Genomic DNA, 72,089 nt, shown 5'->3' on the forward strand with positions numbered 1-72,089 from the left:
CCAAGCCGGGGCCGATTACAAGGCGAACTCCAAACTCTTGAGCCACGATCACCCATAATTGTCGTAATGCAGGGAAAGTGCAAAAATCACCACTACAAACAAACCCAGAGCTAAATAGAGACTGATCCTCTCACGGCTCTCTGGTTTCAGTGTTTCTGTCTTCTTCTTTTCAACAGCAGCTGCAAAGATATTGGACAAGTATGAGTGACAGGATCATTAAATGCAAACTTCTGTGGGCAAGAAAGTGTAAGTAATGAAGGTGAAGTGTTTAGTAGCTTAAAATTTTTGGTTTGGAGAAGCTGATGCAGAGCAAGCACTGGAGTTACACAACTCCAAGTGAATTTTAGCTTTACTCTATTTCCTCGTTTTGTGAAAACAATTTTCCAAAACCACCAACTGGTCGCTTTGTTCATTACATCTTGTTACCAGGCTGGACCCTCATTTAGCTTCAGAGCTGCCTTGTTCTGATGGACGAGTCTGGGTTGTCCGGAGAACTGTGCTTGTCTGACTGCATTGACCCAAGAGTCAAGTTTGGTGGAGGGGAGCTTATGGTGTGAGGTTGTTTTTTCAAGATTGCGCTCGGCCCCTTAGTTGCAGTGAACGGGACTTTTAATGCTTCAGACAGACATTTTGGAAAATTTAACGGTCTCAAGTTTGCGGGAATAGTTTGGGGATGGCCCCTTCCTGTTCCAATATGACTGCACACCAGTAAACAGAACAAGGTCCATAAACACATGGATGAGGAAGTTACTGATCTTACGGCCACTGATCTTAAGTGGGCGGGGCGAGCGAAATTACACTTTTACTAAAAAGCCATTTAACCACACAAGGCACGAGTTATCCCTCTCTATCATCAAAGCTTTCATTACTAATGTGTTAAACAAGTTATTAAAAGTTTCTCACATCACACACACTCAACTTTATAAAGATAAATGAAAGTGCTTGTGTACTTGCGAATGCTACCTCTGTTTCCACAGTAAGCACAGACTGAAACTGATCTCAGAGCAGTGAAAGTGGAGCCAGCAGTAGCTTGGCTAGTGCAGTAATCTCCAATTGGCTCTGTCCTTGATAAAGTTTGCACCTTACTTGAATTGACATAATTGTAACTGTAATGTGACTACTAAACGTGCTACACTAATATATTTATGAAAAATAATATCCCAGTATCACGCTACTTTGTGTTTTAGCCAACACTGGATGACTTGATAATACAAGATGGTGACAATTGTAAATTGTCACCAAACTGAACTAAAAAAATGTTGTTTTCTTTGTTGTTGTTTTTTGTCATTTATTTATTTATTTTTTACAGTGATATAGATAGAAAAATGTCCCTGACTGAAAAGACACACACTGATTTAGTATCCCTTAATTATCCAAGACTAAATATTTGTTTACTATTTAGTTATTGTCCAGGATACCAACAGTGATGTCATCTTACCTGTAACAATGAGGTCACAGGTTTTGAAACTAACTTCTTCGTTAAGGACAACGATGCAGTGATACGTCCCCGTGTCGTTGAGCCTGAGATCAGTTAAGAGACATTCAAGCCGTCCTTTCCTGGCGAGCTGTGGATCACACTGCAGTCGTCCTCTGTAGTTCTCATCTGGATACACCTCAGTGCCAGTTTTGCTGTTATAGAAGAAAACCCGTGTCTTCTTTTCCACATTTATTATCTCTATTTGTAGGAAGTCAGGAGGCCTGTTGGTGTCGAAACGGAGCAGCCAGGTCAACGTGATGTTACTGTTACCTTCTGCATGATAGACCTCCTGTTCTGCACTCATAGTGAATTTAGTCTGACCTGCAAGAGGAAACAGACACAGAGTAAGTGAGGAACTATAAAAAAAATGCAGAAAGAACTCAAAAAATGAGTAAAGAAACAAATAATGAACAACTTAAGGCAAATTGGTTATTTAAACTTAGAAAGTTTTTTGTTTTTTTTGTCTAATCTTCAGTCTGTGTGAAAGACATGACATCCCTGATAGGGAAATCTCTGACACGCTCATATGAATGTGAGCCCCACCCACCTACTCATTGAACACAATGCTATTAGGTTAAGATTAGCATAGAAATTAAGCCTAAATGGAGAAAAGTCACAACTTCTTGCTTCAGACAAACAAGTCTTTAGTTTTCTGTGTTCAAAAATATGCAATGGTCTTTTGTCAGTGTTCATCTTTACAAGGTGAGTGGGAGGCCCAGTCCAACACAAATTCAGTTCCAAAAGAAGAAAAATTGGAAATGCAAAAAGCTTAACATAATCTTTCTTTATTTCTCTCTCTCTCTCTCTCTCTCTCTCTCTCTCTCTCTCTATATATATATATATATATATATATATATATATATATATATATATATATATATATATATATATATATGTGTGTGTGTGTGTGTGTGTGTGTGTGTGTGTGTGTGAAGCTACAGTGGAACCACCAGAAGATGCCTCATGGAGAAGGGAAAAGCAGGATGGTAGTTAGCAGCTTACAGAAAAACCCAGTATCAAAAAATACAAATAAAGAGCTGAAAGTCAGAATTGCTCTACTTTCGTTACTCAAGCTGTAATAATTTATTTTAAACATGAAGAATGGTGCAAGAATAAATCCTCTGTAATAAATAAATGAAAGAATATAAGAATTCTTCTAATTATTCTTAGAAGTATAAAAATATTTCTGTTGACATAAAATACAAAATGCACAGTTGTGATATCACATCTCATATTTTCTGTAGAAGCAAACCTTTCAAATTCTGTGTAATTACTGTATTAAATGCCGTTCTTTTAATATATATATTAGAAACAGAAACATTAGCAGCTACTCACCGACTACAGCACAGAAGAGAGTCGCTGTTATTGCTGAGAGGAAGAGAGCTGTGCAGCCTGGCATTCTTCATTGAGCCCTAAAGTGTGAAACCGCAGAACGAGAACATTTAACTACATCATTATTTACAACATTTATTAACTGAGACAATTAATTCATATCACAGCTCCAGTAGATAATCAAGCATTATATTATGTACTGCAGCTCAGATTATCAGCTGTTATCTGATAAATCTGATAAATTAATCATGACAGGTGTATCCTTTGGAGAAACACGATAAATTAAATCCAGTTTCTTTATTCTTTTTTTTAATAGTAACTGCAAATGCAAATAAATGCACAGCGGAGTGAAGTCTAATGTGGATTTAAGACGTTGTGTATTTATGCAGCAGCCCGACTCAAAACTAAATACAGTGAACAAGCATGCCTGACATGTTTATGATCTTAAGAGCGGGGCGCTGTTTTTATAATATTTCATTTAAAGCACACAAATGTCAGGAAAATCAGGAGTCTTCATAACACAGTATGATGCGGAAGGTTTTTGTACAAATGTAGCCTACTCACTGCCGTGTCTTTCTTTCCAGTTTCGGACGCAGAAGCAGCGCATTCTCAACTAAAAAAAAAAGCCCAAAAAACGTTGTTTTCTCCGGATATCTTTGGTAGAATCCACATTCCTGCTCATCCAGAGCTCAGACTTTACGTTAAGTTGCACATGGCTCCAAACACGGAAGGAACCCCCCCCCCCCCTCAAAAAAAAAAAAAAAACCGGACGCGGGTTACTGATGAGAATAGAATGCCACTTCCTCGTTTCTCTATTGTTAGCTCAGCTGAACAGCAGTGCCCACGCTTTTACGAGTAAAGCAAACGTACGTTTAAGGAAACAACGAGGAGACATTTCATCGTTGTTTCCTTAAAAATGTTTATATTTGTGACAATATGTGAAAAATGTCCAACACACAAAATCAAACACGATCTTCACAGCTTTATAAACTTTATCTATTTAAACTGTATTAACTGAACAATCTGGAACAGAATTTTTCAAATATTTATTTAAATACGTTTAAGGTGCTACATTTACAGCATCCCTACATCAGCTCACCGTTATGCACTGCTACAGATTAACGGACCAACACATTATTTAAATCACCTTGTTCTCATCCATTTCGCACACTTTCGGTTAAATACCCGGAACAGATGAGCGAACATATTGGAGCTGCAGACAGAGCAGCCCGATAATTTAGAGCAGCGGAGAGAAAAGCGAAATAACAGAAATAAAAGTCAGTTGTTCTAAATTGCTGCAGTAAGATCAGAATTACGTGGAGAATCAATTGCTTTCTTTATGCGTTTTTCAAATACGTGGGCTGTATTATTATTATTGTTGTTAATAATAATAATAATAATAATAATAATAATAATAATAATAATAATAATAATAATAATAATAATAATAATAATTGTGTGTGGGTCGCAGGGGGAGGGGTAGCTACTGTTACCTGATTCAGAGCCTGGATTACCAGTGGGCGAATGCATAAATAATCACGAACCACGGAATATCCCACCACCAGGGCACCCAGTCACCTCTACTTTAGGCCTTCAGATTCGTAGTAAAAACATAACTCATTAATAGACTTGAAACGGGAAATCAAATGCGTCATCTGTGGTTAACCCTATACTGCACAAACACACCAGTAGCACGAGCAGCCTCAATCAACCAAAAATAAATATGAATAAATAAATAAATACAATAAAATAGCGGCTACTGTTAAGCATATAATGTGAATGGCCACAACCAGTGTTAAAATAAAATATTCATTCTGCCTCACAGATTTCACCCGGCCTAAAAGTCACATTTACACAGCATACAGCAGAGTCAAGTACACTTTGTAGCAAAGGCAGGACTGTGGATTTACTGCATAGTGGTAATATTAAACAGCTCAGGGGTAGTTCATAACAGGCCAAAGCGTTGGTGTCATGTGTGTGCTAGTTAAATACTCCAAATGTGACTTACTGGCACTCAAAAGTTTAGGTGCTACGTTTCCCCATTTTGGGCACTGATGTTCAAAGTGTAGAAAAATATTACGCCTCAGGAGTGAGAACGTGCTGGTCTGAGAGGTCATTCATCAGGGACATGTGTGTGAGTCATCATGGTTCAAAATGTTTTTAATCCAAGTTGGGGAATGGCACAGGGATGAGGCCCACACAGGGACACTTGTAAGAATTTTCAGGGATATGAAGCTCATTAATCTGGTGCTGTTCTGGTTGTGTTCTTTATTATAACGTGGTAGTTAAAAATAAATTAAAAAATGTGTAGGCCTAATAGCTTTTGATAGGTATTGGCTTACAGCTCATTTTAAAAAATGCAACGTTGCACCAAGTTCATAAATCACACTTTTATTTCAAAAACGAAAGCCAGGGATAGTATTTAATTCACTTTGAGACCTTTGTATATGTTTGAATTTGGCAGTGGGTGTTGTGAAGCCCACCTTTTGCAACAGCACACTTAGCCTTTCATTTCACTGTGTCAATTCCACTGGAAACGTTGGTGCTTCTCTTTGTCAGAATAACTGTTCAGGCCAACAAGCAGAACAAGTCAAACAAGTTTCTCCTTGTGTGAGAGAGGAGACAGTTTCACTAATAAAATGGGTCATGCTGAGAAAGGATGTTGTTGAAGGAGTCCGTGTGGGATTAAAGGTTTCAGAGGAAGAAAAGAAAAACTCACACAACCTAAGTAACTTTAAGTGTTTTTTTTAAATGTGTGTGTTCACATGATGCTGGTTTATGTTGCTGATTTTCATTTTTGTGTTGGTTTGTAGTTTTGTAGTCAGCCATCAGTGAGGTGTGACAGGAGCTGTGTTTGTCACTGTGAGGAAGGGCGAGTCTGCTCTAACTGCTGCAACAGAAGAGTTTTAATAGAAATGCTGTTCTACTCTGAGTCTGAGTCACAGTTTAACTTGAACTGTTGATCAATGAAGTGTCTCTGGTTACAGTCGAGGGCCACCATCAGCCTGCAGGCTGCACTTAGAGAGCTTTAACTGTTAGAAATGTACAAAGAAAAAATAAATGTTGGTTTTAAATTTAGTTTTAAAATGGGTACGACCAATTCATTAAAAGTGCATAACTCAGCATTTTTTTAAATTCTTTTTTTATTAACATTTATTTATTGGTTTTAACCGGTTTTACATGGTGCACCGTGAAAATAGAAAAAATAAAAACAAAGTAATAGTAATAATAATAATAATATTAAGATAGTCCACATGTTTTTTGATTTTTCCAACAGATAGCAATACAGCGCTTGGCTTCCAAAAATCCAATCGTTAACAGAGCTCTATTGTTTGCAGCAGGTACAAAATTATCCAGGTATATATTTAAAATACATATTTTAGGATGAAGTGGAATCACATCACCAATAATTTGACTCAACAGATTTATTACGTACTGTACCTGAGGAACAAAAAGGGACAAACACTTGCCTTCATTTAAGAAGTACATTCATACAGAGGTAATCTATGGAAACACACTAGTTCACCCTTTGGGAGGAATCAGTTCCTGTGAAACATTTCTGTAAGTCAACGTTGTGGAGAATGAATGAAACGAGTTCTTCAGGTGACTCAGCAGATCCACACCAACAAATGAAACTTCTGTGGTAGAAGAATCTGGAATTTTTTGATTTCCAATCCAGTTAAACTATTAAGGATTAAGCAACAGTGCCCATCTTTGCTCTTCTGAAATCTGTGTTAAACAACAACAAACATAAATTAGTAACAAAAATACAGCTGAGTAGAGGCTTTACAAACCACCAGCAGCCATAATGCTAAATTTTAATCTTCAAATGTTTCTGAGCCGTCTTCAACCTGCTTTTAACACAGAAAAGTCCCACAATCAATGCAGCCTGACTCAATCCTAGATGTTCAGCACACAGAGACACAGAGGTGCCGTTTAAAGTTTAGTGTTAACCTGAGTCACTGATCATTTGCAGTATTACAGAGTCTGGCAGTCTTTGCATGATGTCCACATAACTGTAAGTTTCTAGCTGACTCTCAGGTGTGACAGGTGTGCCAGCAGGAAAGAGTAATAATAACCTGCATCCTGAGGTTTGTCATGCAGGATTAAAGGAGCCAGGCTTTGTTCACACAGCTGGGATTGTATTTTACACTGACCCTGGGTCAGTATAAGTATCATACAGTTTAAACGAAGCACTGAAACTTGCACATATTTATTACAGATGCACTGAAGCTAATCGAGTTATTTGCTGTCAGTCTGTGGCTGCGATTAATCACTTTACTGAAAACTTTATTAACTAGTAACTTCATCAGTCATGACAGAAGCTAATATTTTTGTGCTAACATCGTTTAAACAGTAACAGCTTTGCTAATATAAGCTAACGTTTAAACTGTAGCTTTAAGCTAGCACCATAAAGACAGTAAAACACGTAATAATATCTACAAATGCATCTTAAAGCTGTTATATTAGCACTCGGTGTATTACTAAGATAACCAAGTTAACATTACTGACACTCGCTGACTTTTAATAGTCATTCTATAAATGCTGTCCGTTTAAACGGTCTCACCTGTACACACTGCATATTCACAGGATTCCAGCCAGAGTGGATTCTGGAGTCTTCCACGCTCCTGTTAGTGATCCTCCATCTGGATGGATGAGAACAACCTTCTGAACAATCTAGCAGGAGATGGCCCATATCTATGGGACTGATTTGTGCTAATAACGCCCATTGGACTGATAACAGCCGAAGCGGGTGAATAAAGTCACCCAGTCTAGCTGTGCCATACATCACTCCCTCCATAAATGCAATAAACAATACAAAAGTAATAGCCTATAATTAATTTATCTGCTGTATCTGCTGTTTCTCAGGTAGTTGCTTATATTATATAATATATTGTGTTCAGTATACGTCACTACAATGTGATTTTTGGAAATATATAAATATACAGACAACAGGCTCTTCCGCGGAAATCTCTTGTCGTGAATAAACAACATTTAGGGAGCTCTATAGTATTCACTGAGAGGACCCACTACCTCGACGCGAGGGGGGTACCCTGCGTGTCGATAGGTGAAGCAGAGGGAGCCTGACCATGTGTCACACATTTGACGAGTTGGGAGTGAGGACGTGTTGGTCTATCTCTCACAAACATTCTCATACAGTAAGTGAAAAATAATCAGTAGTATATTGAATCATTCCGGCTTTTGATCAGCATCATGATGCATCTGACTGAGGTCGGGGATGGACAAATTTATCGAAGCTCATACTATGAACTCACACCGTCTTCTTCAGCGAGGCTGCAACAAAACAGACTGAGCATTTGCAGAAGTAACATAAAGAAAAGTGTAATGTCTCTAACAAAAAAGTAAAGCCCATTAAATACAGCTCCTCACACACTCACTGATGGCTCACTGTATAACAAGTGGTCCAGCTTCTACAGAGTGCCAGATAAACTACTTACCCACCAAAACTTTCAGGTTTACACCCGGAAACGTCACTGACAGCACTGGTCAAATCCAAAGTTTCTCACTTTCTATTGAAACTAATGAAAGTCTGCACAGTCATTTCTGTTCATGCTGCTTCTTTTCTCTTTATCAAAGACGGAAACCAGGACGGAGACAACTTCCCCTTTTGGTAAACATATTTGGGTTGCGGGTTCTAAGATTACAGAAACACTTGAGCTGCCATGTTAGTGAGTGTTGACTCCCAGGTTTGTCAACACTCACTAGCAGTTGTAAGGTTTCCTACAACTGCTTTGACTGCACAGACTAGTTTGCAAAAACACCTTTGTTTTGTTTTATGTTGTAAGCATTAATTAATGTTGAATTAATGGTGATAATCAAAGATGAGAATTGTTAAAGGTTATACATAGATAATACATCTATATGCATCAGATAATAATTTTACTGCTGGAAAGTTTGAGCTTCACAATAAACACTCTAAAGCTTCATGTGCAACAGTTAAAGCTGGCAAAGTGCAGAAGGTGGTGACCTTCGACTTTAAGGGAAGACATTTCATTTATCAAGAGCTCATGTCAGCTGAGCAGTCTAGGAATTGCTCTGCTCTACTTGTTCATCATCTGTTGATCAGCTTGCCTCTACTTATACTGAGAGCAAACCTTCAGTCTTCACCTGAGCATTGCATGAACTGCTGTACTGAAAACTTTGAGCTGAAAGTCTGCTTCTTTGTTTCTTTCTTCAATTCAAATCGAACCGAATTGTGAATCAGAATCGAATCGATTCTAGAAATCAGTGACAACACCCAGCCCTACAGTGAAAGGTTATGCTCAAGCTAAGGCTTTTCTGCAGGAACACTTTGGAAATTATTGCAGCTGCCTACAAGGAAAAGGCATTGTCATGGGCCCCAGTTAAATCAGAGATTGCCACTTCAGGATTACGGTTTATTTCTTAGAGGACGCTGTAACACTATGAATGAAGTGCAGTACTTATATGATTTGGATACACCAGCTAATATGTTACAATAATTAATAAGTCTTTGCTTAGGCTGCTGCCCCCGCGACCCGGCCTCGGATAAAGCGGATGAAGATGGATGGATGGATGGATGGATGGATGGATAATTAATAAGTTGCTATAAGGGACCAGTGGAGGACTACAACCAGTGAAATAGAGAGATTCAATCAAACATTCAGAATCAGTGACAATGTTCAATTTGTAGAGAGACAAGAAAAGATTCTAGCAGATCATATATTTGGAAGTATCCATCCATCTTCAGTCTCAAATAATAGTGTAAAACTAGCTACTTTGAGGTCTAGAACAAAGCAGTTTTTTTGTCATGGTCTGGGTGTGTAGCTGCAAAATTCCACTGGATGTCTGAGCTTCCCTGGTATCTGCCCATGAGCAGGGCCTACAGCCTCCCTCACCTGGAGCTGATGAAGGCAATTTGGCTGGAGATTTAAGGTCCTCGCTGACACTGCTTCCTCGCCAGTTCATCAACAACCCTATTTGCTCCCAGATATTCCACCGCGCTGACAACTCATCCTGGAAATCTGGTTCAACTGCCTGCTTTTTGGAATTATTTCCTTGCCTCACCTGCCTGCCCTCCTGCCCTCACATTACCACAGAACCTTCAATGCTCAGGACAGCCGACACATGCTACCAAACCCACCTGAACCACACCACCTCTCCTTCAACGGTTCTATCTCCCACCTGCACAGTAAGACAAAGAAATTCATAGCCTCCACTCTCTCCAGAAAACCTCACTGACTACCATTTTAACACCGCTCTCCTCTCTTCTAGTGCGTGCTCCTGTTGCTTTCTTGGACCTGTCACTCTGCTTTTCCTACTCTCTACATGCCCCGTTTATCAAGCCTTAAGTCGAGTGCCATAGTAAATGTTATTCTTATCCTGATTAATAAAATGCTGTTAAAACCTTTCCTTAGCCTCTGCTTTGGGTTCTCTGCACGTGGGTTTTGTTTTGGTACTCTCACTATGACAGTGACAGTTTTGGTATTGATGTAACTGCTGTGTATTGGGCACATCAGCAAGGATTGTAGAAAATGTCTCTCATGCAAAGTGTGTCATTTGACACACTTGAAGCATTCATTTGTATGAATGCTTCATATTCATACAAAGGGGTGAAGAAACATAAATTAAGGGAAAAAATACTGTTCAGGAAATACTGTTCCTGAACGTAGTCATGATGAACAACTTGCTTTGGCCAGAGAAAACCAACATTTTATGAAGGTGGTCACAGATTCAATTGTAAAAAGTCACTATCAGGTTGCATTGCCACTGAACAGGAGTCAGCAAAATATGTGAAAGAATCAAAAGATTGTTGAGCAACGTACTCAAAACCTAAAGAGCAGGGTTAAGAAAGATCCTTTATTTCAACAACAGTACACAGACCTTATGAATGAGATAATTTCCAAAGCATTTGCAGAAGTGCCTTTAGAAGAACTCACACATAGTGATGGGAGATCAGGATTTACTCCACACTTTGATGTGTATCACCCTCAGAAGGGTAAGATTTGTGTTGTGTTTGACTGTGAAGCATGATACATAGAATCCTTTGAAAGAGATGATGGTACTTCGAATGGGATTGACAGCCATTACTATGGTAAATTGTATGGATTACATTTGGAAACAGGAGTTGCATATGGAGTTTCTGGAGACCTGGCTCTCACGACTCTTACCTTCTACAACCTGAACAGGAATGGTACTACTGCCAAGGCAGGGGAGCATGGCAGTTGGGCCATACTGTCGACACCAGAAAACCTGCTCTCCCTCAGTCTTACGGGACACAAGGGAGTGAGATTCCACTCCATCCTCCAACCAACAAATTTCATGTGTTCAGATGTTGTATTAACAGTGTCAAAACTATTATTCCTAAATTTTAAAAACCACATTTAAGATCTCACCATTCCCTTTGAAAATCATTAAAACCCATCTTCTAAAGCAGACGACATGTTTTAGGTGAGGAGACTTGCTACCAAGGAGGATCATGTAAGGAGAACAGGAGCTGTCTGATAACTCCTATGTCAAAAATGTGTTCATGATGAAGGGTGGAACATTGGAGATGATGACTTTCTTTGTAGGATTTCCCAGCGAGAGAACAGTAGTTGGAGTGCTCTTAGTCACTACTCACTGAGCTGATGCACCTTATGCTGTTTACAAAGATGTACTAGCATGGTTCACAACCATGCTGGTAGAGGTTAGTTAACCCCCACTTTTAACAGAAACCCTAATACCAAACAGAAAACAGTTTGAAACTATTCATTCATTCATCCACCACAAACGCTCAGACAGAGAGTTTGTGCAAATATTATTGGTCATCGTTGCTGTCATGAAACAGCTGGATGAAGAAAGTCAGTCATCTGCCAACTAAGTAAGAAGAGACAATAGCAGTATGTATTTGATCTTTCTTATATTTTCTCCATTATAAAAATGGGCCATCCACAGAGTTAAAGTCAGCTCTAACATTTCAGACACAGACTCTGTCTGAAAGTTGTTTGGTAAACACTTCTAGCTGCCCTGTCAGAGGACATGACCTATCTTCTCACTTGAATACCGAGAAAGCCCTGGCATGCCAGTGACTGGGACTTCCTGGAATCACTAAGAGGAGGGACGTGCCACAGAGAAGGTGACTGGGTTTCTACGAGTTTTGAATCAAAATGAAAACCCCTCCGTTTCTAGCCTGATGTCTGCCAGTTAAAAGAAGAAATAACAGCAGTAAGTATTTTAACTGTTTTTATGGCTTACTGCATGCATGTGTTGCTTTGCATTTTTAAGTAAACGGTAAATGGTCTGAGTGTTTTTCAAAATAAAATATATGGCTGAATTATCATTAGCTGTGATATTTTTATTTAATAATTGTACCAGATAATGTTAATGTTCAATCCAGACTGTTGGCTTTGTTTGATTTCAGAGAGATAGTCCTACTCCTTTTCTCTTGTCTTTTTACTGTTATTTTATACAAAGCTGAACAAGTGATTATGTCATTTCTGATTTCACTGTAATGTGAGAACTCAGAGGCACATTTTATGAGTTACACTTTATATTTTGCTGTCACCAATGGAGAAAACTTGTGTTTCCCTTTGTCAGTCTCTGCATCCCTGAAATGAAACTTCTGCAGCAGAAAAGTGGCATGAAAAAAATTTTTTTTTACTCCATTAACAAATCACAAGGTTATTATAACAACTGTACCGTCTGAAGACTTTGTTTACAATACAAAACACCAACACATTAGCATGAAGGAACTGACTGGGGAGCAGCACTCTGTTGAGTTGGTCACCATAAACTCTGTAAACACTCAGTGCCCAGAACTAAAAATCTAACTAAATACAAGTTAATGTCCGGTTATTCTTCAAAGACTCTGTTTTATTCATTGCTCTGTTTAATGATTTGTAAGAAACAAAGGGGTGTCATAGTTTATGGGATGATCTGACCAAGTCCTGATGTGGAGGACCCAAATGAAGACACTTGGAGACAGTTTTATGTTCTTGGAGATAATTTTAAGCATGAAATATACAAAGAACCACAAACAAAACTGTAAAAGGCACAAGAAGCTTTATAACACTGGGGACATGAGATGGAAAGAAAAAAGACAAAGCAACACTGGCACAATATTTACACAGGAGGGAGATTTAGGGGAGTGGAGACAGCTGGGAAACAGAGCATGAATCAATTAAACATGATGAGACAGGGGAAGGCAAACCAACCATATTCCATGAGACAAAGGGCTATCAAAATAAAACAGTAAGCTATTAACACAGAGAGTAAGTAATAGGCTAAACAGACATGGGCCCAAGACAGAGTGGGAAGAGAAAACGATGAAACAGATGAACATATTGACAGGAAGAGAGACAACACATAGAGCAAGTAGTACAAACATATTAACTTCAATCAGACAGCCACAGAGACAAAATTCAGACAGACTGGACACGAAGGGAGCCAACATAAATAGAAAGGAACAAAGAACCATAAATAAAAAACTCAGGAAACAGACCATAAATCTTCTTATCATTTTACTTTTAAAGAAATATATAAACTCCAATGTCACGGGTTACATGTATCCCACCTAGTTAACTGTACATAAATGTATACTTCTTCCTCTTCCTCTCGCTATGTACAGAAGCCAGATACATATGCTGACTCTGACTATATGTCTATAGCTGGGAATGTGTCTTTTTATGTGTGTGTAGGCATGTGGATTTGGATGTGTTTGTGTGTGTGTTTCTGTTTGAAAAGAAAAGCCTTCAAACACATACAAAAACATCACTGTTTCCCTCTGGTGGACAAACTCTGTAACTACAACATGTTTCTAAAAGACTTCAAGCCTCCATTGATATTTTTGCAGTTCCTCATTATGTCTGTGCGTAGATGCTGTGATGAGCGAATGAAGTCAGACTGTAGATTTTCCTTCTTCTAGCTGTATTGACTGACCTTTGACCTCATGTGTTTATGACTCTTCACCTCTGTCTCCTCTCACATGGAGAAGATGATCTGCAGGATCCTGCTGCTCATCATCCTCACCTCATGTGTCTCTGGTTCGTTTACAGCTTCACTTTATGAACTCCAAATAAAGCTCAACAACAGATTTGTTCCAGTTCTCAGTGTGTCTGCTCCTCTCTTTCCCTCTCTGTCTCCTCAACAGGATCATTTGTAGTCAATGTGACACAGACCTGCTATCAGGCAGAGGAGAACCACAACATCACACTGGAGTGGACGTTCACCACCAAACCTGACAGATCCACCAACATGCTCAACATCTTTTGTGAACTCTTTATCAGTGATGAAGTCTCAGTCCTGTATCATGTTCATGAAGGTGTTGAGGTGTCAGAGTCTCAGAATGAAAAGTTTTCAGGACGAGTCCAGAGTGACAAAGACGCCCTCAGAGAAGGACGAATCAGACTGCAGCTGTGCAGACTCAGGACTGATGACTCGGGTCTGTACCTGTGTGAGGTCAACACTGATTATGGCTTCAGTGTTGGAAGATGTCGACTCAACGTCACTGGTCAGTTATAGAATCCAGATTTTTTTAAGGTATTATTATCACTGTGAGTCTGACAAAATTTCATGGAGTTCAGATCCAGAGAAGGCCATTATTTTTCTGATGATCATTTTCTTTTTGTGTTAGAGAATGTTACAAAACATTTTCTCTGCAAACAATTCGCTTACAAAGTTGATTTACTGTTGTTCTTCCTTTTTGTTCCTGGCTCAAAATTAGTTCCCACGTTAGAGTGTTGTGGTCTCTTTTCTTAAGGTTTTGTTTAGTCTTCCTTCTCCGGCCTTTCACAGTTTATGACTGAAAGTTGTGTTGTATAGCCTGTTACACTATAGCAAGAGAGAGTTTGTGCTCAGAAACTGTTTTATATTTGTTAGTAGTTTAAAAAAAACATAAAGAAAAATGTAAAGTTCAGTTTGAGTTTTGGTCATTTTGCAGGAGCCAAAAATTCAAAGGAAAACTACTGGAAGACAGTTAAAACTGCTTTGGCAGGTGGACAGATTGCAGTTATAATACTTGCTGGTTTGATTGTCGGAATAGGTGAAATAGTTGACCCTAAATTCTTCATTAGCAAAGGGTAAGTTAGTGTTTCCTGTCATTTTAAAAAACAAACTACATTTTTAAAACCCTGTTTTCTGATTTTTGTCATTGTTTTATGTTTATTTTTTTGGTTTACTTTACTTTTGCTTACTCTACAGAGTAAGAGAAGAGACCGCATCAGATGCAGATGAAACAACAGTTCCTCCTCAACTATTGGTGTGAAGTATTTTCTTACACTTTACTGATTACACTGAATAAAACTTGCTGATACTTAAAATTCACTCAAGGAGATCTCCCTCACAATTAGATAACTTTTTCATGTTACTTGTCAAGGAAAATTGTTTTATTTTTATTAAAATGATAGCTTGGTAAAATCAACCAGACCAGTGCACCAATTATCATTCAAGTTCTTCAATCTGATTTTTAAAAGATTTATAAAAGTGTTAAAATAATTTTGGCTTACAGATATGCAAACAAACCATGCTACACATCATGTTTAGTGACTGAGAATGTGATAAGGATTTGTATGAGTTTGGCAAATTGTGTCTAAGTACATGAACAGTGTTAAAAGGTTTGGCCCTAAGAGTGCTTGATTCAAAAACTAAGTTAAAGACACAGAATTTGGCTTAAAAAACTGGAGTTTATTTTTTCAGCAATTTAGAAAAACTCTAACATCCACTCTTTCGAGTAGTAGACTCCTATACTAAATCCAGCTATATTCCACATGCACAGATCTAGAGGAGAGCTGCTGAAACAGGTGTGACTGGTAAGATAAGTTCTGCGAAGCTACTCAGGTCCCCTTGTATTTATCATGCAAAGACTGATCAAATGATCACTGACTTAGGTTAACTAATATATATATATATATATATATATATATATATATATATATATATATATATATATATATATACACACACACATATATATATATATACATTATATTATATTATTATAGTATTATTATAGTATTATTATAGTATTATATATATATATATATATATATATATATATATATATATATATATATATATATATATATATATATATATATATATATATAATACTATAATAATATAATCAGGTATAATATATAATCAGGTTTTGGATCAGGTTACATTGAGTCTGTGACTTTTCTCTGTTGAAAACAGGCAAACGATGGCTCAGAGGGCTGTGAAGTTACACATTTAGAAGCATAAGGCCTGCTGATGGTGTGTAAAGCCTCTACTTACCTTCTACACTGTTTTGTTACTAATTTATTAATCGGTTTTACATTGTTTGCTGTTGTTTATCAGTGAACACAGATTACAGAGGAGCAAAGAGACACATGTTGCTTCATCGACTTACAGTTGTCACATAATTTTCATTTATATAGTGGTCTTGAACTCGTTAGACATTTTACACAATGATATTTGGCATTTTCATAATGAAATTCATTTATCAGCGTGGGACTGCTGTGTCACCTGAAAAACTCGTTTCATTCATCCTCTAAACCAGTTGTTCTTAACCTTTTTGGAGGTACCGAACCCCACCAGCTTTATATGCGCATTCACTGAACCCCTCTTTAGTGAAAAATAAAATGTGATTTTTTTACTGGTGCACAAAATGAGCCATGCATGTCATGGCGGAGGCTCTGCCGAACCCCTGAGACCGACTCGACCCCTAGGGTTCGATCGAACCCAGGTTAAGAACCACTGCTCTAAACAATGTTCATTTGCACAAATGTTTCAGGGAAACTGATTTCTCTATCAAGGATGAACTAGTATGTTTCCATAGGTTGCCTTTGTATAAATGTATAAATGAAGTGTTTATCATTTTTTGTTCCTTAAGTACAGTATATGATATTAAAGGCAGGTGCTTAACATTAGAAGAAGACAGGAAGTGTGTTTTCCCATGGTTTCTCCAAAGGTTGCTAATCTGTCATCTCCCCATGCAGTAGCCAGGATGTTCTGCAGCAAGAGGGTTTGTGTGTGAAAGAAAGCCGGTGAGGAGAATCTGGATTTACTAATGGATCAACTTCCCTTAAGGCTCTTTTTAAATAGAGGCAGTGAATCATCCCCTACTTGCAAAGCCTGTAAATAAACTCTCTAAACCTGCTTTACTGAGTCCAGCCTGCCTTTTGACCATGACAGATTTTGATCTCATAAGAAAAGAATACAGTCAATCTTTTTACTTTGCTGTTTCCACTTTTGCTCAGTTGTCATCTTAGTTAATTATATGTAAAAAAAAAAAACAACAACAAAAAAAAACTTCTTTTCAATCATACTTCTTTGCAAAAAAGACATCTGTAAATTCTACCTAAGAAATCTTGCATTAGTCAATTATTTTATTTTGTTATAATAAATTTCATTTAGATATAAACATGTATCCTTCATTCTGTTAGCACTTTAGCTGGGTATGGAAACAGGGTCATTACTCATTTGGTGTCCAGGTGCCAGAATAAATGAATGTCTCTGTCCACACTCTTTATCCTATGTATTAAAATAAAAAATGTCATGGTCAGTGCTGTGTGGCAGGGAGGGTGTAGGACCCAAACACAGAACACTCAGAGGAATAAACTCAAAACGTAGCTTTAATGCTCAACAAACTTTTCATAATAAAGTAAACTTCACGAAAAGCAAACCAAAAACTAAACCAGGACCACACAGAGAAACCAACAGCACAGTAAGAGTACTGCAGGAGATACAGCTAAGAAAACAAAGGGTTTATATGCACATGGGAGTGATCAGGGAAGGGGAGACAGGAGGGGAACACAGCTGGGATTAATTAGACATAACAAGACAAAGGAAGCAAATAGGAATAAGAACTTAAATAGGAAGTATAACACAGAGACCTGACTGACCGGGGAGACAGAGGGAACAAGGAGACAAGACATGCCACGACGAGGAACATGAGAATAAGCAAAATGAGAGACAGGAGAGTCAGTGTAACAAATTGATCAGTCGTCTTATTGTTTCACGTGATACAACGTACATCATCTTTATTGCACAAGGGTGTAACCATCGGTTTCCTTGCTTCTGTCCATTTTCAGTTATTTCACTTTGTGCAAATCAAGCCAACTCTTACAAGTTTATTTTTTATTTTGTCTGAGATCACGGGGTTGGCAGCCTTAGCAGAGAAACTCAGACCTTTAAAACAAAATAACTGATGAGACTCTGACACTCAAATAAAACTGTGCACAGTTTTGTCAGCTGATACAAGTTTTTCTGAGTGTTGGACGTTTACCTCAAAATTAAAAGTGAAAGAAAAAATGAACCATAAACAAAGAAAGACATGAATGAATCATCCTGTGTGCACAATATGTTATTGTGTTTTAAAACTGAAGCCAAGCACAGCCGTCTGCTAGAGTCGACGTGTTAAAGAGGATAAAAAGCTACCAACTGAAAGAAGAACAGACAACAGCAGTGTGTATTTCTCTTAAAGAAATTTACTTGTTTTATGTGTAGTGTTTATTTGTGAAGCTGAGTGTGAATGGGACTAATGATTAAACACTTTGTATATTGTGTGAGTTATGAGTTATGAGTCTTAACAGACATGTTGAACAGTGAGCTGGCGCTTTTTTTTCATTAAAAATATTCAGGCTGTTGTTTGTTCTTCCAGCTGATTATTAAATCAATCAGACAGTGACACAGAGCTTGCAGCTCTCTCTCCAACAAACAAGTAAGTAGACTTTAACCATCCTGTATGACTCTTTGTGTTTCTGTACTGCAAAAGATGGAATTACAGAAATTACAAGCAGACACCTTTTACGTATTGCAAGGACTCAGCCACTCAGCCAATAAAATCACTCTGCCTGTAACTTCATGACTGCAGAATGTCAGAGAAAAGATGAGGAAACAACTGTATCTTTAACTCTTTTTTTATGGACTCCTGCGTTCTACCTCTTTACTGTTATTGTCAAGTTACAAGATCTTGCAGCTAACTAAAATTTTCTTTGCATGATGATGTCATTTCTGATATGTTAGAACTCAGAGGCACATCTTATGAGTTACATTTTAGATTTTGCGGTCAGCTTTGAGAAACCTTGTGTTTCTTTCATCAGTCTCTGCATTCCAGATGAGAAGCTTCTTCAGCAGAAAAGCAGCATGACAAAAAAGACAATTTACTCCATAAAAACTAGTTCTTATCACAAGATTATTAAAATACTGGATACCTCAGCATCCTACTACTCCTTAGCATGAGAAAATGAGGTGTTCAGGTGCAGTGGGGCTGTTGGGGACCGTGAACTTTGCAAGAAGTCAGAACCCAGAAGTAAACATGATCATTTCTATGAGTCAAAGGACTATCAAAGAGTTATGTAAGTGTACGTTATCCGATTGTTCAGTCTGACGTCACTAGCCGTGTCTGGGTCTAAACTCCGCTGCACGTCCTTATATCAAACGATCACTATGGCATTTGCTGAGAGTTGAAAAACTGTCTAAAGTCTTTCATCTTTAATAAAATGATCAGCGTTCTGCTCTACCAGGTGTAACAATTGAGTTTAACATCCAGGCATCCATGAAAACGGAATTTATGACATTTAACGGAGTTAGAAGTTAGCAGGAAGTTAGCTCGCTAGCTTCTATCTAAATACAATATAGCATGTCCTGACTGCGGGGTTTTGGAAACAAAGTAAAACGTACAGCTCTGTTATCACTTCCAACATAAATGAAGACAGAAAACTAAACAGCAGTGACGTTTGTAGGGTTACTGAAGTTTGGCTAGCTGGTATATAATGATGTGCTACGTGACCGCTAGCGACACAGCTATGTGCATAATATAAACAAGCTAACTTTTTTTCCACTCGATAAAAGTTAACGTGAGTGTTCTCGGTGGTCAGGAACAAATGTAATCGCATGGCAGGATGCTGTAAAAGGACCAAACTTCAGCCAGGAGAACAACTGAGATAATCCATCCACAATACGAGGTTAGTCATTCATATACTGCTGCATGGGCTGGGCTGTAGTTGCATCCTAAGGTTTTAAAAACTGAGCTTAAATAAATGATTAGCGGTAATAAAAGCCAAGGGAGGTCAACAGTGATCACTGACTGTTTTAGGAGCTTTTTGAGATTAAATAGAAGAAAATACATAACATTAAACATGTTAACAACACAAAAGCCATATTAAACGCAGACTACGTTAGGCCCGGAAGTAGGATTTGTCATGTCATCACTGAACAACCGGATTACATGAAGGGTTTAGGAGTTTCAGCTCCTTAACCTGTGCCACATTTTTTAGAGGGACCAAAAGCATTGCAAAATGTATTCAAAGGCTATTTCATGGGCAGGTGTGGCAGTCCCTTTTTTATGCCATTATCAATTAAGCAGATAAAAGGCTTGGAGTTGATTTGTGGTGTGGTGCTGGCATTTGGCATGTTTTGCTGTGAAAAGACAACATGGAGATGCAGAAGAAAAAGCCATCGTTAAGTTCTAAAAACAAATAAAACCCATCAAAGAAATTTCTTGATGCATTCTCAATCATCCAGGAAAGTAAATCTCCAAAAAGTTGATTCTGTTCATCTGGACGTAGCGTTTTGTGGGAGAAACGTTTCGTCACTCATCCAAGTGACTTTATCAGTCTCAGCTGACTGCAGGTTTCCCCAATCTTATAAACAGAACATTGTACATGACTGAAACCAGCCCACTGAAGGAACAATAGGCTGGGAGGTCAGTTCCTTAATCTTAATTATGCAAATTCTCATGACCATTGATCATTAATTATGATACTGTGGAAAAATCAGGTAACATCAAGTTGAACAGTATGGCAAAGCCATGAAGATCCACTTGGAAAAATAAATCTGTTGGACATTTTTCTTGGCCTTCAGACTGCAATTCTGATTGCTACAGTGTCGAAAGGGACAGGCAACCCCCCCCCCCCCCCCCCCCAAAAAAAAAAACAAAAAAAAAACTGAGATGCAAAACAGATTTTCAATAAGCTCATGAAAAATTGCAGTTTCATGCAAACTGAACTTTAAAAATAAGAAGCACAAAGTTGTTTTTTTTTCCAGAGATAGAATTATTAGGAAAGCTTTCTGTCTGTTATAAAATTTGTTCATCTTATCTTCACTTCCCTCTGGTGGTGAAGATGGTATGGTTAAAGAACTAATCCCCTCTTTTCACTAAATGTCACTGAGAAAGTCACACTGACAGCATGAATCAACAACACTCACTGAGACCTGCAACAACAGACAGAAAATAAGTGACACAAACTCACCTCCATGTTTGTGTCATTTTCAGTCCAAAGTTCCTCCTTGTCTTACTAATGTAGAAGACCATGAGGAAAACAGCCATCAGCAAAACACCATCCAAGGACGCACGCACAACCAGAAGCCAGGAGGAGTCAGGACAATGTGTAGAGGACAATGCTTCCCTCTGTAGAGTGAAAGCAGGTGGGTTTGAAGACATTTGTGTTGCTGTTTGTAGTGGGGAGGCAGTTGTGTTTGAAGCTGTGAACAATAAACACAAAACATTTAATAATAAATCAATACTAATGCATCATAACAAGAGTACTGTCATACAGGTAAATACAAACATTTATTAAACACAAAATTCATAATTTTGTTCATAATATAAAATATAAAGCACACTAAAATTGTTTACACCTGCCTGCAGTCACAGTGAGTCTGTGTATCTTGTGGGGAAATGGTAGATGAAATCCATTTCAGCCCCGCCATCATAATTTTTTGGCGGCGGCGGCGCGGGGGGCGGGGGGGGGGGGGGGGGGGGGGTATATAATATGTGCAGTCATTAAAAGAAAACATTAATACATGACAACATCTTCATTTTTTTTAAATTAAAGCATCATAATACGGTTTTGCAGATGAACAGATGATTAAATTTACCTGCACAAAAACAAAATAATACTCTGAGATTGGTCATCCAACCTTTTTTTAAATGTCAAACCTCTATTTCAATTTAGACAGTTTTAGGACAGTTTAATGATGTCTCAGCCAGTGTATCAGCTGATCTCGGGCAGTAACAACAATCTCACTGTGATTGTCTTTAATCTTATACTTATAGTTATAATTAGTTTACTTTATTTTTATTTTTGGTTCCTGTTTGAGTTGTGATCTTAATAATAATAATAATGATAATGTCTTTACTATTTTGAAAAGAAACTTACCATGAATAACAAGAACATTTAGACTGTAGTATGAATCTACAGTCTAAATGTAGACAGGGGGTTTCCATAACCACAGCTGTACTCTCCTGTGTCTGACTTGGTCAGCTGTGTGATGGTCACATACAGTCCAAATGTAGATACTGGTCTGTATTCAATGCTGTATCTGCCACTCACAGATTTGTTATTAGTTGTGTCAATGAGAATCTCCCCTTCATTCTGGAATTGGAACATCCCAATGTGATGTTTTCTCCCTCAGTTTGTGTGCGATAAAAACCAATGTTTCAATCAAGATCTGTGAAATAGAAGAACATTAATTAGTCTGAACTGAAACTGTAAGCTTTTATATCATAATTATATGTCCCGGTTCAAATAAACAAAGTTGTCATCAACTTATGAAAGTACAGTTGTTACATGCTGTATAAAATGTACACCTATATGGTGTATAATGTTAAAGTTACATTTATTAATTAATTACAGCTTGATCTAAACATGGTCTATAATGCTAAATTAGAGCTAGTGAGGGCTCTCCATAGTTTTATTTCAAGGAATTTTAGTACAAACTCACCATTTGAAACTCTGACCTCAAAGTCATAGTTTGAATCTGGAACAGAAGGTCTTCCTAAACCACACCTGTACATTCCTGAGTCAGACTTGATCATGTGTGTGAAGGTCGCAGACACAATTCCTCTTCCTGGAGATCCATCTTTATAATTAATGCAGTATCTCCCACTCTGAGCTGTGCTTCCATCTGTTTTAATGAGGATATCTTCTGCTCACTCACATTTTTCCTTACAGAAGAACTTTGTGCTTCCAGACAAATATAAGCTGCAGTTAAGCGTGCCATTTAATCCTTCAACTGCAGACAAAATATTGTGTTTTGCCTTGACTAGCACAGCTACATCTGTCAGATGAAAAGAAATGATAGCAAAATTAAAAACACAAAAAAGATAGATATTCACAACATAAAATAATGTATGAAAATATGTGTATTTTATGAAATGATTCATAAAGATGACTTCCATTTCTTTTTATTAAAGAGAAACATTAAGATCATCAGTCCCCACCTGATAAGAAGCAGAAGAAAAGAAAATGGAGGATTTTCATTCTGACTTCGATCCTGATGCAGAAAAGTTGTTAAACTTCAGAAGAACAGCGTCTGACTCTTCACTCTGTCTGTGTCTGTCAGATCATCAGAAAACTGAAGTTACTCAGTAAATTGTTTCCTTTTTATCACTTCCTTCAATTTTTTTAGATGCATTCATCACATGCTAATGAGGATGATGATGTGATAATGAAACGTATGTGTGTACAAAACATCGTATATCTAACATTATGAATCTGCCTGTTTGTAGATCAGTACTGTGAAGTTTCTCTGATGCTCTAAATGTGAATAAAAGAGTTTCAGACCAAGTCTGACTTGAAATCCTGATGGCAGGTGGTTCACATGAAACAGATTTTTCCTTTGTTTTGTAGCCATGTAACCATTTTATAATTAATACAATGTTCTTCTTGTCAGTGAGGGCAGCAGCCAATAGTATACCATAAAAATATAAAATAAAAAATATCTGATCAAATCATTTAATGTAGGATTCTTACAAAACAGGTTCATAAGTAACAACAACAACCACTCACCAGCTTGGAAGATGGAACAAATTACAGTGGAGGTAAAAATAGACGCTTCTGTTGTCTCCTTCCTGGTAGTTTGGGAGTTGTTTTGGACTTCTGTGAAATTTACCAGTTATTAAAGTAGGAACAAGCTGCCAGTTATGCTCGCTTTTAGACAGTTTGTCAACTCCAGAGAAGCATGCACAAAGCCTCTCTTTAGCCCATCATAGTTGGAGGAGGGAGTGGGTTTGTCTTACTGTCACTAACTCACTGTCAGACTTAGTTTACAGTATTGATATAATTAACCTGGTTAAACAGGCGACCCATATACTGAAGGTTTGAGTTCTCAATGCAGGACATGGATTTCCTGTGTGTCATTTCCCCTCTCACCCTCCCCACCCTCCTGTCTCCTATCTGTATGTACATAACTTAAAAACTTAGATCAAACAGATAAGAAACACTTTACTTGGATTGAGACTGTTTTGTGTGGTTTTTGTAGCTTTTACACATCCTCTGCATTTTTGAAATACTAAATATTCATAACAGTCTCATTTAGATAATCAACAGCAGAGCTAGTTCAAATTTACAATCTTGATTTTGTTATTTTTTATGATAAACCAAAGAAGTCTGTACAAGAAAAAGACACTGGACAGTTTCCACTGCCTAGAAAGCTCCATCCCTGAGAGTGATTTTGTAATTTTTAGTAAAACATAAAGCTGTTGTTTTCAGATTAAGAACTCAAATCTATCAGGACTTCACAGCATACCACATTTACTTCTAAACTACGTCAGAGAAATGATAAGATGCTAACAAGATAGTAATTTGCTCAAGACACCAAACATTTTGGGTTTCACTGACACGTAATCTATGATGTTGTGCAACCACGTATTGTATCTTCATACAAGCTGCTTCGTTTACTTGGAAACAGTAAACACGGTTGTTAGAGGCTGTAAGAATAGTCTGGTGGAGAGAAAACAGTCAGTGTTTTGCGTCAGTCAGTATGATACAGGAAAAAATAACCTGAAATGTTTCTTACTCAAAGGTGTGAGTGATGTATGAGTGTTGTGTGGTTAGTTGCTTGTAGTACAGTAATTTCAATCTCAAAGTGACAAAACAATTCTGAAAAAATAAAAAATATTTTACATTAAATTGCAGTTTTGTGTTTTCTGGATTATTCTGTTCTCTGAGGTAATGATGTGATACTAAGTTCTTCAAAATAACATGCTTTTTTTTAATGAACACAGAAGTAGGTTGTCAGATTTGTAACATTAGTTCCACTTTCTGTTTGAGGAATGCAAGAATTTTCCAATTTCTCATTAATACTATAAAACATCACAGTTTGTTTATTGTCAAGGTGCAAATTTATTGCATGAGTTATCTGAGCTTTTGTTTACAACGTGCTCGTGTAAAATTAACTATTTAAAAGAGAAATATGCAGACTGCATTTCAATTCAGTTTAATTCAATTATATTTATATAGCGCCAAATCATAACAACAGTCACCCCCTTTATATTGTAAGCTAGACCCTACTATAATACATACAGAGAAAACCAGATAATCAAATGAGCCCCATGAGCCAAGATGGGCAGTAATGCGTTACAAGTAACACGTTAGTGTAATCCGATTACTATTTTCAAATAATGAGTAAAGTAAGGGATTACTATTGCAAAAAAGTTAATTACATTACTGTTACTTCCCCGTAAGCACGCTGTGTTACTGCGTTACGAAACTGTGATTTTGTTTGCGAGAGTGTCTGATGACAATGATGTAAGCGAGTGCGATGTACACTTCACATGAAGACCAAAATAGTTCCAAAGGCCAGATCTGAATGAGGGTGGGGGAGGTTCAATTTGCCATGTTGCAATGAGAGCTTAACTTCTGTCTTGCTAGCTTGTGCTGCGCTCAGTCGATCTGCACTCAACAGTGCAGCCTACACGGAATAGTCGAACGCAGATCCACTGAGCTCTCAACACAGAGCACAGACAGCATCGTCAGAAGAAAAGTTGATAAAATAAATAAAAAATGTTGTATTGTTCAATACATATGCATACCGAACCGAAAGCACTGTATCGAATGGTTCAATATCGATACGAGTATCGTTGCAACGATACTCGTATCGATATTGAACCATTCAATATCGATACCCCTAATATATATATAGGGGTATATATACATTAGTATCGAGCAATACAACATTTTTTATTTATTTTATCAACTTTCCTTCTGACGATGCTGTCTGTGTTGAGCACTCAGTGGATCTGCGCTCGACAGTGCAGCCTAGGCAGAGTAGTCGAACGCAGATTCACTGAGCGCAGGGCAAGCTAGCGAGACAGAAGTTAAGTTCTCGTTGCAACATGGCAAATTGAACCTCCCCCACCCTCATTCAGATCTGGCATTTGGAACTATTTTGGTTTTCATGTGATGTATGACCCTGAAGGTAAGCGCGTCATGGACAAAAGTAAAACAGTATGTTGGATGTGCCACGCAATGCTCAATTACATGGGTGGGAACTACTGCGTTAGCGCAGTTTGCTCGTTAACGTGTTGGCCGTCCAGCCCCATGCACGGGGCGATCCGCGGTAGCTCGTTAACGGAGATTTGCTGTGTTGTGGCGTTAACGTCATTTCAACGAGATTAACGCTGACAGCACTAGTGGGAACACAACGAATATGACTGCACATTTACTCCGACATCATCCTAGTGCAAAGACAAGTGGAAGCAGACAAAAACAACAAGCATGCATGCTACAAACTTTACCCGAGTCATTTAGACAGCCGTTAGCACATGATTCTCCTTATGGGGACCTGATATGTTTAATATACTGCTGAGAATATAGCCCAGAAGAAGCGTATAGTATAGCTTTTATTTTGGAAAGAGCCATTTCTCTGTAATAAACTCTCTTTTCCAAAGATGAGTGATTCCTCAATCAGATATATTTACTTTTTTATTACTTTGTTGTTTCAGCAACATTAAATTTAAAAACTGTACTTTTGAGTTAAAATATATATTTATAATTTTAATAAATGACAAATTAAAAAGGCATGAACATTTTTGTTTGTATCGAAAAAATATCGAACTGTAACACCAAAGTATTGAGCCGAACTGAACCGTGAATTTTGTGTATCGTTGCACCCCTAATATATATATATATAAAAGCATATATTACAGTAGTGAGCTTGAACTCTGGGTCAAAGATTCAAGTTGCAGTTATTTATATTGCCTATCAGCTTAAATCACTTAAAGACAAGTACCTTTGACAGTGTATATACAGATGTATTATACATGAGAGACAAATATTGTCCGTTTAATATGTTGGCATTACATTACATTTGGCTCAATACTCACATATACATGTAAAAACCAAATGTATGAGCAGTGAAAACTGTTTCTGATAGAATGAAGAGTAGACTGATATATGAAATATTCCTTTATTGGGTGAGAAAATCAGACCATGTCATAACTGCTTTAAGTCATACAGAATAGATATCAGAGCCTTAAACAGGCTGACTTCTGCTAAATGGGTCAAACTGGGCAGAAAGTCTACAAACACATAACATCCTTATAGAATATGATGTAACACTATAGATCAACTTACCTCAGAATATATAAAGCATATAAACAATTACAGCAATATGATGCAACAAACACAGCAGTGCTACTAATCCAAAATACTCAAAGCTTCATAGAACTGAAACAAACATTTATTTTTAGCTCCATTCTGCTGCTGATACATACTTTAGGTTTCTGAATGTTAAACTTGTTGCTGCCTTTCATAGTGTGTAACTTGAAGGCCCTGAGTACTTTCTCCCACACTGAAAACACTGGAATGATACAATTATTTGAACATTACCTAATAAGACTGATTCAGGACAGACAGTTAGTGATTTTAAACTTTCCTAGCAGTCCTTCACAAACAGGGAACAGTCTGTCTATTCTCTCCATCTGTCAGCTGCTGCTGGCTCTTCCTCCTCCTCTTCCTCACACACTGCTGAGTTTGTCCTGGTGGATCATCAGGGGTGCAAAGCCTCACAGATGATGTGCAGCAGTGGGTCCCTCAGTCTGTCCTCACTCTGGACACTTGCAGTTGTCACACATGGAAATCAAATGTGTGATAAGGTGCAGGATTCAAACACAAGTGTAACTTATAAATACATGTTCATACTTTTATTACACAATCAGAGAGAAAGAAACAGAGAGAGTGCAGGACAGACAGACAGGTAACAGTCTCAGGTGTATACACTGCTACAAACAGGAGGATTTAGTGTTTGTGTTATTACGAGTGCTAAACAAGAAGAGTTCCCAGATGGTACAGTGGACACATGTGTGACTCCTGTGATTAAAGCATCTTTCTTTCAGCTTAACGAGTGAACCGTCAGCTCGTTCAAACACACGTTAAAGTCCGTTTGGCTCGACACCACCGAGCAGAGGCAGCAAATAATATAGTTAACATTAACGGTGCAGTGGATCCTGCTTGTGCCGTGATATTCAGGACTGCAAACCGAGCAGCATCACTGACTTTCAGCTTGTTGTGTTTGTGGATATATGACTGACTTTAATTAACCATAAAATCATCACATTCTCTGTAAGATTAAGCTCAGCTATTGAACGGCGTATATTTTAAAGTAAAGGCTTTAAAACCAAGTTAGTACAAACATCACTAATGTCACATAACTTTGCCGACATGTGGCCAACAGCAATGTTTTAATGTTCTTCATTATTAAACATTCGCACATAAATAAGTGACATCATATTCACTACTTACTTTTGACAGTTCACTCTTCGGCCGCTCCCTTCTGCCATACTTTGCGGCAAAATTATCCACACCCACCGGTGCGCTATGGATTGTGGGATATATGGGACCACGAAGCGTGCACCGGACCACGCTTGATATTTGGGGAAATCGACTGTGCATTTGGAGTATGCATTTGAAGTACACTTCGAATTGGGACAGCCGACGTCGCGTGGCGGTGACGTAATCGCACTCAAAATGCGTACTTCAAGCGTGCGGTCTCTGAATTGGGACACAGCCTCATTATTGTAGAGCACTCTGTATATTTCTAATTCATTTAGGGAAACATCACATTATTTTGCAGATGTTTATTTTTTTTGTATAAGTGATTAAAAGAAAACATGGCTGTGCAACTTAATACGTATGACAATATCTTCATTTTTCTTTGATTGTATATACCTTGTAAGAAAAGCTAGTAGTTTCAAACACATTGCATAAGTAAGCACATAAATTTCTAAATCACAGAGTACACAAATACATAAAGTAAAACCAAATGTGCACAACCTCTCCAAGTTAAAAGTTACAATGTTGCTTGATTACATGATTAGGCAGCCAAGCTTTGAACTTCCTCCAAAGTCTCCTTATTAATTATGCTGATACAGATATAGAACAACAGAACAACAATAAAACATAGTGAAGCAGATTGTATCATCAAATCTCAGAAACATGCTCAAAAACATCAAAACTAAACAGATATGAGAGAGAAGACAACCAAATTTTAAATCATGGGAATCTTTTACTTTTTAGATTTTGGTCTTTAATAATGCAGGTTTGGTCCCGCTGCGTTTGGGCTCTTTATGTTCTGAGGTTGGGTCCAAGCTGTCATGCGCAGCAAATAACTGAAACTAAAACAAACAAATAAAGCAAACAACATAAAACATGAGAAGTACAACAGATTTTCAACAACCATATTACCACATTACCATTTCATGGACATTGAAGTTTAAAAATAAGAAGCACAAAGTGTTTTTTTTTTCAGAGACAGGAAAAAAAATGCTGCAACATTCAAAATATCAAAAGAAGTTCACCAGATGAGTGACACAAGTGACACAAACTCACCTCCATGTTTGTGTCATTTTCTCTGGTGTTCAGTCCAAAGTTCCTCCTTGTCTTATTAATGTAGCAGAGCATGACGAAAACAGCCATCAGCAAAACACCATCCAAGGACGCACGCACAACCAGAAGCCAGGAGGAGTCAGGACAATGTGTAGAGACTCTTGCAGTGACACTTTCACTCTGTGTTGCTTTCGTCTGTAGAGTGAAAGCAGGTGGGTTTGAAGCCATTTGTGTTGCTGTTTGTAGTGGGGAGGCAGTTGTGTTTAAAGCTGTGAATGATATACAAAAACAATTAATAAAAAATCAATAGTAATACACACTAATACACCATAATAATAATACTGTCATACAGGTAAATACAAACATGTATCAAACACAAAAGAAAATGAATTTTGGAGATATGTGCAGTGATTAAAAGAAAACATGGCTGTGAAACTTAATACGTATGACAATATCTTCATTTTTTTTTAAATTAAAGCATCATAAGAGATATGGTTTTGCAGTTGAACAGATGATTAAATTTACCTGCACAAAAACAAAATAATACTCTGAGATTGGTCATCCAACCTTTTTTTAAATGTCAAACCTCTATTTCAATTTAGACAGTTTTAGGACAGTTTAATGATGTCTCAGCCAGTGTATCATCTGATCTCGGGCAGTAACATCAATCTCACTGTGATTGTCTTTAATCTTATACTTATAGTTATAATTAGTTTACTTTGTTTTTGTTTTTGGTTCCTGTTTAAGTTGTGATCTTAATAATAATAATAATGTCTTTACTATTTTGAAAAGAAACTTACCATGAATAACAAGAACATTTACACTGCTGTATGAATCTGGAGACAGAGGGTTTCCATAACCACAGCTGTACTCTCCTGTGTCTGACTTGGTCAGCTGTGTGATGGTCGCATACAGTCCAAACAGAGATCCTGCTGTGTATTCAATGCTGTATCTGCCACTCACAGATTTATCATTGCTTGTGTCAATGAGGATCTCCCCTTCATTCTTACACTGATTCTTGCAAAAAAACTTCCTCTGTCCGTACACAGTATTAGAACATCCCAATGTGATGTTGTCTCCCTCAGTTTGTGTGCGATAAAAACCAACCCTTTTGCCCAGATCTGTGAAATACAAGAACATTCAGTTGGATTGGAGTAAGAACTGAAACTGTAAGCTATTATATCATAATTATATTTCCTGGTTAAAATAAACAAAGTTATCTTTTCATATTAGATCAGAAAACAACACATGCTTACCTGATCCTCTCAGAATCAACACTTTTTGTTGTACAGTATTTAATGAAGCCACGCAAAATGTTACCTTCATACTATGAAGTTGAAGGGCAGATATACGGACCCTTGAAGTTATTTTTTTCTTTCATTTGGCTTATTTTGTGAAGCATTTTTCAGGACTTGCAGCTAGAAGATCCTGGTATCAAAACTTATAATAAAAGGTGACTAACTTGTTTTTAGCATGAGACTTTTGGAAGATATTCATCTTTTTTGAGGTTTCTCAAATGACACAAAATTGGCTTCTGTTACTTATAAATAATACATTAATAGAATCTTTCTATTAAAATCATGATACAAGCCATCATACTTACACTCAAAATCAGTCAAATATGTGAACAAGAGACAGATTTGGCTTTAGACTGTGATAGTTTAATTTGTTGTAAAACTGTGTTGGTTTTAGCAGAGCTGAAATTTGACTCCAAAATCATTTTATATTGTTTTGGCTTTACACTGAGGTGCTAGAATTTCAATTCAACTGATGACACTACAGTTTTTACATGCTGTGTAAAATGTACACCTACATAGTATATCACATTAAAGTTACATTTATTGATTAATTAAACACCTTGATATAAACATGCTCTGTATTGCTAAATACCAGTTAGTGGGGTCCTTTACATTTTTTATTTCAGGGAATTTTTGTAAAAACTCACCATTTGAAACTCTGACCTCAAAGTCATAGTTTGAATCTGGAACAGAAGGTCTTCCTAAAGCACACCTGTACATTCCTGAGTCAGACTTGATCATGTGTGTGAAGGTCGCAGACACAATTCCTCTTCCTGGAGATCCATCTTTATACTTCATGCTGTATCTCCCACTCTGAGCTGTGCTTCCATCTGTTTTAATGAGGATATCTTCTGCTCGCTCACATTTTTCCTTACAGAAGAACTTTGTGCTTCCAGATAAAGTTAAGTAGCAGACAAATGATGCATTTCCTCCTTCAGCTGCAGACCAAATATTGTGTTTTGCCTCGACTTGCACAGCTGCACCTGTCAGATGAAAAAAAACTGTAAATATCACAAGATGAAAATATGTGTATTTTATGAAATGATTCATAAAGATGACTTCCATTTCTTTTTATTAAAGAGAAACATTAAGATCATCAGCCCTCACCTGATAAGAAGCAGAAGAAAAGAAAATGGAGGATTTTCATTCTGACTTCGATCCTGATGCAGAAAAGTTGTTAAACTTCAGAAGAACAGCGTCTGACTCTTCACTCTGTCTGTGTCTGTCAGATCATCAGAAAACTGAAGTTACTCAGTAAGTTGTTTCCTTTTTATCACTTCCTTCAATTTTTTTAGATGCATTCATCACATGCTAATGAGGATGATGATGTGATAATGAAACGTATGTGTGTACAAAACATCGTATATCTAACATTATGAATCTGCCTGTTTGCAGATCAGTAGTGTGAAGCTTCTCTGATGTTCTAAATGTGAATAAAAGAGTTTCAGACTAAATTTGACTTTGAAATGCTGACGACAGGTGGTTCAGGCTCTGAGAGGAACACATGAAACAGATTTTTTCTTTGTTTTGCAGCCATGTAACCATTTTATAATTAATGCAATGTTCTTGTTGTGAACAGTAAAATGAAATGCAAAAAACATAGGAGTAAGGAAGAATATTAATGTATTTATTTATAAATCACCATGTTCTTTTGATTTTGCATTTTGAAATTATTCAACATCAAATAATTAAAATTAATGGCACAGTGCGCCAAATGGTGCCAAGTGTAAAATGAATTTAAAGAATTTCTTGAATGTGAATCAGTTTGTAATGTCTAACAAGGAAAACACATATCATGTGTGTCATTGTGTTGGGAAGGTTACTTTTAAAATGTATTCCACTACAGATTACAGAATACATGCCACAAAGTGTATTTTGTAACGTATTCCGTTACGTTACTCAATGAGAGTAACATATTTTACAACTACATGAATGTACTATTGCTGTGTGATTTATTACGTTTACTGGAGGTTATTCGCAATATCAATACCAACTAGATGGCTGCAGTGGTTATTATTATATTTGCATGCTTCTGTCTCCAATTTCTGGTTGGTGACAACTCGTACTTTTCGAATCTCCTTTCTCCCAGTCCATTCTCCCTGCAGCACGGACTACACTGTCCATGATGCTACATTCATTAGGGCTATGCCTGTAACTCTCTGCCTGTTGCTTTGATATTAAAAAAGTTTTTGAATAATAACTTTAAAAAATATTTCTTCACATCATTATGCGGCCGCAAGTAGGGGTGACATGGGGCGCAAGATTGAGACATAGACATTAGAGCCTTTTAATGCGTGTTTTGCTTGGGTTTCCACCGGCATGGAATTACCAAAAATAGAGAGGGCATAACCTAATATATGAAACAGGAAAAAAACAAAGTCTAATCCATTTATTTCAACAAAGTAACTGTATTCTAAAAATCACCTTTTTAAACAGTAACTGTAACAGAATACAGTTACTCATATTTTGTATTTTAAATACGTGGTACATGTATTCTTTTACTCCTAAACACTGTCTGTCAGTGAGGGCAGCAGCCAATAGTATACCATAAAAATATAAAATAAAAAATATCTGATCAAATCATTTAATGTAGGATTCTTACAAAACAGGTTCATAAGTAACAACAACAACCACTCACCAGCTTGGAAGATGGAACAAATTACAGTGGAGGTAAAAATAGACGCTTCTGTTGTCTCCTTCCTGGTAGTTTGGGAGTTGTTTTGGACTTCTGTGAAATTTACCAGTTATTAAAGTAGGAACAAGCTGCCAGTTATGCTCGCTTTTAGACAGTTTGTCAACTCCAGAGAAGCATGCACAAAGCCTCTCTTTAGCCCATCATAGTTGGAGGAGGGAGTGGGTTTGTCTTACTGTCACTAACTCACTGTCAGACTTAGTTTACAGTATTGATATAATTAACCTGGTTAAACAGGCGACCCATATACTGAAGGTTTGAGTTCTCAATGCAGGACATGGATTTCCTGTGTGTCATTTCCCCTCTCACCCTCCCCACCCTCCTGTCTCCTATCTGTATGTACATAACTTAAAAACTTAGATCAAACAGATAAGAAACACTTTACTTGGATTGAGACTGTTTTGTGTGGTTTTTGTAGCTTTTACACATCCTCTGCATTTTTGAAATACTAAATATTCATAACAGTCTCATTTAGATAATCAACAGCAGAGCTAGTTCAAATTTACAATCTTGATTTTGTTATTTTTTATGATAAACCAAAGAAGTCTGTACAAGAAAAAGACACTGGACAGTTTCCACTGCCTAGAAAGCTCCATCCCTGAGAGTGATTTTGTAATTTTTAGTAAAACATAAAGCTGTTGTTTTCAGATTAAGAACTCGAATCTATCAGGACTTCACAGCATACCACATTTACTTCTAAACTACGTCAGAGAAATGATAAGATGCTAACAAGATAGTAATTTGCTCAAGACACCAAACATTTTGGGTTGCACTGACACGTAATCTATGATGTTGTGCAACCACGTATTTTATCTTCATACAAGCTGCTTTGTTTACTTGGGAACAGGAAATTAAGTAAGCACGGCTGTTAGAAGCTGTAAGAAAAGTCTGGTGGAGAGAAAACAGTCAGTGTTTTGCGTCAGTCAGTGTGTTACAGGAAAAAATAACCTGAAATGCTTCTTACTCAAAGGTGTGAGTGATGTATGAGTGTTGTGTGGTTAGTTGCTTGTAGTACAGTAATTTCATTCTCAAAGTGAAAAAAACAATTCTGAAAAAATATATATATATATTACGTTGAGATTGACTTGAGTACCCATGGCAGAGCAAAAAGATCTCCAGACCCGAAAGGTGAACTGGGGTCCTTTGTCTGATGTGATTTCTGCAGGGATTCCATGGAGCCGGAAAACATGATCAACCATTAGCTTAGCAGTTTCTGTGGCGGTGGGAAGTTTGTCCAGAGAAATGAAGTGCGCGGCTTACCTTTGCCAAGCACCGGAGCCAGTTCAAGATGTTTCTCATCCTGACTGTATTGCCGGGAGAGGGCGTCGGCCTTTTATTTTCTTAGAGCCTGGACGGAAAGAGATCGAGAATCTGAATCGATCAAAAAACAAGGACCACCTGGCTTGGCAGGCATTCAGTCACTTTGCTGTCCTAAGGTAGGTAAGGTTCTTGTGATTGGTGAAGATAGTGAATGGGTGCTCCACTCCCTCTAATAGGTGGCGCCATTGTTCCAGAGCAAGTTTGATGGCTACCTGACTGTAGTTCCTTATGAAACGCCAATAGAAGAAAGCGTTGTAGCTGCTTGCAAGTCGTGTGTGTGAGCCATTCCTGAACTGCCCGGATCTTGGCTGTATCCGTCTTCACCTGCCCTCCAGCTAGAACTTATCCCAGTAATGTGACAGATTGTGCATGAAAGTCGCACTTCTCGGCCTTAACGTACAGTCTATTTTCCAACAGGCGATGTAGCACGGCCCAAACATGGACCTTGTGTTCCTGGAGGTTCCTGGAAAAGATTAGAATGTCATCTAGGTAGACGTAGACAAAGCGGTTCAGAAAGTCCCAAGCTTTGGAACACGGCTGGAGCGTTGGTTAACCCAAAGGGCATGACCAGGTATTCAAAATGGCCTAGCGGGGTGTTTAAAGCTGTTTTCCATTCATCACCCTCCCTGATGCGGACCAAATGGTAAGCATTGCGGAGATCTAGTTTAGTGAAAATAGTGGCCCCCTGCAGGGGCTCCAATGCAGCACTGATGAGTGGCAGGGGGTATTTATTTTTGACGGTGATAGTGTTGAGACCTCTGAAGTCAATACATGGACGGAGGCTCTTGTCCTTCTTAGCCACAAAAAGAATCCTGCGCCTACAGCAGAGGATGAAGGCCGGATAATCCCTGCCGTCAGAGAATGATGAATGTATTTCTCCATTGCCTCTCTTTCAGGCTTGGAAATGGTGAACAGACGGCTGGAGGGAAGTGGAGCGCCAGGTACGTGGCCAAGAAGAACAAGAATGTGCTGCTCCTCACCACCGCTCCGACCCCAAACCCCGGCCTAGCCGCCACAGTAGCGACGGCGGCGGAAAACCTCCCTTGGTGCTGCATTACAACCGCACCAAGGGAGGCGTCGACAACCTGGACAAGGTCATGAGCACGTACAGCTGCAGGAGAAAGACCTGCAGGTGGCCAGTGGCCCTTTTCCACAACATGGTCAACGTGGCAGCCTACAATGCATTCGTGCTGTGGTGGGAAATTCACCCCGACTGGATGGCGGGCAAGCTCAACAAACGACGGCTCTTCCTCAAGCGACTGGGCAAAGCGCTCGTGCGCCCCATGCTCGAAGCCAGGGCGTTAGCGCGAGGACGGGGAGGAGGAGGAGGCCGAGTCGCGGGCCAAGGTACTGCCACCGAGGCCGACGATGCCGATGCTCGTACTACTCGCACCGCCGACGCTACGCCACACGACTCCTCTCCGGTCAAGAGGTGAAGGTGCCGCGTGTGTCCCAGGAGCAAAGACGTAAAGACCAAGATCCTGTGCCACGAGTGCCGAGTGCACATGTGCACCAACTGCGCCGTCACGTACTGTCCCAACTGCGCCGCTTCACGCACCTCCGCTTCATGCACCTCCGCTTCACGCACCGCCGCTCCACAGATGCCGCCGACGTCGTAATAACACAAGTGCCCCTCGGGGGTCCTAGCGACCCCCACCGTAATCATCATCATAACACAAGCGCCCCTCGGGGGTCCTAGCGACCCCGCCACCCTAATCATCATCATAACACAAGCGCCCCTCGGGGGTCCTAGTGACCCCCCACCCTAATCATCATAACACACACGCCCCGAGGGGGTCCTAGCGACCCCCACCGTAATCATCATCATAACACAAGCGCCCCTCGGGGGTCCTAGCGACCCCGCCACCCTAATCATCATCATAACACAAGCGCCCCTCGGGGGTCCTAGTGACCCCCCACCCTAATCATCATAACACACACGCCCCTTGGGGGTCCTAGCGACCCCCCACCCTAATCATCATAACACACACGCCCCGAGGGGGTCCTAGCGACCCCCCACCCTAATCATCATAACACATATGCCCCTCGGGGGTCCTAGCAACCCCCCCACCCTATCATCATCATAACACATATGCCCCTCGGGGGTCCTAGCGACCCCCACCCTAATCATCATAACACATATGCCGCTCGGGGGGTCCTAGCGACCCCCCACCCTATCACTATCATCATCATCATAATAACACACACACCGCTCGGGGGGTCACCACGACCCACGCCCCGAGAACAGGCGGGCGCACAAGGGTTAATTAATTTATTATTAACAATAATATAAAATTATGCACAAAAGGAATTACTAACGTAAAAAGTGGTTTTATTTATATATCCTTATATATAAATATATGCGGTGGCCCGAGAGACAAAACACGTACAAACTCCAAAACACATTTCTAGCGTTAACTGAACTTCCAAAACAGAGCTACCTAGATCACTTAAATTACAGAATTGAAAGTATATGTGTATTGTTTGTGTATTTATATACAAGCACTCATATATATTCAAATAATTTTAAAAAAGTTCATTTACCTGTTACTACCACACACCAAATCCAGTCGTTGGTACTTGCTGGCTTGTGTAGCCACTAGGTAACAAAAGCTCAACACCGCGCCGAGCATCCTGGAGCACTTCTGTTGTCTTTTGTACGTGTTTTGAGTTTTTATGTGCTTCTGAGTTTTTACGTGTTTTGGAGTTTGTACGTGTTAAGTCTAATTGTTGAATGTTGTCATTGTGCTTCTTAAATTTGTAAACTCTTAGTTCAATCTATAGGATCAAGACATCCCTTTGTCTCTGACCACCTCTCCAGCCACTCTGTGCTGGGGGAGGATTATTGTAGACACATCCCTTGTGAAGATTCTGTTTGATGTTTGGTAAGCTTCCTGCCCTTTGTATGGCTTCACTGTGTTGTGCATGGTGAACCAATACAGGAATTGAACCATATATTGGGTGTGGGGGAGATTACCATTTTATGACTAAGGTTGTTGTTAGAAACAGTTGGAAGTCACGCACACAGAGAGACACACATTCTCACACACTCAAACACATTATTATTATTATTATATCTAGAAAGGCTGCTCAGCTCCACCTATCTCTATAAGTTATGAAGGCATTAGACAACCATGAAGTCAGACTAGTTGGTCTTTGTGCCTTTTCTTGAGTGCAGTGATGAATATGTTTACTGAAATGTTGTGTAACATGTCAAACCAAATTCTCCACACAACTCCTTAACAGACTGTATTGAGACCAGAAGGAGGTAATGTTTTTGATATGACACTTTTAATGTTACAAATAATTGTTATTCTTTTAAATCAACACTGCCTTGTTCTATGATTGGGGTATATTTTTACCAATATTTATAAGGACACAAAAGCAGACACACATGAACGGTTTTGATGAAAACTTTGATTGCACAGCAAATAAAGAAATTGATTTTGCAAAGTTCACTTAGTGAAAAAGTCCAAACTAAATCTTCTCTTAATGGTTTGCAGATAACATCTTGCAGACTTAACTCACACAAACGCTCTCTAGCTGGAAAGGCAACTTGCAAAAAATCTAAACAGTAATAAGTGAAAGCCCGAGTGACACTCTTGACTATAACCGTCTGGTGAAATATGATGAGGAGAGGTCCAGGATGCTCACATAACAATCAAAGAGTGGATACATTGCCCAGACTTTGAACTTTATGCTTTCAGACTTAGATTTTAGGCCTATTTTATGCTACTATTAATATGATCTGCCCATCATTAGTTCTTCTGCCCTCTCCCCACTGGGTAGGTCAGGTCACAACCTGATTCACCCCCTGCTGTGTGCCCATTGTGAAGAGGAAGCCCGTGACTACCAGGAGTATCAGGAGGTGGTTGGAGGAGGCCTTAGTGGAACTACAAGGCTGTTTTCAGGTGAAAGTGAATATAAAGAGGAGAGTTGAGCCACTGACTCATGGCAAACCTATGAATCAGTCATGATTCTCATATAAAGCCATGGTGGGCATTATCAGAATCAGTTTTATGAAATTTGAATGTAATATAATTCTTGGGTGATCATTTCTGTTGGACCCAACATTATGTCTGTACTTGTAGATACATTTGAGGAACCAAAAAGAAGCCTTAAAAGGTATCTGAGTGAACTAAATGAAATACTTCAGACGGCAGATCAATCAAAAAAGAGAATCAAAGTAAGACTGTCTTATTCCCTGTCTTACATACAAATTTTTATATAAATAATATATAAATAGAGTGATATCACAAACATGAATGGTTCAAACATGTGGAATCATTCAAATATCATGTAACTTATTTTTTTACTTTAAGTTTAAAAAGAAATTAAAAAATGAAGTCAATACAATTTGTCATTTTGTCTTTCCATAACTGTCTACCTGAAATTTCTTTTGCTAAGTTTTTTTTTGTACATTAGTGCACTTAATAGATTCCTGAAATATTGTACTTTTTTTTTAATTTACAAAAAAAAAATGTTAACATAACACAAAAGAAAAAATACAAAACAGCTCAATATCACTGTTTGTTTACTTTTCGACCAAATTCCTACACAATTACACAGATTCTGAAGATGAACAACCTACAAAAAGTAGGTTCCCCTCGGCCCCTCAAGTGAAATTTCCAGGTGTAGTATACTGTGATGTTCAATGCGTGTGTGTATTTCTGTGTGCGATAAACATATACCATTGTAGATAAGTTTAATGTAATCTTTTATTTTCTAAACAATTTTTAAACAGCCAAAAAACACTCTGCAGTCTGCCCCCCATCCCACTACTAGCAATCATCCTGATGCCCCAGGCAGCTACCAGCTCCCTTCCAGCCTAACACACCAACCTCTAAAACTCTGCAACCTCTGCAGCAAATAGAGTCTGCATTCAACCGCTTCCATACCGAAGGTATGCTTTTAAAAAAGGAGTTTCATCACAATTTCCTTGTAATTATAACATCAAAACACTAATTTATATTCTCAACAACCATCTTATTTTTTTTCTTTTCAGATCCCAGACAAATTCCTTGCCAGCAAATTCCTTAAATCTTGTGTTTTGACATTTTACACAGGATTTCATATATGCAGAGAAAAATGTGACTTAAACATAAAACAGGATACAAATGTAATGTGTGCTGTAAAAGTGGTTCAAATTACCTCCTCACAAGGGCTTTGTATATTAGACCACAAGGTGGCAAACCTTGTGGTCTAATATAGAAATTACTGTCTGACTTATTTAAAAAAGACTACATAGAAATTGTGACTTTTACATACTGGGGGGGAATACAGTAAAATAACCTGCCCAGAATATACTTTATTAGCACACATCTAAAGTCCTGACTGACAGTGAGGATGATGGCATTCATGAGTGTGATAAAGTGGCTAAGACTGAATTCATTTACGATTTGTCACCTGTATATATTGTTATTATGTTTTCTGTTATCTTATAGTCAATCAGTGTTTTAATGTAGACACTGCACATCTAACCTTGCCTCTGCATACTATCCCGGGTTTGTTTGTGGTAGCATTGTTTATATTCATTACATCTGTGTAAATATTGTTAAAGCAAAATGTCACTTCATCATTAGTTGATTTGAATCTTTCATTTATTTATGTAGTTTGGTTATACTTATCATTGTGTGTTCCTTTGTGCAGGTCCTAAATGTGAAACAGGTATATGGGAAGGGCTGCCCCAGGACTTCCTGTTCTTATAGGTTATGATGTCATTGATCATGTCAATTGGGTATAACCAAATGAAGGGGTGTTTCTTTTGTGTAAAATTGTTTATTTCCGTTAAAATAACCTAATGAGTCAGATTTTGTGAAGAGATTGACTTTTCAAACCATTTGCCGGTAGATCACTGACTTCCTGACGGACAGGAAGCAGCATGTGAGGCTGGGAAAGAATGTCTCGGACTCCCGGACCATCAGCACCGGCTCCCCTCAGGGCTGTGTTTTTTCTCCTCTGCTCTTCTCCCTGTACACCAACTGCTGCACCTCCACCCACCAGTCTGTCAAGCTAATCAAGTTTGCAGATGACACCACCGTTATTGGACTCATCTCGGACGGGAATGGGTCTGCCTACAGGAGGGAGGTTGAACGTCTGGTGTCCTGGTGCAGCCACAACAACCTGGTGCTGAATGCCCAGAAGACAGTGGAGATTATTGTGGACTTCAGGAAGCACACAGCTCCACTCCCCCCCATCAATCTGACTGACACCCCCATCACCTCTGTGGACTCATTCCGCTTCCTGGGTACCACCATCACCCAGGACCTGAAGTGGGAGCCCACCATCACCTCCGTCATTAAGAAAGCCCAGCAGGGGATGTACTTCCTGAGGCAGCTGAAGAAATTCAACCTGCCAACACGGACGATGATGCAATTCTACACTGCAATCATCGAGTCCATCCTCACCTCCTCCATCACCGTGTGGTACGCTGGAGCCACTATCAGGGACAAACAGAGACTGCAGCGTGTTGTGCGCTCTGCTGAGAAGGTGATTGGCTGTAGACTCCCATCTCTGCAGGACCTGTACACCTCCAGGACACTGGGGCATGCAGCTCGGATCTCAGCTGACCCTTCTCACCCTGGACACAGTCTGTTTGACCTGCTCCCCTCAGGCAGGAGGCTCCGGTCCATTCGCACCAGAACCTCTCGCCATAAGAACAGTTTCTCCCCCTCTGCTGTTGAACACATGAACAATAACCGTATGACTGTCCCCACCACTAACACATGACCCTACGCTGTGTTCACTGCATCATTCCATGTTTGGCACTGATCACCACCTGCACTCTCATTTTTATTTTCATGTCTATTTAAGCTTAATTTATAACAGTATTTATAACAGTATGTTTGCACTGAAGCACCGCAGCAATTTCCTAATGTTGTAAACCCGCTCAACATTTGACAATAAAACCCTTTCTGATTCTGATTCTGATTTAGTTGGGGTAATGAGTTTAAGTGGAAAAATGATTTTATCCCTGTTTCTTTGCCTAGACTGTGTTATTTACTCTAACCTGTTTTCTCAAAGATAGAGGTTAATGAGGTTCAGATGTGAATGGAATTCGGTGTAAGATTTTGACTGCAAGGTCTTATGTTTGGTGAAACAATTGTTGAAAGGTGACGCCAGAAAATAAAGAACACTTAAAAGAAACTTGAACAGTCTGCAGATGCTGTCTTCCTTTCCTTTCCATGCTGCTTTTGTTATGCTACGTCACATTGAGGAGGTAAAACTTATTACTTTCATGTGTGGAGAAAAAAGAAATAAACCTGTCAGGAGAAACTAGAGCAAGAGCTGTCTGTCTGTATGTACAGTGGGGCAAAAAAGTATTTAGTCAGCCACCGATTGTGCAAGTTCCCCCACCTAAAATGATGACAGAGGTCAGTAATTTGCACCAGAGGTACAATTCAACTGTGAGAGACAGAATGTGAAAAAAAAAAGAAAAAAAAAAAAAAAGAAAAATCCATGAATCCACATGGTAGGATTTGTAAGGAATTTATTCGTAAATCAGGGTGGAAAATAAGTATTTGGTCAATAACAAAAATACAACTCAATACTTTGTAACATAACCTTTGTTGGCAATAACAGAGGTCAAACGTTTACTATAGGTCTCTACCAGGTTTGCACACACAGTAGCTGGTATTTTGGCCCATTCCTCCATGCAGATCTTCTCAAGAGCAGTGATGTTTTGGGGCTGTCGCCGAGCAACACGGACTTTCAACTCCCGCCACAGATTTTCTATGGGGTTGAGGTCTGGAGACTGGCTAGGCCACTCCAGGACTTTCAAATGCTTCTTACGGAGCCACTCCTTTGTTGCCCGGGCGGTGTGTTTTGGATCATTGTCATGTTGGAAGACCCAGCCTCGTTTCATCTTCAAAGTTCTCACTGATGGAAGGTGGTTTTGGCTCAAAATCTCACGATACATGGCCCCATTCATTCTGTCCTTAACACGGATCAGTCGCCCTGTCCCTTTGGCAGAAAAACAGCCCCATAGCATGATGTTTCCACCCCCATGCTTCACAGTAGGTATGGTGTTCTTGGGATGCAACTCAGTATTCTTCTTCCTCCAAACACGACGAGTTGAGTTTATACCAAAAAGTTCTACTTTGGTTTCATCTGACCACATGACATTCTCCCAATCCTCTGCTGTGTCATCCATGTGCTCTCTGGCAAACTTCAGACGGGCCTGGACATGCACTGGCTTCAGCAGCGCAACACGTCTGGCACTGTGGGATTTGATTCCCTGCCGTTGTAGTGTGTTACTGATGGTGACCTTTGTTACTTTGGTCCCAGCTCTCTGCAGGTCATTCACCAGGTCCCCCAGTGTGGTTCTGGGATCTTTGCTCACCGTTCTCATGATCATTTTGACCCCACGGGATGAGATCTTGCGTGGAGCCCCAGATCGAGGGAGATTATCAGTGGTCTTGTATGTCTTCCATTTTCTGATGATTGCTCCCACAGTTGATTTTTTCACACCAAGCTGCTTGCCTATTGTAGATTCACTCTTCCCAGTCTGGTGCAGGTCTACAATACTTTTCCTGGTGTCCTTCGACAGCTCTTTGGTCTTGGCCATGGCAGAGTTTTGAGTCTGACTGTTTGAGGCTGTGGACAGGTGTCTTTTATACAGATGATGAGTTCAAACAGGTGCCATTCATACAGGTAATGAGTGGGGGACAGAAAAGCTTCTTACAGAAGACGTTACAGGTCTGTGAGAGCCAGAGATTTTCCTTGTTTGAGGTGACCAAATACTTATTTTCCACCCTGATTTACGAATAAATTCTTTACAAATCCTACCATGTGAATTCATGGATTTTTTTTTCACATTCTGTCTCTCACAGTTGAAGTGTACCTCTGGTGCAAATTACTGACCTCTGTCATCATTTTAAGTGGGGGAACTTGCACAATCGGTGGCTGACTAAATACTTTTTTGCCCCACTGTATTTCCTGAGTCTGTCTGTATTGGAGCCTCACTTTCCTGTTCTTAGTTGACAGAAGGGGCACCTGGTGTCGTCTTCTGCTGCTGTAGCCCATCTGTAAATCCTATAGATGGTTGTGTTGGATGTCAAAATTGGCCTTCCCATGCTTAACTGTGAGGTTGTAGAATCACGTGGATTCCTCCTAGCCAATCAGCAAAGAACTGATTGTGACAAATAGCATTTATTATGCCTACATGAGGCACAGTTTATGATTCTAATGTTAGAGATCCTGCAACGGGCGTTTGGGCTGTGCAGAGGTCTCTCTCTTCCGGAAGATGATTGAATAAAAGAAATCGAAATGTTTTAACACACTATGAGTCGGTTTTCTCCGTTCTATCATGGGGACAAAAGAATCAGGGTTAATACCAATCAGCAGTGGTAGAAAATTTCTGTCTTCAGCGTTCTTCCAAAATCTGGGAAATTGAGTCTTGCCCCTACCTGCTCCCACACCTGTTGCCATAATACTGAAACCAGACACTAGTTCAATAGTTGTTCTAAACAATGAGACTGGTGTTGTTCTGGAAATTATAGACATTAGCTTCATAAAAATGGTAGTGCTATATGTGATTATACACCCTGTTTACCTAAAACTGGCAAAAGTGATGATACATTCATAACATTACAGATTTATTTGAAATTTTGTTCAAATTTAGACATATACCACATGTATGTAGTGAGTCATCCTTGTTTTATATCTAAAAACAAAATACTACCACAGTGGTAGTAAACAATATATTGGATATTACCACCATATAGCAATCCAGAAAGAAATGTCACATACTTGCTTAAATTTTGAGTCAACAAATGGTGAAATATATGATTTTGTTTAATGACCTTATAGCAGTTTTATTTTGATTTTCATTTAATTACATACATTGCTTTCTTCTACTGCTAAATTTGTTTATTAATTCAATGTTTTTGTTTGAATATATAATAAAATTACATTTAAGAAAAAAACAAAAACAAATGGGTACCACTAGCAGTTGTAATGCTATTCTTTACATCATTTTTTCTTTTCAGTAGATTTGATATTTATTGGTGCTTTTGTCTTTCACAGCTGGCTTCAAACATGTACTCTCTTTTATTTTTGAGCATCTACTCAACTCTTTCATAGAAGCCAGCCCACAAAGTACATTGCCATAGAATAGTACATTCTATATTTGGATGTATATACATGTTCAATTCAGTGAATGAGCCTAAATCTTTGAAGGCAAATATAAATGTTAAGTCACAGTATCTTATTTGAGATTATTACCACCTTACAGAGTTGCCAGCAAGCTCATTTTGTTCATCTGGACATTGCAGTTTCAGTCTTGGAACTCAAGAAGTCACATGCATGAGTGAAGCACTTCTCCCACTGAAGACACAATGGCCCAATCTACAGAATCATCTTTCTGGGACTTGGATGATCAGCATGCATCAGGAAACCTCCATTAAGCATTATGAAGAAGATGTCTCTGACTAGACTTTGATGTGTGTGTTAAATTTGTGGGAAGTGACAGTGTCAGTCAAGAAAATATTAATAAGAAGTATTCATTTATTCATTTAAGGTTATACATGCTTTCACCTACATTTTTATATACACAATTTTTAAAGTTTATTCTAAAAGCGGGGGGGGGGGGGCAGCTATGTTCACTTCACTGACCTTCATTTGTAAGATAAAAATTAAACATTGCGAAAAAAAAAGTCAAAAACAAACAAACAAAAAGTTTTGATGCATGCTCAATCAGCCAGGTAAGTCCCAAATGGTTGATTCTGTTTATCTGGACATAATGCAATAGAGAAAAGCTTTACCTTTCATTTTTATATAATTTAAAACAGATGTTTAACAGATTCATGGCTGTAAATCATGAATCTGTTAAACCTTGATAGAAATTAGGACTAACAGCATCACAGTTCTTCCACAGTTCTTCCACATCTCATCCACTTTTACAAAAAATCACCCAAAAAACACAGACAATAAGAGCCACGGCACTTGCTGCGGGTATCCCAATTAGCGGTAACACTGCAGCAGAAAAGGTGATGCTTCTCCGTCTCTCTGGTCGAGGAGTCAAAAGACGTTGATCAGCTGCTATTTCAAAAGACCCAAACACACTTTTTGACAATCATTTACTGCCATTGAAAACACATCATACTGTATGTTTCGGTTATAAATGACAATCAAGAAAATAATGTGCTTCTGAACAGTGAAATCATATTTAAATAACAAAAAAGAAAATAGACTCGTCTTAATAACATACCTGTGACGTTGAGGTGACAGCTCTTATATCCATAACCATGATCAGTTTTCACCTCACACAGGCACAGACCCGAGTCCTCAGTCCTGAGTCTGGACAGTTGAAGTCTGATTCGTCCTTCACCCAGGGCGTCTTTGTCACTAGACAGTCTTCCTGTAAAGTAATTGTCCCTAGAATCTGTGACCTCTACACCATGATCCACATGATACAAGGTTTTGTTCGGGGTTAAAATTTCTGGGATTACAAGGTCCGGTAATATTTCATGCAATTTGTGAGACAAGCTACAAAGGATAAAAAGACTTTTGCTTGATCTGTCAGGTTTGGTGGTGAACGTCCACTCCAGTGTGATGTTGTGGTTCTCCTCTGCCTGATAGCAGTTCTGTGTCACATTGACTACAAATGATCCTGTTGAGGAGACAGAGAGGGAAAGAGCAGGAGCAGACACACTGAGAAACTGCATTTACTGAGGTTTCATGAGGCTCCCAGCCAACAGAGGATGTATTCTTAAAACAAAAAGTAATAAATAGACCTTTCAAAAAAAAGGAGGTGAGGTCATGAGGTGATCATACTTTTAAAGTTGCAGTTACTAAACTTTGGAAAATACATCGTCAGCCAACTGTGAAGATGAATTTATAGTTGATTTGAGAAACTTGGTCTCAAAGGCATTTTTTTAAAATGCTGTGTACTTGTTTGGTTATTTTGCTTATGTGGCATTTAAAGTTGACCATTTGTGGACCTTACAAGACAAATAAAATTGTTAACGTTTTAATAAACACAATTCCAGCACCAGTTTTATTTAGGATGCCTCAAAGTGCTAAAATTGCCAAAATAAATCATTATAAATAAATGATTAATATGAAATGGTCTTAATGTTCCAATAAATACACCAAAAATAAATGCAGCTGTTAATTACCTTGTTCTTCTTGCTTAATTGTACCAATTTTTGTGCTAATCTTTAGTTTCCAAATGTGTTTAGCGGTTACATATGTTTGATCTGCACCTCAGGAAATAGCAGTGCATTGAAACGCAGCAAATGGAGACCTTTATAAATAAATTAGTGGACAGTTGAAGTACTTATTAATGAAGTGTAAAGCATGCTGCTTAATTGCTGTTTTCATAATCAGTTCAATAATTATTTAACACCTATATTGTTTTGTATTACTTCAGGAATTGTATGCAATTGATGTGCATTTAATAGCAATATAATTTATTAACAGTTACATTTTTTAATTCGACAACTTGCTCTGACAGTCAAATTTTCTCTTGGAATTGAAGCTGTAAACTAACCAGAGACACATGAGGTGAGAATGGTGAGCAGCAGGATCCTGCAGATCATCTTCTCCCTGTGAGAGGAGACAGAGCAAAACAAGTAAAGAAAAGGAGATGAGGTGGACGGTATGAGAGCATGACAAAACTTGTAAATGTAAATAAAAGATCTATGATTTTACATCTAAAACAATATTGATTAAGAAATTAAGGCTGTATTTAATAGCAGTTTGTATCACGAGATGGTGCAGAATGATGTGGTGTTAAAAAATTTTTTTAACCAGGTATTCAAAAACAGAATCACACACCTCAAAATATTTTGTACAATGTCAGTCTTAATTTTACAGTTTTAAACTATTTTTCCTTTTCTTCATTTTTTTAATCATTGGTGTAAATATAAAAGTTTTTAGTGACGACAGTAGCATGAATTGTATGCAAATAATGAGCTAATGAGCTGCAATAATGCCTTTAGGTTTCATGTTGGAGTCGAAGCTGACTGGATGCTGCAGTGCTTAGAATAAATCGATCAATCTGTCTATGTAAAATGGTTCGAGTCAGGTTGATTTGATCGGTTAAATGTGCTCTAAACTCATGAATGCAGCTGAAGCACATTAGACACTGATGTGATCTTAATGCATCCTCACATCCATTACATTAATCCGATTGCTGTCCACCACTGATGATGATTGGAGTTGGCAATTTCTTTCTAAGGAAAGCCAGTGTGACTTCATCTTGTACTGGACCAGCACGCCTACCTATGGCTTTAGTTCAAAGAACAGACAAGAACAATTCTACAGTTGATGCAACTTCTAGTCTTTTTTCAAAGAAATCCATAAAGCAAATTTCTTATTCTACAATCTGCAACTTTTTTTCCTTTAATGGGGATGTGCAAATAAATACAAATAAAACTGAAATTGGATTAAACAGACCAGCTGGTCCTTCAAATTTAAAAACTGTGTCTCTGGCTCAGTTTCAATAGGGCTGTGGAAGCCTTCGGTATAAAACATAACATTTATCAATAGTATACAAAGAGTACAAAGCTGTAGAGCTTCAATAAAATACATAGTTCAGTCATCTTCACTAAAGAATATGACTAAACATCTCATGGAAATTAAACATTATTGTGGCTTAAAGCTGCAGCACAGTGATGGAGCTGTTGGCTTTAAACTTCTGTCTGAGGTGCTACTCATAACAAAAAAATAAAAATAAAAAAAACCTACAAAAAACCTAAACCAACCAAACAAATAAAAAACATATACTTACAGCAAGAAGATACTGTCTTCGTCTGCCTCTTTGGTGCCGCTGCAACCACAAGTACTTCCCACACAAACAACTGGTGTCCAGTTTAAAACTCACTGAGAGCTCCAGAGACACAGTGGGCAGAGTCAGCTACCAGCACAGCCTAATGATGTCATATATATATATATATATATATATATATATATATATATATATATATATATATATATATATATATATATATATATATATATATACATACATAGGCTTACTGTGGATTAATTTTATTTAATCACTATTAAATATTTTTCATTTTTATGTTAATCTATGTTAATCGCATTTCATTTTGCACAAGCAAACAGACTTCAGAAAAAAGGGAAAATATGTGCACTTAACATGTTTATTGAACACCTTGCACGTTCTTGTTAACAAAAAACTCTGTATAAAGATTTATCCACTCTCTCTGTCACTCTTGGGGAGCACTTCAAGTCCTTGAAACGAGGAACCAAAGCTATGTAAAGTGCATGCTCTCAATGATATTAATAGGTCTGCAGTTTGTTGCAATCCACTTGGCATTGTGTCAGTCAATATGTCCAAGGTAGACTTACTGAGTCCCCGATGCACCATGAGTTGTTTGTCACAAGCTGGGTGACGCGTTAGCGAAAGTGCTAGCAGCATCCCCGGCTAACGTATATTTTGTCTCAATGTGATATTTTAAGCTGGAAGTGCTTTGGTGAAAAGAAAATTCCTTCATGCACAATGTGTGTAACACTTTATGTCAGTCACTGTTCTGTCTTGTTATTTTTTTTAATACTCAAATTTCCCATCAAGAGGGCCAAAGCATGTTTATCATCTTCCAGATTGAGTTGATTGGTTCAGCTGCCCGCCACTACCAGATCAACTGCCCCTTTGCGCGGGTGCAAAGGTAACTACTAGAGATGGACCGATCGGATATTACGTATCGGTATCGGTCCGATACTGACCTAAATTACTGGATCGGATATCGGAGAAAAATAAAAAATGTAATCCGATCCATTAAATATCACGAAAGCACCTCACAAAACTTGCAACACGCCGTAACTCACCTCAGAACGTTAGCACGTCGCAGCAGTATGCATCACGTGATAGAGCGGCTGTGGCATGCGGGACCTGTGGTGGTCTGGATAGCATGTGGAGCTTCGCTAGCAACCTGGCATTTCATCTCCGACAAAGTTATCCCGAGAGAAGTAAAGCAAGTGTGTAAGTTCATCTCTGAATGCTTGTAAAGCATTCCTGCATTAAGCTTAACAACTGATATATGGAGCGACTGCCTCTTCTTGCTGCTACTTCAATCATGAAACTGCTTAATGATCAGCTGATCGGCTTGTCTGTCGCGAGTCCGTCTCTCTTGTTTGTTTTTGGCCCACTTTGCATCAGAAATTAGGAAACCAGCGGATAAACAACAGCAGAACGTTTAAGCTTGCTAAGCTGTTGTTAGAATTTATTTAATATTACTTTCTACACCAGGATCTTTTTTTACACAGCTGACGGCTGTAACTGTGCAGGGGCGGATCTAGCAAAGTTTAGCCAGGGGGGCCGATAGGGTATTAACAGGGAAAAGGGGGCACAAAGACATACTTTTCTTTCTTATTCTCATTTAAAATGTCTGGCTGTTATTAAATAATTATCTGAATCTTACACCCAAAGTTTTAATCTGATGTAAAATGTATAGAAGTTAATTACTGTATATAGTAACTGTTAAGTCTAATATATATACCCTAGTAAGCTATAGTACATTTTCCTTTGGGAAGTGTTAGATTATAATATTATTTTATGCCATGTTATACCCCTAACTAAAGATTGTGAATTATTATGTAGTTCTCCTGAATTAGAAGAAGCTGATAACTATGGCATTCGTTGAACTGATTTGCATTACATTAGACTGCTGATTTATTGTGGATGAATGATATTGTTTTATGATGTTATAAGAAATACTGTTTGCAGAAAGTCATCGCCTTATTTGTCTGATTAGAAGAGAACAGAATATGCTGGAGTTTTCTGCCCCAACTCAGCAGGAGCAGATAAACGGGGAGCCAAGGTCGTAGCTTAGGCGCCGTGTGAGAGAAAAGCATGTGAATGTTTAGGCTTTTATGATAAGGTGGGAGAACCAGAGGCTATAAGTGTTTGAGCAGTGCTCCACCATTTTGAGATCTGAGGCTGTCTGCATACATTGTCCATCTCCCACGCGTGTGACTATTAAAATCATCGTTTGACTCAACCCGGCCGGACCAGTGTTGTTATTGTGGTTTTTCTCTTGTCTCCATCCCCAATATTTTGAACCTTAACAGAAGGTACCATCTGTGCAGTCTGCAATTTTGTTGAAGAAAGATGTTGAATCTATTTAATATTTCTTGAAAAATAATTGATTTCTGTGCATTTTTTTCCACACTGCATCAAATTAAGGTTGATTACGTCGATTAAGCATCATGAGGTGGAGGGTGGGTGGTTCCCTATTTTTTATTTATTTATTTTTGTTGTTGCTGGGAGTTGGAACCCTGTTAGTTAGGTTGCTTAATATTTACGCTAAGTACTCTTTAAAATACCAGAATAGGGAGGATGGTGTAGGTTTAAGTTTATTAGATTGATCAGTATTGCTGAACTATGAAATTTTTTTTTTTTGCATACAGGTATAACAGAATAGCCTGAGTGTAGTTGTTGTTTTAAACTTGAGTATGAACTTATACAAAATGCAGCAAGATATTTAAAAAAACAGTTTTTTTGATTAAAAAACACTATATCGGATTCATATCGGTATCGGCAGATATCCAAATTTATGATATCGGTATCGGACATAAAAAAGTGGTATCGTGCCATCTCTAGTAATTACTAGGACAAACTGCCTGAAATGCACTGACAGAAACATTTCAGGGATTTGGAGTCAATCTGCACTCCAGATGCGTTAATATCGTTAAATTTTTTGTCGTGATAATCGTGATGACGGCTTAATCTGCGTTAACGTGTTCATTTTGACAGCACTAATATATATGTGGCTTGCAAAAGTATTCGCCCCCCTTGAACTTTTCCACATTTTGTCACATTACGGCCACAAACATGAATCAATTTTATTGGAATTCCACATGAAGCATGAAAGACCAATACAAAGTGGTGTACACGTGAGAAGTGGAACGAAAATCATACATGATTCCAAACATTTTTTACAAACAAATAACTGAAAAGTGGGGTGTGCGTAATTATTCAGCCCCCTTTGGTCTGAGTGCAGTCAGTTGCCCATAGACATTGCCTGATGAGTGCTAATGACTAAATAGAGTGCACCTGTGTGTAATCTAATGTCAGTACAAATACAGCTGCTCTGTGACGGCCTCAGAGGTTGTCTAAGAGAATATTGGGAGAAACAACGCCATGAAGTCCAAAGAACACAGCAGACAGGTCAGGGATAAAGTTATTGAGAAATTTAAAGCAGACTTAGGCTACAAAAAGATTTCCCAAGCCTTGAACATCCAACGGAGCACTGTTCAAGCGATCATTCAGAAATGGAAGGAGTATGGTACAACTGTAAACCTACCAAGACAAGGCCGTCCACCTAAACTCACAGGCTGAACAAGGAGAGCGCTGATCAGAAATGCTGCCAAGAGGCCCATGGAGACTCTGGACGAGCTGCAGAGATCTACAGCTCAGGTGGGGGAATCTGTCCATAGGACAACTATTAGTCGTTCACTGCACTTAGTTGGCCTTTATGGAAGAGTGGCAAGAAGAAAGTTGTTAACAGAAAACCATAAGAAGTCCTGTTCGCAGTTTGCCACAAGCCATGTGGGGGACACAGCAAACATGTGGAAGAAAGTGCTCTGATCAGATGAGACCAAAATGGAACTTTTTGGCCAAAATGCAAAAGACTGTGTGGCAGAAAACTAACACTGCACATCACTCTGAACACACCATCCCCACTGTCAAATATGGTGGTAGCAGCATCATTCTCTGGGGGTGCTTCTCTTCAGCAGGGACAGGGAAGCTGGTCAGAGTTGATGGGAAGATGTATGGAGCCAAATACAGGGCAATCTTGGAAGAAAACCTCTTGGAGTCTGCAAAAGACTTGAGACTGGGGCAGAGGTTCACCTTCCAGCAGGACAACGACCCTAAACATAAAGCCAGGGCAACAATGGAATGGTTTAAAACAAAACATATCCATGTGTTAGAATGGCCCAGTCAAAGTCCAGATCTAAAGCCAATCGAGAATCTGTGGCAAGATCTGAAAACTGCTGTTCACAGACGCTGTCCATCTAATCTGACTGAGCTGGAGTTGTTTTGCAAAGAAGAATGGGCAAGAATTTCAGTCTGTAGATGTGCAAAGCTGGTAGAGACATACCCTAAAAGACTGCAGCAAAAGGTGGTTCTACAAAGTATTGACTCAGGGGGCTGAATAATTATGCAAACCCCACTTTTCAGTTATTTATTTGTAAAAAATGTTTGGAATCATGTATGATTTTCGTTCCACTTCTCACGTGTACACCACTTGGTCTTTCATGTTTCATGTGGAATTCCAATAAAATTGATTCATGTTTGTGGCTGTAATGTGACAAAATGTGGAAAAGTTCAAGGGGGACGAATACTTTTGCAATCCACTGTATATAGATGTATAGATATACACAGTGAGCAGACTGTCGAACGACAGCGATATCAATAACAGGCAAGCACATAGAGAGTTGGACCTGACTAAGGACTCTTCATTTATAAACAGATTATTTGTCAAAATCACTGTTGTACGGTGTACATTTTAGGACATCGTCAGGTCTCAAGAAAAAATGTTGTCAGGTATCAGACAAAAAATTGTCAGGTCTCAGTTCTCAAGAAAAAAGTTGTCAGGTATCAGACAAAAAATTGTCAGGTCAGGACAAGCCAGCCTCCTACTTTCTTCCCTCACTTGTCTTTCTCTACTTCCTTACTCCATGCAGACAGAGAAGTGGGATGAAGTTTCTCCTGGGCCTGCATTGACTACCATTCACACCTATTGTGAATCTCCTTATTATCCTAAGTTTTTAGAGGCTGAAAGGATGGCAGATATCCTGCATATCTACACTCAACAAAAATATAAACGCAACACCTTTGTTACTGCTCCCATTCCCCATGGGATGGACGTAGAGACCTAGAATTCATTCCAGATACACAATATAACCATCCCTCCCAAACAGTGGTCACAAATCAGTCCAAATGTGTGGTAGTGGGCACATCTGCTATATTGAGATAATCCATCCCACCTCACAGGTGTGCCACATCAGGATGCTGATCTGACATCATGAGTAGTGCACAGGTGTACCTCAGACTGCCCACAACAAAAGGCCACCCTGGAATGTGCAGTTTTGTCTCACAGCAAAATGCCACAGATGCCACAGCAATGAGGGAGCGTGCAATTGGCATGCTGACAGCAGGAATGTCAACCAGATCTGTCGCCCGTGCATTGAATGTTCATTTCTCAACCATAAGCCGTCTCCACAGGCGTTTTAAGAGAATATGGCAGCACATCCAACCGGCCTCACAACCGCAGACCTCGTGTAACCACACCAGCCCAGGACCTCCACATCCAGCAGGTTCACCTCCAAGATCGTCTGAGACCAGCCACCCAGACAGCTGCTGGAACAATTGGTTTGCACAACCAAACAATTTCTGCACAAACTGTCAGAAACCGTCTCAGGGACGCTCAACTGCATGCCCGTCGTCCTCATCGGGGTCTTGACCTGACTCCAGCTCGTCGCCGTAACAGACTTGTGTGGGCAAATGCTCACATTCGATGGCGTCTGGCACGTTGGAGAGGTGTGCGCTTCATGGATGAATCATGGTTCACATTGTTCAGGGCAGATGGCAGCTGAGAATGTCCCAGTTCTTGCATGGCCAGCATACTCACCGGACATGTCACCCATTGAGCATGTTCGGGATGTGCTTGACCGGCGTATACGACAGCGTGTACCAGTTCCCACGAATATCCAACAGCCTCGCACAGCCATTGAAGTGGAGTGGACCAACATTCCACAGGCCACAATTGACAATCTGATAGACTCCATGCGACGATGTGTTGCACTGCATGAGGCAAATGGTGGTCACACCAGATACTGACTGGTTCTGGGTCCCCAGACCCCCAATAGCGCAAAAAACTGCACATTCCAGGGTGGCCTTTTGTTGTGGGCAGTCTGAGGTACACCTGTGCACTACTCATGATGTCAGATCAGCATCCTGATGTGGCACACCTGTGAGGTGGGATGGATTATCTCAATATAGCAGATGTGCCCACTACCACACATTTGGACTGATTTGTGACCACTTTTTGGGAGGGATGGTTATATTGTGTATCTGGAATGAATTTTAGGTCTCTACGTCCATCCCATGGGGAATGGGAGCAGTAACAAAGGTGTTGCGTTTATATTTTTGTTGAGTGTATATGGCTGCCTACCGGACCCCCACTTCCTCACAATTCATACCAGGGAGTAAGATAACATCCTGCATTCTTTTAAGTGCTGGAATACCATTAAGTACTTTGCCTGCATTAACCCCACCCCTCCTGAGCCACTCTCCAGTCCCCTGTGCAACTGCAGCCAGTTCAATAAACATTTGAAAACTGCCATCAGTGTATCATCTCTGACCATGGAGACTGGCCTCTGTGTAAATTATGAAGAAACCTCTGATGAAACAGTCAGTAATAGGAAACTGTGGAGATTTACTAACAGACTGTAAAGAACATTCATGTTTGCACACTATGTCAGTTAAAGTTCACTCATACGTTTCCTCCGCTTCCTAACGTCAGTGACTCAGTTTATACATAGTTTATGGCTGCTCTATTAGTTAACAGCAATCACCAACAATAGCTTTCCATTAGTTTAGCTACATTGTAATGAAAAAAGGAAAAACATTCCATAAAAAGACAAACATTAGTATGTTTTTTGTTTGTTTGTTTCTGCATTTATTTTTTAATTTTTTTGACAGAAGTTTCTGTCAGTGTTAAATGGTTATATTTCAGTGTGTTTAAAAACATTTAAAACACATAAGAAATTCCTTATGTTAAAGTAAAAGTCTTACTGAAGGTTTATACTAAAGGTTTCACAGATTTATTTTTTTTTATTTTTTTTTATTATGGGTGGATGGAGGTTTTTTTTAATTATCTGTAGCTACTATACATGCAGCTATTAAAATGTGCCATTTGGTTATAGAGTTGTTGGAACTCATGCAGGATAGTAAACATTTACATAAATATTCAATAACGTGTGGTAGCTATTTCCTAAAATAATTTAGCAAATCAATGTATTATTTATTAATTGATTTGCTCAAATGCAAAAAAAAAAAAAAAGATTATGGATTATTAAACAGATGGTGTTTAAAAATTGGTTGTTGGTGTTGTTTACCTTGAAAAATATGTGCCTTAAATAGTTTTTTAAAAAAAAAAAGAGGTTGTAGTGTAATGGAAGCGAACTATTTAACTCATTCAGTCATAGCACCAAACAGTTATGGTTCCCAAACCTGTTAGTTAAAGGAATAGTCTAGCTTCATTTGTTTTTGTATCAATTCAGTAGCAAAGCTTGTCAGACCACATTCTTAAAAATCCCACACTCTATTATTAGACTTAAAGGCTTAATAAGGGTGTTAGTAATACTATTATTTTTGTTCTTTCCACACCCACAGAAAACCAGTATGGAATCATCAGACCTGTCACGGCCCAGCAGACCAGCCTGAAGATTACTCAGCTTTCAACAAGGCTTTGCTGTTGTTTTGCTTTCTCTCTCTCTCTCTCGCCTGGGGGAACTCTTTATGGGTTCCTGCCTCCTGCGTCTCATTATCCTGCCACTACTTATGTGGAAGAAGCGAGGCTACTCATCGCTGGATTGTTGTGTGAATCGTGTCAGTGTAGCCCCGGCTCTGAGATTGTTCATAGCTCTTGTGGGGTTTTTCCTTCGTTCTAATCTGCATTCTCTTTGCACGTAGACTCCCTGGTCCTGTTTCTGTTTACTTGTGGGGATTTTTTTGTGACAAGTGGAGAGTGACTGGCGGAGTGCAGTGTGTGGCAGAAGAGGAGTGAGAGTGATTTTCCCCGTTTCCTTCCCTTGGATTCCTTGGAACTAATTTTTTTAGTTCCAAGTACCCAAATCATATTTCATTTATTTAAGGTGTTCAAAAAATTAAATATCTTGTTATTTTGCTGTAAATTAAAAATGGTAAATAAATGGTAAATGGCCTGTATTTGTATAGCGCTTTACTAGTCCCTAAAGACCCCAAAGCGCTTTACACATCCAGTCATCCACCCATTCACACACTTAATATAAATCATCAGAAGTGTAAAAAAAATGCCATGAGTGGTTTTACATCTTAGATCACAAAATACAGCTGCAGCTAGATCATAATATAACAGTGTTTATATCCACTGGGACTTTGTAGAGCTGAGTTTCTACATCTGATGACGTAGAAACTTTTGTCGCTGGACTGTGAAGAAATGTGTAGCTTATTTGAGAGTTTAGAAATGTGTTAGGTAGGATGTAGAATTATTGTAGAGACACTGGCACTGCCCTGGATGCAATAAAGGCCTGAGTGTGTCATGAATTTAGGAGTAGATTTTTAGGAGATCCTCTCCCACTTGAACTGCGAAAGTAAGACAAAGAGAAGTTAATGCTGAGTGGAAATTCCCCAAGGGAGACCTGGATGGGGGTCTCAGTGTTTGTAATATATTAACTCTGTTTTCTCTGTTGTTTAGAGGAATTTGGTGTAGCTTGGGTGAGGAGATTACTTTTATGACCGGCAGGAAGTCACGTACACAGAGACACACACACACAGTGCTTAACAAACAAAGGAGTGCAAGATTTGCAGAGGGACACCGGCCTTGCACATCTCCCCTTCTAGAAGATGCATGCTTAAATGAAGATGAATTAAGATGAATAAAGGTTTTTGTGAAAATGACTGAGTCTCTGGATGCCCGAGGAATAAAAGAACCGGGGTGAAACTGATTTCGTAACAACTGTAGATGGCAACAGAGTTGCTATCAGGTCACAGTAGGGGCTGATCCTTTTCTCCACTTTCTGTGTTTGTACTTTGTCTATCTCTCTGCTGAAGAAACTCCTGAGCCTTTCACAAGTCTTCCTCATCACTGCTCACAGCTTTAGGACCTCTTTCATATAAAACTTTGATCTTTACCCGGATTTAGGATTTAGAACTTTAAAATCTTTAGAAAAAAACATTTCAAGTCTGGACAGTTGAAGTCTGATTCGTCCTTCTTTGAGGGCGTCTTTGTCACTCTGGGCTCGTCCTGAAAACTTTTCATCCTGAGACTCTGACACCTCAACACCTTCATGAACATGATACAGGACTGAGAGTTTATCCTCAGTTATCAGGTTACAGATGATGAAGATGTAGGTCCAGGATCTGTCAGGTTTGGTGGTGAACGTCCACTCCAATGTGATGTTGTGGTTCTCCTCTGCCTGATAGCAGGTCTGTGTCACATTGACTACAAATGATCCTGTTGAGGAGACAGAGAGGGAAAGAGAGGAGCAGACACACTGAGAACTGGAACAAATCTGTTGTTGAGCTTTATTTGGAGTTCATAAAGTGAAGCTGTAAACTAACCAGAGACACATGAGGTGAGGATGATGAGCAGCAGGATCCTGCAGATCATCTTCTCCCTGTGAGAGGAGACAGAGGTGAAGAGTCATCAACACATGAGGTCAAAGGTCAGTCAGTACAGCTAGAAGAAGGAAAATCTACAGGTCTGTGTCACATTGACTACAAATGATCCTGTGGGCTGAGCAGTTGATGAAAAATGACACACAGGACACACTAAATTCTCTGAAAGTCTGAATTTAAACAGATATATGATTTAGTAGAAAGAAATTGTATTGAGTACATTGTGATTCATAAAGTTTTAAAGAGGAAAACATCTGAATTTAAAAGGGTTTATGTTAAATCGTCTTCTGACAATATGTTAAACTGTCCAAAAACTGTCCAAATATGAATTGAAGGTTAATCATTTTTGACTGAATCTTCAAATGTGATGGAAGTTCTATGTTAAGAGAAATGATGTGACTAAAATGAAATAACCTTAGGTTTAGTTTAAAGTGGGTGAAAGGTCAGACATGGAGAGAACAATATTGTGTGGCTAGATATCGGTGGATTATATGTGAACACAGCAATTGATTGTTTTAGGTGAAGAGGAGGAGTAGGCCATTAACAGAGAATAAATTGGAGTGCCTGGAGACATACTTGGTCAGTTCCTGGGAGTCCTGTGATATGAGTGTTCAAAAGACTGGATATCAGAAGTTCACTGCTGGAAATCCCAGTAGTGACACCAAAGGGATCAAACCAATTGGCATTGTGGACTTGGATTTGCCTCTTTCTCTGCTCATCTTCACCTTTGCCATGTTGGATTATAATTCTGAGAAGAATTTGCACTTCATTCGTTTTAGTTTTATCTTTAACTTTAGCTTTTAACAATTTACTTGCAGACACAAAGCAACAGCTAAAGATAAAATACCTGCTGTTGCTATCTCATTTTTTTTTTATCCCATTACGTTCTGCAGAGCTGCAGGAAAACCCAAAGGCGTAAATGGTGAACTAATGATGGGCAAAGCAAGGTTTCATAAAACACTGAAACATTCAAAGCATTTGTATCAAGACTTTGAAACAATCTGAAACCCTTGCCACAGTGACACCTGCTGACCATTTTGGCTATGACTGCATCTTGATGATGCTGTTCTGTGAAGCAGTGACATAGACAAGCGTATGGGTCTGTTTTCGCAACTTCAGATTTTTAGGTGTTCGTGTCATCAGGTTTGTTCTACACACTGTTAATCAAAGCTCGAAGCTGGCATAGCATTAGGTTTTATTTTGATTTTATTTAAAATATATCTGTTTAAAGAACTAAATTCCTTCTTCATGAAAAGGTAACATTTATCACATTTTCAAGAACTAACTCTGACCAATTGTAACAGTCCACTATATCCAGGCAAACCAGTGCATTTATCTCTGTTTTCTCGGTGCATCTCATCTATATGACAGCAATCATTCAAAATAGGTATATATATATATATATATATATATATATATATATATATATATATATATATATATATTATTCATAAAGCTATAAAACATCTGATTACTTGATTGCACTTTTGATTTCAGTGTTTAAGGCCTTAGATAATCCATATTGGTCTTTACAATCCAAAGGAACAATAATAATGAGAGATGGAGTATTGTTTTCTTTTACACATGCGCATGTCATAAATAGAGGTAATAGGATCAAAAAGATTAATTTGGTTTTTACAAATATCTCTAGTCATGGAAGTTTTAAAATAAACTGTTAACACTTAATGAGCGTCTTTTGATTTGGTTTAATCACATGAGAGAGCGCTCTGGTCAAACACCAAAGTGATCTCTAACGATGGCTGCCTCATATCTTATATACACTCACAGAAACACAGAAACAAATAAAATTCTGCAGCACATCATGTAGTTCTATACCTCGAAGTTCAATTCATCCTTGAAACCTTTCCTTCAAAGTGAGAGAGACCCCTTTGTTTTTCACTTAGCCATCACCTAGAGATTTACCTCTCAGATCCTCCCTCCTTTGCCTCCCTGAAAAAGGAAGGAGTCTCACCATCTGTTTAACGTCTCTGACAGCCAGAAATATCAAATATGAAAGGGTTTATAATCATTAAGCCATTAGTACCAGAACAGGACATCAGTCCACTTGTTCTTATTGTTTAATTATGAAGAATTATCATATAAAAATAAAAAACTAAAGTTGTGTCTTAATTGATGCTATTTGAACACATATCTTGTCATTCAATATCTATATTTCAATAAAAACATTCGAAAATCAAACTTTCCCTCATTCACAGTACAGCTACACAGTACACACTGCAAATTTTGGTATTGAGCCAATTCCAAGTAAATACAGATATCAGTACCAATAATTTGAAGTTATTCAAGCAGCTATTTGGGGGAGAGTAGTGTGCCATGACTTGGAAGATGAATTCTCAATTTGCAAATTCTGGACACATTTTAATCGCCACTATATCACTGTGATTGTTACTTTCCACATTAATCAGTTAACACAACAAAACACACCTTTCAGCTTTTCATGTGTTTTGAAACTGGGGTTTTGGAGACCTGAAATGTAAAATTTTCAGTCTCTAAAACACAGAAAAATGTTCGGACGTTTTTCATAGTGCATGTTTTAGGTTTATTTTTCCAAAGAAATAATTAACGATCGATCCAATAGTGTAGATAACCTGCTGTCAGTTTGGTATTTTGTCCTAATCCGCTTGCTGTACCTCCGTGTAGGTCTGTATATGTTATGAGTGGTGTATGTGCATTCGGTTATTGAATCCAAGCATGTAAGTTCTGTGCTGCTCTGCTGGTTAATAAAACCACGTTAACTGAATCTACTGCTTCATCATTATCATACTGGTGTACATAGAACAAATAGCATTACTAGTATTGGTTTGGATCAATCTGCCCACTTCTACTGGCAGCCACCTGGCTTCTCCTTGTCTCCTCTACACCCAACAAAGAGGCAGCTAGTTGTTTGTACTTCTGAGCATTTATGTGAGAATCATGAGCTGCAGTCTTTTTGAAAAGTGTGAGCTATTTTTAATTAAGATGTATTTGTGTTGCGCTAAGACATTTTTATACATAGTTGTTGTAAATGTTCCTTGTAAATTATATTGAGCACTGCAGCAGTTCAGTAGGAGTGAGAAGCCCTCTTTGTTGAAACCCTTTATCTCATGTTTTTTTGGTAGAAGTTTAGGTTAGAAAATTGTCTTTTGTTTGCTTTTAATTTCTGATAGGGAAGAATAGTCTTTGGGTCTGCCTTAAATGAGTCTTTTTTAGTTTCCTTTCTAAGTATATTTTACTGCATGTGCATCTGCTCTGGGAGGGAGGGTGTAAGCTGCTGATGTGGAAAGAACTTGATTAGGAACCACCATGTTTTTATATAAAACTGAGCTCAGGAAGCACATGTATTGTTTACTGACAGATGGCTGACTTTTGTTGAATTCCGGTGTTGCTGCCTAAAGACACCTTCAAAAAAACATGTGTGCCTAGTCTTTGCTGTCTTCGGCCTTTGCCACTTAGCTTGTACAGTTAATCGCAAATGCTCAATACCAAAACATATGTATGTCACCCTGGGCCCTAACTGAAACAGAAGGTGGTGTAGTCCTTTTCAAAGACTCCCCTTAATCTGTAATCATCCAAAATACCTCATCATTTTTGACTACCCAACTGTATTTATTTCATTTTTTATGTTATTTTCTGTGTTTATAATCATTTCTTGACCTAAGAAATTGTGAGTTAAAACTGGATTATTGTCATCCTGATCTACTCTGATCAGTCAAGCCCATATATATTTACATACTGACACAAGGTTTGTTTTTTTCCATGTTTATTGAAAGATATTACAATTATAGTTAAATAATGGCCTTTAATTTGAGGGTATCCACATTCGAATTGGATGAAGGGTTTAGTAGTTTCAGCTCCTTAACATGTGCCACACTTTTTTTTTTTAAGAGGGACCTAAAGTAATTGGACATTGATTAAAAGGGTATTTCATGGGCAGGTGTGTGCAGTTCCTTCCTTATGTCATTATCAATTAAGCAAATAAAATGGCTGGAGTTGACCTGAGGTGTGGTGGTTGCATTTGGAAGTTTGCTGTGAACAGACAACTTGGAGTTCTCCATGCAGGTGAAACAAGATCTCCTTAAGCTGTGAAAACAGAAAAAAAAACCCCACCCGAGAAATTTCTGCAAGATCAGGAGCGGTAAAATCTACTGCGAAAACTTAAGTACTGGAAGCTCAATTGCTAACAGGTGTGGACTTCCTGTAGGAATGCACCGACTCTGCCCAGAAGTGGACCCACTGGCTCTATGGAAAAAACTCTGCACTCACCCTAACAATGACAGTTTCTTGGATCTAAATAATTATTAATAATTTTACACTATTAGAAAATCTGGTACAGATTTTCTAAAAGTTAGGAAACTCTGCTTAGTTTGAAAACTCTGCTTACATCAAGGTCACGTCTTTTTTGTTGAAAATAATGTTTGACTCTGTTTTGAATAAATATTACCCAATATTTAAACCCAAACAATTTTCCCTAAACATATCATATTTGATTGAAAGTGAAAATGAAAGGGTAATAGTCAGAAAGAGAAGAATGTTGGAACTCACAGGAAAGATAAGAAGCTGATCACATCTTGACAGGCTGACTTCTCTATGAAGTCTTCATCCTTCCTGTGAGTTTTCTTTATTTTATCAATATTCATTTATTTATTAATTTCTTACACAGCATATTGTCATGTAGTGTAGGTCGGTTAGTGTAATAATCAGGATCATGAACAGGATCAGATGTTGTAATGAGTAAATGAAGCCAGACTGTAGATTTTTCTTCTTCTAGCTGTACTGACTGACCTTTGACCTCATGTGTTGATGACTCTTCACCTCTGTCTCCTCTCACAGGGAGAAGATGACCTGCAGGATCCTGCTGCTCATCATCCTCACCTCATGTGTCTCTGGTTAGTTTACAGCTTCACTTTATGAACTCCAAATAAAGCTCAACAACAGATTTGTTGCAGTTCTCAGTGTGTCTGCTCCTCTCTTTCCCTCTCTGTCTCCTCAACAGGATCATTTGTAGTCAATGTGACACAGACCTGCTATCAGGCAGAGGAGAACCACAACATCACACTGGAGTGGACATTCACCACCAAACCTGATGGATCCACCAAAACTCTCAACGTCCTCTGTGAACTCTTCATTAGTGATAAATCGTCAGTCCTGTATCACGTTCATGAAGGTGTTGAGGTGTCAGAGTCTCAGGATGCAAAGTTTTCAGGACGAGTCCAGAGTGACAAAGACGCCCTCAGAGAAGGACGAATCAGACTTCAACTGTCCAGACTCAGGACTGATGACTCGGGTCTGTACCTGTGTGAGGTCAACACTGATTATGGCTTCAGTGTTGGAAGATGTGGACTCAACGTAACTGGTATCTTTATTTAGTTAAAATATTGCATTTTTTAAAAATAATTGGTTTGTCATGTTTATGTCTGGAATGATGTATGAAAACCTGCAGATTATTATTCAAACTTTGATGGACCAGTTAAACACAAAACTCTTTTATGTATTCGTCTAAACATTGAAGGCTAGATCTGAACTCAAACTGAATAAAACAGGAGCTTCATTTTATAAATTATGGAAGGAGGATTATCCCCTTCAATTTCTGTTTTATTTTACACATAAAAGTTATTATTTTTTGGAGATCATTATTATTTTATTGTGATCCGTAACTCAAACACTGTGAGCTGAACTGTTATCATTTTGATTCTGATCATTAACGTTAGTGTCTCCATGTTCTTACAGCAGCTGCTGATCAGCTCCAACCTCACAGACCAACAACAAAAACGACAACAGACATTGGAGGAATGACCGGTTTCTACATTTTAATGGGAGTGTTGGCAGCTCTGCTGGCACTGTTTGCAATACTTTTAGTTGTTTTCAGAAATGAAGAGAGGATACAAAATCCTATAGCAGATGTACAGATGCTGAGCTTCTTATGGTAAAAACCCATCAGTACTGACAGGAACCTACAGTCCAAGAACAACTATTATAAAGAAGCTTGACAAAACATAAAGCCGCAGCTGCAAATTTGCTCTGCTGTTAACCATTATAACCAGCAGGTGGAAATGTTGGATTGCATTCAATCATGTAGTAACAGCAGTAGGTGTTAGTTGGTTTAACACCAGGTTTCTCCTGGTTTTAGCAGACTGTTGTATAAACCCATGTAATCTGTAATATTAATATGAATGTTGCTTATTGTTGTGTATTATTTCTACACAAAGCATACAAAGTGTTCATTCCTGTGCTGTGGGAATACCTGTACAAACTGAATAAATGACTGGACTCCATCTGATCAACTGCTGTATCTTCTCAGAGACAACGCAGGAAGATACCCATTACAAAGAGCTACACTATATCCAGTCTTACTAGTAACTATTAGGATCTCAGGGTTTCTGCCTTGTACTTTTTAATATTGTGGATTTGTGATTTGTTTCTGGAGTTGTATGTGATACTTTTTATTTTCCTTATGTTTAGTATTTTTCCCAAGTGCCTGGTCTAGTGATCTAGGTGTTTCGTTTTTAATTCCTTGTTTAGTTTAATCAGTTCCCTTTCATTTCTTTTCTTGGCCTGTCTCTGTGTCTCCTCCCTGCATTCAGTCAGTCTTGTCTCCATTATTGCTAACCGCAAATCCAGAAACATCAAAGTCCAAGACTGCAAAACAATCAGTGACACAGACCTGCTATCAGGCAGAGGAGAACCACAACATCACACTGGAGTGGACGTTCACCACCAAACCTGACAGATCCACCCAAACTCTCAACATCCTCTGTGAACTCTTCATCAGTGATAAACTCTCAGTCCTGTATCAGGTTCACGAAGGTGTTGAGGTGTCAGAGTCTCAGGATGAAGAGTTTTCAGGACGAGTCCAGAGTGACAAAGACGCCCTCAGAGAAGGACGAATCAGACTTCAGCTGTCCAGACTCAGGACTGATGACTCGGGTCTGTACCTGTGTGAGGTCAACACTGATTATGGCTTCGGTGTTGGAAGATGTCGACTCAACGTCACTGGTAAGTTTATCATGATTAATATTAATATTATTATTACCATTATTTATTTACTAATTTATTTCTATATCACTGAGAGACTTGAATGAGTCTCTCAGTGAAACTCAACGTCACTGGTGAGATGATTCAGGAGAGCAATTTAAACATGTCTAGTTTGGCACTTCTTTGGACGAATAAGATCCTTCTTAGAGATGTGAGTTATTTAATGTGGTATTAGTGTAATATTTATTTATAAGTGACTCAGATGTTTGTGTCTCTACAGCAGTGAGGGATTTTCCTGAATCTGCGAGAAAACCTAAGGCATCAAACACAGAGAGTCGAGGTGGGATCGGCCTCTACTGTGGACTGTGGAGCAGGGAAATTATTTTACTGCTATTGTTAAATAATTGTCATCAGTACCATTGCATTAATAATATAATCTGGAGTTTATATTGCATTCAGGGGTTGAACAGTGTGTGTCTTTCAGAAAGGCTAAAAGTCACAGGCTGACAGGAAACAGGCTTGCAGAGAGTTTGCAGAAGCAGGAAGTTATTTTGAGCAGCAGTATGATCATTGCTTTAACAATGTAACAGATAGCTTTAAGAAGGCCTTAAGATGCTCATGCACACAGTTATTATGTTTAGTAGAGGTTCTTGATTAAAACATTTATTTAGTAAAAGTCATATCCATAGTTTCAGTTCGATTATTACATATACGAGAGTGGTTTCTGTCTCTCTGTCTGGTGAGGGGTCAGGAGCTAGTCGCGAGGTGAAACAGGGTGCAATTGTGGTTAGCACACAGACGCAGACACACACACACTTTTAGTTAGATTCATTTATGGGGGAAAGTTTAATTATGTTTTGCTGATGTTGCAAAGAGCAGTTTGTCGCAGAACTGCTGCTGAGGTGTCAGGATGACAAGCGAGCATCCGGCAGTGACAGGAAGCACCTGTTGTGAAGATAGGAGACAATTGTTCTTTTAAACGGTGTCAAAAGTCGTTGTGGTTTTGATTTGATCTATGTATAAAATGTATCTGTGACGTTGAAGGGGCGTCATTAAATTTAAGCCCTGACGGTATAAATATCTGTTCATGCTTTGATTGAGTCGAGGACTACTGGCTGTCTGCGTACAGAGTGTCTTCCCACACGTGTGTGTTCATTAAAATCATTGTTTGACCAAAGACCTTCTGGACCAAGGCTGGTTTGTACTCTCCATCCTCAATTTTGAACCTTAACATTTGGGGGCTTCGTCCGGTGGTTGAGGAGGGAGGATTGGAGGTGTAGACGGTGATGTATGGTCCGTTGTGGTCAGACAGGCAGGCGTGACCCAGCAACCAAACTGAGGGGACAGGCGCCTTTAAAAAGAGGTAGGCACAGGCCTGTTGATTTTATCCGAAGTGTGCTGAATTGGATGATAAAATTAAATGTCTATTCAGTAAAAGTTGCCGGTAAATGTCTGCTTTGATTTTGATGAGAATCTCATGACAGTACTGAGGATTTAAAAGCAGTTGGACTGCTGGTAATGATTGAATGCGGTTGGACCGCTAAAAGGAAAAGCAGTTGGACTGCTGGTAATGATTGAATGCGGTTGGACCGCTAAAAGGAAAAGCAGTTGGACTGCTCAATGTTTTTAGTATCTTAGGGAATTTGGTTATTTTTTGGTTATAAGGTTGGACCTGCTTCAGTCTTACACTTTGTTGGGTGTTTTACTGTTGTTCCAAAGTATTATAAATTATTTTAGAACGGAACCGAGGGGGTTCTAGGAAGCGCAGTGCTCAGAGGTAACCCTTGCCAATGCCAAGGACGCTTAGGCATTGTCCTCAAAGAGGGATAGTCAGTTGGTCACTGTGGAGCTTGGGGCACTCCAGAATAACTAGGAGTTAGAGTCTCCTTACCGTTTGGAACGGTATCTGCGCTTTTTTGGGCAGCAAAGGTTGGACCTTGGGTGTTGGACACTTTTAAATTGAGTTAGGGACTTTAGAGATGAGGCCAGAAACTGTTGGACAGATACTGGTTAATTGATTACGAAAAAGTTGGACTTTTATCGGTTAGACCGTTAACTTAAATTTTTCGAAATTCGGTAGGTGTTAAAAGGCATAAAATCTGTGCAGTTGTAAATATAAGACGTCTTTGTGAATATAAAATAATAGATCTCTGTGTGAAAGGAGTCTGAGGCAATGCTGGAGCTATTTTTAGACGGTGTGTGTGAGTGTGAAAATGCAAATGAGTAAGCAGTGAACTGTTTAAGCCACCGTTGGTTTTACAAATACTGCTGCAAACATTGTTGAGTGTGTGTTTAAAAGGCCATTTATGTTTATTAGAGGACTATAAATAAAGTTTTGAGTTGCCGTAGGGGATGCATAGTAATTGACTGAAGTTGGATGTAGATATATAAATATATTGAGTGCACTGTGTATACTTAAGATTAACATATTACTTGTGTGTGTGAGAGGATTATGAAATCATTGTGTGAATGATGCTACATTTTAGATCAAAAGTTAGTAGAATTACAGAGGGTTTGTAGATTGTAAATACAAAATAAGTTTGATTAGCCTGGAGAAACAGCAGAGCAGCTGCGTGCTGTGTGTGTGTAACAGGAAATGGTGTGGGTGACAGGAAGTTTGCATGCCCATATAAGGTGACGAGTGAGCACCCAGAGAGAGAAACAGATGAGTTAAACTCTAGGCAGATAAAGCGAATGGAGGTTTTGAGAAAAGAAATGAAAAGGATATTAATTGTATGTTTTAGTGTGTCAACACAGATTACAGATAAATAAAGGTGGACTTCTCTCAACCTGGAATTTTGAGTACGGCGCCAAAACCACTAGAGTATACATAAATACAAGTCAATAAGTTAAGAAGATAATTAGGATCAGGCTTTTGGTTAAAGAGTCCCAGATAGGATAAGTTAGGGAGGTGCAGGAAAAGGTGTTTTGTTTCTTTTGCAGAAGATCGATCTCGGCGACCACAGGAGGGGCGAGGATCCTGGAGATCTCGAGGTCCGAGACCACCAGAGAGGGTCTGCGTGAGGACACAATGTATTGTGACCTCTGGTGTTCCAGAGGTCAAGAGAGGGAGTGTGGAGCAGGGAAATTATTTTACTGCTATTGTTAAATAATTGTCATCAGTACCATTGCATTAATAATATAATCTGGAGTTTATATTGCATTCAGGGGTTGAACAGTGTGTGTCTTTCAGAAAGGCTAAAAGTCACAGGCTGACAGGAAACAGGCTTGCAGAGAGTTTGCAGAAGCAGGAAGTTATTTTGAGCAGCAGTATGATCATTGCTTTAACAATGTAACAGATAGCTTTAAGAAGGCCTTAAGATGCTCATGCACACAGTTATTATGTTTAGTAGAGGTTCTTGATTAAAACATTTATTTAGTAAAAGTCATATCCATAGTTTCAGTTCGATTATTACATATACGAGAGTGGTTTCTGTCTCTCTGTCTGGTGAGGGGTCAGGAGCTAGTCGCGAGGTGAAACAGGGTGCAATTGTGGTTAGCACACAGACGCAGACACACACACACTTTTAGTTAGATTCATTTATGGGGGAAAGTTTAATTATGTTTTGCTGATGTTGCAAAGAGCAGTTTGTCGCAGAACTGCTGCTGAGGTGTCAGGATGACAAGCGAGCATCCGGCAGTGACAGGAAGCACCTGTTGTGAAGATAGGAGACAATTGTTCTTTTAAACGGTGTCAAAAGTCGTTGTGGTTTTGATTTGATCTATGTATAAAATGTATCTGTGACGTTGAAGGGGCGTCATTAAATTTAAGCCCTGACGGTATAAATATCTGTTCATGCTTTGATTGAGTCGAGGACTACTGGCTGTCTGCGTACAGAGTGTCTTCCCACACGTGTGTGTTCATTAAAATCATTGTTTGACCAAAGACCTTCTGGACCAAGGCTGGTTTGTACTCTCCATCCTCAATTTTGAACCTTAACAGGACTGACAGCAGCTCTGCTGCTTTTCATTTATTTACTGTCTAAATAACAGGATTTCTACACAGAGTCGAGGGTTGGATGTCGGAAAACTTTGAGCTTATCAGATGAATAAGTGGAAACAGTTTGATCAACAATGTAAATGAAACTGTTAGAGGATTTGGTGGAAAGAGAATAATGAGCCACAATCTAGAGCTGATCCACAAAACAGTGTAGGAAACTCCTCTTCATGTTTATATTCTTCATTACTTCAACAGTAAACTTTTATCACACTGTCACTTATGGGAAAGGTAAGTGTTCTGCTTATTTGTTTTATTATCTCTTAAAAACTGTCAGACTGCAGTTGTGAGTTCAGGATGTTTAGGATTCTTTTTTTTTTAAACTTTTGCACGCTGAACTTTAATGTTTTTAATTATCATCCTGCAAACAATAATAAACTTTATCCGTTTGTATATATATCTTTTATGCCTATACAACATAGTGATTTTTTAACTAATATAGATTTATACAGCTAAAATGAATTATAGTTGTATAAATTGTAATAGATTTATAACGTTACATATTGTGTCACGGTGTTTATCATTCTGTATAGAATTATATAAACATTCAGAAAATATTCAAAAGCAGAAATATGGTTTGTTTCCACCATAAACCAACAGGTGGCACTTCTTTGTCTTTTCTCTCTTTTAGAGTGTTGGATTTAAGATAGAAAATTGAGCAGCTTCAGGTTTTTGAGCTGTCAGCATGTTTATATGTCAGTGAGTTACTTTGTTTTCTTGTGTTTACCTTTGTCGCCTTCATGTGGACATGTAATTGAATCAGCCAGTGGGGACGTTGAATTGTTGACCGATCAGTGGAACTACTGATGATGGACAAATTGCAGAAGTTTTCACTGAAAGCATCTCACCAATACAGAGACTGAGACACAAAAGCACAAGTGTGACTGACTTTACCACTTTCTCGAAGTAAAAGAAAATGGCTTGGGATAAAATAGAAAATGCTTCTTGTTGATGATAGAGAGCTCACAATATTCTGGATTTGAGTATAAAAATTCATTTTAGTTGTAACAATTTTTTTTTAGTATATGCTGATTTTTTTTCTTCTGTTTGTTTATGATTAACTGATTCTGATACTGTGACATGATGGAGTAGGAAGCTGGGACTATTTTGCAGAAGGCTGAAATCAGTGAGGCCAATATAAAGACATACAGGTGAGGTCTATGAAATGTGAGCAGTGAACATTGAGCATAACTTTGTTCTGTCACTTCAAAAATAAAATAAACATTTGGCTCACTTTGAGGGAAAACAACATCTTTAATATGTTTCAGTCATTTTAGGTTCAGCAGAATCAGTGAGAGAGAGATTTGTCATGGACTGAAGAGACATGTCCCCACCAATGTCCACCGATTATTGAATATTCCCCACCAATAATTAGATCTCTTCGAGTAAAGAAAAACGAAAAAAAAACAAAACAAAAAACATCTGTCAACGTCTCATTCACCCAGTGGTGCAGAAAGAGTTCAATTACGTTCTCTACTGGAGTCCTACGTCATGTGACAAATATGGCCAATGTGATTGGCTGTGCCTTTCAGGGAGCTCTGTTTAATTTTAGCAGCAGCAAGCCTGCGCTGTGAGGAGGATGGCAGCAAAAAGGAAGAACCTGAATATAAGAAAGTGTTTTTCAAAGAAACATGTTAGTCACTTAAACTCAAGTTTACTCATAAAATGTGTCCGTCATAATAATGTTACAGGCTATGCTAGGCTTTGGCCCACATCAGTCTAAAATTGTATGTAACCATGAATAACGTGTTTTGGAAACTAACTGCACAACAGGCAGCACTATTAGTTCTCTCAGTCTCAGAGCAGCATTTCTAATTTTGATTGAAACTGTCAGAGAAAACGGCAGCCTCGAGCAAGCCAGGACATTAGTTTACAGAGGCTGTTAAAATTATATGTCTAACGTTAAAATGTTGGTGACACAATAATTTAATCCTAATGGTACTGACATATTCATAGGGTTAATTTCTGAGACAAAATATCATGAGGTAGTCATGATTTTGCAAATATTCCATCTTGTAGTGCAGTTTGCACAAATTGTTTTAAAAATACACTCACCCTACAAACATCACTGATGAGTGACTCATCAGTAATGTTTGTATAGTGTGCCTAAGATGTTGCATCATTTTGCTGAGAGATCTTTTACTTTGTGGTAGGGCTGCACGATTTTGCATAAAATGAGAATCATGAATTTTTGGCTTAGAATTGAGATCACGATTTTCTTTTCCAGTATAAATATTTATTGCACTTATTAACTGCACATCAATTTCGTATAGTTTAGACTGAACATAAAAACAATAAATAAACATAAAAACAACAAATGTCTCACGTTTTGTTGTTGCCGCAAAATGTTGTACTGCTTTAAATTCCGTCTCCACCGTTGCTCGACGCTGCATGTATAGAGCAGGTAGTGCAACAATAGAAAAATAGTTGCGGGACGGCAATGTGTAGCGTTTGGCTAGGGTGTTGGTCATTTTCCTAAATCCCTCGTTTTGCACAGTGTTGATGGGAGCCATATCTTTGGTCAGGTGATAAGTGATAGCCTCCGTAATTTCTTTGTGCCTGCGGGAGTTCGACGGGTATAGGGAAGCGCTGTATAAGGTTCCCGTTATTGATGTTTGGGTGGTTGACCGGGACAGATTTTCTCCTGTCACTTTCTCGTCATCCCTGATGTGCTCTCCGTTGTTTTTTCCCTGCCAATTTTAGCAGCCAGCTTCTGTATCACGTGGTACAAGGCTCCGCCCTTGTCATTTGTTGAGCAGGAATAGTGAGTGCTTGTTTTCATGCAGATTACGTCCGGATCAAAATGCGGTACAATCGTCCTCGTTTTTTTTTTTTTTTTTTTAAATCGTTGTCATTTGGAAATGAGATCGCACATAAGTATGAATTGAGATCAGGGGCGGAGCGTGGGGGTGGCTTATGCTGGGCTTACACAGTTCTGTTAGCTTCCACATGCCGGTTGTTGTGTGCTAGAAACAATGGCCACCAGGCCAAAGCAATGGTTTTGACTCGATCAGCGTTAACCCCGCCCCCTGAGTTTGATGGGTGAGGCTGACAGATAAAATTATTTCATGACGAGAGCCAGGCGCCAGGACT

The 72,089-nt window shown here is 38.7% G+C and overlaps 3 protein-coding genes across 3 annotated transcripts; 1 reads left to right on the top strand and 2 right to left on the bottom strand.

The window, feature by feature from the left end:
- Positions 1-48: 48 nt before the first annotated feature.
- LOC146579504 (programmed cell death 1 ligand 1-like) lies at positions 49-3,532 on the bottom strand. The gene is made up of 4 exons (XM_085269366.1): positions 3,374-3,532; positions 2,813-2,889; positions 1,439-1,798; positions 49-179 (listed from the first exon to the last, which is right to left on the bottom strand). The coding sequence occupies exons 2-4, from the start codon at positions 2,874-2,876 to the stop codon at positions 49-51; spliced, it is 555 nt and encodes a 184-aa protein (XP_085125492.1). The 5' UTR covers positions 2,877-2,889; positions 3,374-3,532.
- Positions 3,533-13,720: 10,188 nt separating this feature from the next.
- Positions 13,721-17,102, top strand: LOC146579505 (uncharacterized). The gene is made up of 6 exons (XM_085269348.1): positions 13,721-13,812; positions 13,920-14,279; positions 14,709-14,847; positions 14,969-15,026; positions 15,962-16,021; positions 16,747-17,102. Exons 1-5 carry the CDS (start codon positions 13,755-13,757, stop codon positions 16,007-16,009), a joined length of 663 nt encoding a protein of 220 aa, XP_085125474.1. The 5' UTR covers positions 13,721-13,754; the 3' UTR covers positions 16,010-16,021; positions 16,747-17,102.
- An 11,946-nt stretch (positions 17,103-29,048) lies between these two features.
- Positions 29,049-31,891, bottom strand: LOC146579506 (polymeric immunoglobulin receptor-like). The gene is made up of 5 exons (XM_085269317.1): positions 31,767-31,891; positions 31,307-31,642; positions 30,162-30,482; positions 29,365-29,630; positions 29,049-29,150 (listed from the first exon to the last, which is right to left on the bottom strand). Exons 1-5 carry the CDS (start codon positions 31,804-31,806, stop codon positions 29,049-29,051), a joined length of 1,065 nt encoding a protein of 354 aa, XP_085125443.1. The 5' UTR covers positions 31,807-31,891.
- Between the last annotated feature and the right edge of the window lie 40,198 nt (positions 31,892-72,089).

The sequence above is a fragment of the Mchenga conophoros genome, linkage group LG3 (assembly GCF_057382185.1).
Source record: "Mchenga conophoros isolate Kocher_MC1m ecotype Shallow Benthic linkage group LG3, M_conophoros_male_GT1.1, whole genome shotgun sequence".
NCBI lineage: Eukaryota > Metazoa > Chordata > Actinopteri > Cichliformes > Cichlidae > Mchenga > Mchenga conophoros.

Coding starts and splice junctions, on each gene's coding strand:
- LOC146579504 (XM_085269366.1), bottom strand. CDS start 2,876: ATGCCAGGCTGCACAGCTCTCTTCCTCTCAGCAATAACAGCGACTCTC. Junction 1,799..2,812: donor TCTCTTCTGTGCTGTAGTCG/GTGAGTAGCTGC, acceptor TTCCTCTTGCAG/GTCAGACTAAATTCACTATG. Junction 180..1,438: donor CTGTGACCTCATTGTTACAG/GTAAGATGACAT, acceptor ATATCTTTGCAG/CTGCTGTTGAAAAGAAGAAG.
- LOC146579506 (XM_085269317.1), bottom strand. CDS start 31,806: ATGAAAATCCTCCATTTTCTTTTCTTCTGCTTCTTATCAG. Junction 31,643..31,766: donor TTTCTTCTGCTTCTTATCAG/GTGAGGGCTGAT, acceptor TTCATCTGACAG/GTGCAGCTGTGCAAGTCGAG. Junction 29,151..29,364: donor AAAATGACACAAACATGGAG/GTGAGTTTGTGT, acceptor TGTTTGTTTTAG/TTTCAGTTATTTGCTGCGCA.
- LOC146579505 (XM_085269348.1), top strand. CDS start 13,755: ATGGAGAAGATGATCTGCAGGATCCTGCTGCTCATCATCCTCACCTCA. Junction 14,280..14,708: donor ATGTCGACTCAACGTCACTG/GTCAGTTATAGA, acceptor GTCATTTTGCAG/GAGCCAAAAATTCAAAGGAA. Junction 15,027..15,961: donor CAGTTCCTCCTCAACTATTG/GTGTGAAGTATT, acceptor TGTTGAAAACAG/GCAAACGATGGCTCAGAGGG.